The sequence below is a fragment of the Benincasa hispida genome, chromosome 4 (assembly GCF_009727055.1).
Source record: "Benincasa hispida cultivar B227 chromosome 4, ASM972705v1, whole genome shotgun sequence".
NCBI classification, from domain to species: Eukaryota; Viridiplantae; Streptophyta; class Magnoliopsida; order Cucurbitales; family Cucurbitaceae; genus Benincasa; species Benincasa hispida.
The window spans coordinates 49,019,571-49,091,659 of record NC_052352.1 but is presented as its reverse complement, the minus strand read 5'-3'; the positions used below and the strand labels follow the sequence as shown (position 1 = coordinate 49,091,659).

Below are 72,089 nucleotides of genomic sequence, written 5' to 3'. Positions count from 1 at the left end.
TTTTCCTGTCATGATATAGTTTAATGAAATCTTATTATTATCTTTATGTGTTTTACTTTCCTCACTAGTCATGTCAAGAATTTCTTCATGGGTATTTACATCATCAACCAAGTCTTTTTTACTATTAATTAATTTTCGTTTTCGAGGATTTTTATCTTTAGAAGTCACTGATCTACCACGCTTTAGGCGTGTTCCAAACTCATTAGCGACAACTTATTATGTTAGGATATAAATTTTTATGGAACATTTGCAGCCGATATACGTGACTTAGTTACTTTTTTTGGTATCTATAAATGCATCTGGTAATTGATTTGCTATATTTTGCAAATGAATTATTTTCTGAACTTCAAGTTCACATTGATCTGTACGAGGATCTAAATGAGACAATAACGATGCATTTCATGTAATTTCTTTTTCCGATTTCTTAATTTCTCCCCCTAATGTTGGAAAACCTGTTTCATTAAAATGACAATCGATAAATCGTGCAGTAAATACATCACTTGTCAGGGGTTCAAGATATTTAATAATTGATGGGGAATCATATCCAACATATATTCCTAACTTCCTTTGAAGACCCATCTTAATACATTGTGGTGGAGCAATTGGAACATATACGGTACATCAAAAAATTCTCAGATGGAAAATATTTGGCTCATGACCATAAGCTAATTGTAATGGCAAGTATTTATGATAAGCTACTGGCCTAATATATACAAGTGACGTTGCATGCAAAATACCATGTCCGTATATAGATGAAAGAAGCTTAGCTCTTATAAATAATGGTCTTGCAATTAATTGTAAACGTTTTATAAATGATTTTGCTAAACCATTTTGTGTATGAACATGAGCTACATGATGTTCAACATTTATCTCAACTGACATACAATAATTATCAAAAACTTGGGATGTAAATTCACTAGCATTATCAAGACGAATGATCTTAATTGTATAATTAGGAATTTGTGCTATTAACTTTTGAGCAAGTAATCTTGCAAATGTAAGATTTCGATTTGATAATAAGCACACGTGTGACCATCTACTAGGTGCATCTATTAATACTATAAAATATCTAAATGATCCACTTTGTGGGTTAATAGGTCCATATATATCAACATAAATTCGTTCGAAAAATGTAGGTGATTTAGTCCCCACTTTAGCTGGTGATGGTCTAATTATCAATTTTCCTTGAGAGCAAGCATCACATGATATTCATTAGATTGAAGAATCATCTGGCTCTTCAATGGATGTCCATTTGAATTCTCAATAATTATTCTTATCATTATAGATTATGGATGACCCAATTGGTCATGTCAAATTGTAAATACGTTTGGATTCATGAACTTCAGGTTCTTGTTGCATATGTTTCAAATACTTGTATATGAGTATAATATAATCCAGAAGATAAAGTAGACAACTCTTCCAATGTACGTTTTTCATTTGAGACAGTAGATATGATATATGGATATTCCACATTAATCTTACTATCAATCTTAATATGATAACCATTGCAACGTATATCTTTAAAACTTAGAAGATTTCTCCTTGATTGACTAGAGAACATTGTCAATTAAATTTTGTTCCTCCAAGAAAAATAATATTTACTTTTCCAAAACCTTCGATCAGGTTTGCAAAACCTGATATCGTATTGACTTTTGCTTCCAGTATTGTCAATTTGGAAAAATATTTTTTACTTATAAGTATTGTATGGTTGCACTGTTTGCCAGACATAGATCTTCCTTACTCATTTTTTAGTCACTCAATATGTGAAAATGATCAAGATTTCTTTAGCGAAAAAATGATAGGAGCTCGTGCTGATAACATGTGTTGAATTTGAGGAGCACAATGGGAATACAGATGGTAATAAAATATAATATTAAAATAAATATAATGTAATAATAAAAGGAATAAATATTAAAAGGAATAAAACATAATATATAAATAAATAAAATAAAATAAATTAACAAAATAAGAAATGAGAACATTTCTCCACTTTTCCCAATGTGTGTCTTTCAAATCCCACCAAAGACCACTATTTATAGGCAATTTGACAAGTAGAGGTAGATTACATGGACACTAAGAATGAGTATTTACAGGACACATGGATAATACTTTGGAAAATGGGGACATGATACAGAATCAATGGACACTAAACATGAGCATCTAATGGACATCTATTTTCTATAATATTTATAATAATAATCATATTGTGCTCGTGTTTATTTTTTAGGGTTAATTTTCTTTCAAATTGTTTTTTTTCCTACTCTAAAATAGTTTTGAAATATTTGTAAAAAGTTAAAAATAATTGTTATAGTAGTATGATTTAGTTGGTTTTATTACATATTGAAATATTTGTAAAAACTAAAAATAATTGTTTCAATTTGAAGAATGCTGGCTTGTTTTCCTATTCAGGTAGATAATTGTTTCAACTTTGAGTCATATATATTGTGTTCTTGTTTATTTTTTATGGTTAGCCTAGCCCATTTGAATGAGAACAAAGTATGTATTAAGAGTTTATGAGATTGTTCAAGAAAAACACATGTATGCACTACTTTTTAACTTTGTGCTCCTCGTTGTTGAGGATATTGCATGTAGTCATTTAGACTAGGTTGATTGTTTATGAGTATTGTAAATCACTTAACGGGTGTCTGGGACAAAAACTATTCTAAGACTATAATAACCACCTTCTATTACAGTAAATATTGTTTTATAGTCTCGAGTTAGCTTCAGTCAACACTATTTCAAAACTTCAATTTACTACAATATTTACTATTTGCTACAATTTTAATTATTTTACATTCATCATTTTTTTATTCTTTGCTATAGTGTTTACTATTTCCTTCTCATACTAAAATAGTTTACACTTTAAACGCATACTATTATAATCTAAACTAAAATAATTTGTACCCCAAACATAAACTATTATAATCCAAATATAATTACAACTTCTTGCTCCAAACGCTCCCTTAGAGAGTAAGTGAGAACTCGGGATTAGTAATTGATGTTGTATTGAGGGGATTTCATATTAAGCTTGGGTGAAGCTTAATTGTGAAGGTGGAGGGAGCTTACAATTAAGGGAAGTGTAAGTATGTTGTATTGAGAGAATCTCTTACAAAGCTTGAGAGAAGCTTTATTGTGAAAATGTGGGGAGCTCAATCTTAAGAGGAACCTAAGTTGAAATTGAAAAGTTGGCTTTACGTGAGTCATTGAAGATGAAGTCTATTAGATAAGTATTTTGTTATAATCACTTAAGTCTTTGTACAGTAAAGTTTCTTTCCATCGGGCATACAATCCCCTAGAGTAGAAGAGATTGCACCATATTGAGTTACGAATCTCAATGTCTCTCTTTCCTTGTTGTTATTGTTTGATATTAAGTTATTTTGTTTATCAGTTACCATGTTACAAAGATCGTGTTTGACTTTTGTATTGTATGTTAGATTCACTTTAAGATTTCAATAATAATAATAACAAAACTATATTCGTAAGCGAGGGGAATATAAATGAAAAGTTTAAATCTTATTTTGGTCCCTAAATTTTAAATCTTATTTTATTTTGGTCTCTAAACTCATAAAAACAGCTGTTTTGGTCCCTAAATTTTTAAAAAGTATTTATTTTGGTGCCTACTGTTAACATTTTGTTAACTCTTTGATGAAATTGCATCTAACATGTGGAGCATAATGAAGATGAAGTAAAATGTCAATAATCAACGCACCAAAATACTAAAAGATCAAAATCTTGAACGTAAAATGACTTTTGAGTTCTATAGAAAATTGTTTTACCAATTAATTCAAAATTAAAACCCCAATTTTTTTTAGCACAACTAACTTGTTTGGTAATCCGATCATCTAAAAATGCAAGTCATCTCATCATTTTATTTAAAAGTCAATAGAATTTTAATAGTAGAGACTAAAATAAACATTTTTTTTTAAGTTCAAAGATTATAATAGATATTTTTAAAAATTTAACAACCAAAATAAAATAAACTTAAAAATTTAAGAAACAAAATAAGATTTAAATCTAACGAAAAGATCGGCTGAAATAGGATGGGTGTAAAGTGTAAAGTAATTAAAAATTAGGGTTAGAGAAAGAAGAAGAAAAAATGGGGAGTGAGATTGGGGCGCGGTGTCCGGTAAACGAGAGGAGAATCCAAGGGAAGACAGGTAGGGGAGTGGGGACCACGCGAATAATGAATCATTAAGTAGAGTGGGGACCACACAAATAAATGCAAAAGGCTGCCACATGATGCACGGGATCTCAATCAATTCATGCGCCTCCCACTCCCCCCTTCTACTTTTTTTTTTTTTTTCTTTCCCTTCTTCACGAGATTTCTGCCTCTTTCCTGCCCGCTGCCCGCTGCCCTTTCGCCTCCCCCTCACTATCCATGTGTTTTTCAAATTCATTATCTTACCCATTATCATACATCAAATACAAAAAACAAAGACCGTTTGGATAAGAAGTTGGTTATTATTTTGAATTGTAGATTATTTTAATTTAAGTTATAATGATATGTGTTTGAGTTGTAAATTATTTTAATATCAGAAAGAAATAATATACATTGTGGTAAATAATAAAAAAAATGATACATGTAAAATACTAAAAACTGTAGCAAATAGTAAATACTGTAACAAATTAGAGTCTTAAAATATTATTGATGGTAGCTAATTGGGGATTACAATATAGTATTTACCGTAGCAAGGAATGGTTATTATAGTCTTAGAATAGTCCTTGTCCCAAATGACTTATACGTTTAAAAAAAAATCTTTACTATACAAAATACTCTTAAACTTTATATTTTGTATAAAAAAAAATTTGAATTTTCAAAAGTTTGAAAATAAACTTTAAAAAATAGTTCAAAATATCATTATCGTCAATTTTGGAGGGAAACTATTAATGTTTTGTTTCTAAAATACCTTTGAACTTTCAAGAATTTCAAAAATATCCTTAAGTCTTAAAAAAAAACTTCAAAAATATATTTGTTGTTAGAATATGAACACAAATCGTTAATACTTGTCCCAAAATTAATCTTGAACTTTTAAAAGTTGCATTACAAATGCTTCTACCATTAATATAATTATCAAATTGTTTGAAATTTTCTTGAGTTTGAAAAGATTTGGTTTTAAAACAAATATTTTTTTTCATATATATACTGAAAATTTTCTCTCATTTGTCAAATTCTTGCATCAATTTTGTCACGGCGAAATATAAACCAAAACTTCAAGTTGAAAGCATAAGATCCTATAAAATTCAAAATAAACGACAAGGGCATTTCTTTTTTTTTCTTTTTTTTTTTTTTTTTTTTTTAACTCTTTTTTAATGTTTAGGCACTTTTCAAACTTCTGAAAGTTCAAGAATATTTTTGACATAAAATACAAATTTCAAGTACATTATGTATAATTTAGCCTAATTTAGTATTTTAACTTATTCAATATGAAAAATATCTTTTTGGTTATAGATGTTGAGTCTAATTTTCATTTAGCCTCTCAATGTTTCACAATATCACACATTTAACCCCTAAATTTTGAGTTTAGTTCCAATTAGTTTCAAAGTTTAAAAATGTTTACCATTAGATTTGAGTCTTGTTTCAATTTGGTCTATAGGTTACAAGATATACACTTTTAGTTAGGAGTGCAACAAACATTCGAAAAACCAAACCGATCTAAACCAAGACGACTTTATTTTTTAGTATAAAATCAGACATATTGATTTGTATTTGGAGAAAAAAAAGTATTAGTTCTGATCGATTTTTTATTGGAAAAATCAATCAAAACCAAGCCAAACTGAGCGTTTATATATCCTTAAAAATAAACTATAACATTAACTATTTATAGTATTTTAAGTATTAGTGTATATATATTTTTTGTTTTAAAAAAAGACTAAATATTAGGGTGTATATATTTTTTAGGGGAATTAGAGTGAATGGTGGAATTTGAGATTTTATTTTGAAAAATGGCAAAACTGCCGCGAATGAGAATTATGGCAACTCATGTGACATACACATTAATAATACCAAAATAAAAAATTAGGTCGAGGTACATATACAGGATATTTGTTGATATTTGTCGAGACAACTACCTCCTAATTTTGCTCATATAGTTAATCTCTATATTTTATTATTACTTTAGATTATATTTAACCATTTTTTGAATTTATCTCACCTTAATAAAATATCCAGATTTTTCTACCAAATTTATATTTGAAATATCTATATATTATTAAAAATTCTTTTATCCATATATTTTATTCAAATCTCTATATTGTTTTTCATAATTGTATACATACATTTTTAATGAATTAGCTGTATATTTATCACATTTTAATAAATTAGTTGTATATGCTATTTTTTATATTATTTTAACATTTTGGGAAAAGAAATATCACTTTCTAAAAAATTATCATGCGTTGATTGCACAAGAATAGTTGGATTGTTGCTCCATACATTACCATAACATTTGTTACTTACAAAAAGGTTTCAACGATCTAGGTTTTCTTATGGTTTATTTAAGAAGTTACTATTTTTGCTATATAACTTTACAATTAGGATTTAATTTAAAATAAATCAATCACTTCCTCAATTTTCCCTCTTTTGAAATTTAAATTTATTTTTAGTATAAAAACTAGATTTTGATAACTACTTCATGAATTGATTTAAAATAAACCACTCTCTTCCCCTTTTTCTCCCCTAATTGATTCAAATTAACTATTTGTTTTGATTTGATTTAACCACTTTTCGAAAAATATTAAGAATTAATCAATATTTAATTTGTTTATCACCATTTGGATTTTAATATATAATACATCTTTAGATTTTATATTATTTTATTCATTTTTTATTATTCTAAATTTGGATTAATTTTTTTTATTTTAATTAGGATTTAATGGAATATTTTATACATATTATCATCTAATAAACTGTATATTTCATTTAAATTTGATCATTTTTTTGTATTTTTTAATTACCTTTTATTCATTATCATCTAATTACATTATTATATCATTAAATTGTTTTTTGACAAACAAATAAGTATTCACGGTTGCGATCTTGTTGTTTTTGCTATGCCTCTACAATGAGTTAGACTTTTTCATAGGTTTTTATGATTGATGAAGTTATAAATACAGTGTAATTGTTGAAGCTTATGAAAATGGAATTATGAATAAGCGTAATTGTAAACAAACAAATCCCCTTCCTGATTTTTCTCCTCGATTATATTTGAATTTATATTTTATTATCAAATTAGATTTTATCTGACTACTTATCGATTTTTTTTAATAGAATACACAAAAACTTACTTTTTTTTTTTTCTCTCCAATTTATATTTGAACTTATTTTTTTATATCAAATTTGATTATATCCAACTAACTTTTGATTTGTTTATATGTTTGTTACAAATTAAATTGTATCTAAATTTTTTTTATTATTATTTTATACATATTGTTATCAAATTAATTTGATCTTTTTTCTTTATATTTTCGATGTTTTCAATTTTTCATATACAAACGTGTAAGAATTACTTGTTGAACCTAAAAAGAAACATATAAATGGGAATTAAATTTTAAATATTTGAAACATGTAGGTGTGTATATATATATTTTTCAGTTTATTATTAATATTAATAATATTATTATTATGAGTATTCTTATTCTTATTCTTATTATTATTATCATAATTAATCTCATTTTTCTCATTTGCAATCTCATGTCTTCAATTGGTTTAGCAACTTTTTCTTGAATTTCATCATCTTGGCTAGCTTTTAACAACCACCCTCACCAGATTGCCGTTCGCTTACACACAATGTTTTCTGCTTTTGTTTCTACTTTGAACATCATTTTCAACAATGACGTTTTGGGATTGATAATGTCAAGATCCAATGAGCAAAATGGTCACATGGAATGAAGATTATGAGACTCCGTACAACTGGTTTGGTGTCAAATGCAATCATGCTTTCAATGGTCACATCGTCATGAAGTTGCAATTCCTTCACATATTCACTTGCCAACAACAACTTTATTGGTAAAATCAACTTTGCTCTTTCTCACCTTGGAGGAAGTCCATTGTTGTATACATCCATAAGTTTCTAATGACCCCATCGACGATACTATGTATTTGTGGTTTTAGAATGTCTAGGTAGGGTGAATTTGTGGTATTCGTGTTATTTTTGTAGTATTGTATCTCTCTATTTTCATTTGTACTTAATTTTGTTGCTTTTAGGTAGTTTTGTCATTTACTAATTAGTATTTTTTTATTATATAAATTTGTTTTGCTATTTTTATAATTTTAAATTTTTTTTACCATTTTTTAAATGAAAATTTAAAATTTATCGTGCCAAGAAAAAAATGTTCAATTTCAATCTATATAAAAAGGAAATAGTTTAAAATTAGCAAAAAGGCTCAGGAATTCAAAATAAAAGTTAAAAGAAAAATAAAAACTTAGAAGAAAGAAAGAAAATGTCAAAAATTACCAAACAAATATTGAAAACAGATCCAATAAAAATAAATCCATTGGTTATGTCCTGTATTGGAAATCGATTTGGATCCTTTCCTTGAAAAATCAAATGGTATGGTTTAGTTTGAAAAATCAATAAAATTGAACCGTTATCACCCATGCTTTTAATCTTAAATTTTCACTAAATGCATATATTTCGTTTTTAATGTTTATGTATGTTAATTAATCTAAAATAATTAAAATAATTATTATTAAGTAAGCTTTATTATCTTTCTAACACTACTAAATTTAAAACTTCAATTTATAATTATTTTTAATTAATTAATAACATTGACTGAAAGTGAGAATTCAATTAAAAAAACATCATAGTTAAAAGTGTAAAATCCTAAAACCTAATAATCAAATTAAAACAAAATTCAAATCTCACTGGTAAAATTGTAATATTTTGAAATTTAAAGAACAAATTGAAATCAAATTCAAAATTTAAATAGTAAATGTGTAATTATGTATAACCTTTTGAAATCTACGAATCAAATGGAACTAAACTTAAATTCGAAGAACAAAAAGCAATTTTTTTCTATCTAATAATTAACAATAAAATATTTATATTTAAGGTGTATTTAGTGTTTAATTTAAAAAATAAATCATTTTGGAAGAAATTGGAGCGTTTGGAAACCGTCAAAATAGCTTTTCAAGTATATTTTAATAAATTTTTATCAAAATGCTTAAATAAAAATGATTTTTTTTTAAAAAAATTTTTTTTCTCAAGTTAATCCAAATGGACTTTAATTTCTATAACAACATTGTCATCCACGGTTGAAATCTTGAAAGAAACATTTTTTTTAAAAGAAAATTTTAAAGTATCTAGCAACCCTACCTACCCACTTTTTAAAGTATCTAGCAACCCTACCTAACCACTGTTAAATAGTTAGGTTTGGTTTAGTTACGGTTCCTTTGGTATTGTTCACGTTTATGTTTTCTATTTTTTGTTTTCAGTTCTTTTCTTCGAAATAAATACATTTAATAATTTTTCTCGTTTATTATTTATTATTTATTTTTTAAAATTGGGTAGACATTTTGAAAATTATATAACCAAGTTTCTTAATTCTTTTGTTTGTCTCTAGTTTTTTTTGTTTTTGTTCAAACAATAAATAAAAGTATTATTTTACCATTTTTTACTTTAAAATGCACCATAAATATTTAAATTAAATATAAAATAAAACATTTCGATATTTTTTACGTAATTTTTCTTTACATTTTTTAATTTAGAATTTCAAATAATAAAAAATAAGAAATAATTATCGAATACGCTATTTTATTTTATTTCTCAATTAAAAAAGAAAGAAGAAAAAATATTTTAATTATGATATATAGTTATGTTTTTCTTGATTAAAAAGGAAGAAATCAGAAATAATTAAAAAAAAAGGAAACAATAAATGAAAATATGGCCTTATTAGGAAGAAAATTATTAGGAACAGTCAAGATCTCTTCAAAAAGAAAAGGGGAAAAAATCTTCATACCATATTAAAAGTTTTCAAAATCCACAAGAGAAATACCAAAAAGAAATGAAGCTGGAGTTACACAAGCATTTAAATTAAAATCACTTTAATTAAAATAGTTTTAAAAATTCTCCTTTGTGTTTAAAGTTTAAACAAATAGACATATTAAACTTATCTCAAAATATACCATAAACCTAGTTCAACTAGCCTAAAATATATATTGTCAATCTCTAAATTAGTCAAAATTAGAAATTCGATTCTTTTTCCCTTTATTTTTCTTTGTTAAAAATATAAATAACATGTATTAAAATTATATAAATGGAACATGAACATAAGATTCCATTTTGAATCGTTGCAAATTATAAATCTAATAGTCAGAGAGAAATTGTTTTAAATGAAAAAATGGTTGAAAATATTTTTAAATATAACAAAATATCATAGTTTATAAGTGATAGACACTAATAGACATCGATAATAGTTTATCAATATCTATTATACAATGATATTTTGTTATACTTATAAATATTTTATAGTTCATTTTTTTGGATTTGAAAATGGTCCAAATTAAACGTACATCTGATATTTAGCTTAGTTAAAGTGGTTATATATTTTTATTAATATAAACATAGTACAATTTTTGTAAAATAATTCTCCACTAAGAAGTCATAGCTTCCTAATTTAGACAGATAAAGACTCCGATAAATAGTCATGGTGGAAGATCTCCCGTGGCCCCACTCTGATTTTTCCTTTTTTCGATTGAATTGAGATATAAAGTGTCTTCTAATAATAATTTATTCAAGTCTTCTTTTTAATAAATAAATGTTTGGTGAATTTTTAAAGAAATTCCCATTCATGGCAAAACTGAACATAGCTTCGTTAACATATGAATGTGGTTTGTAGTTAAAAACATCCTACCTCAAATTGTACTAAAAAAATACTCATTAATGATGAATTTCTTTAAAAACAATTCGAAAAATTGCCGATTTTGACACTTTTTTTTCCAATTCAAAAGGAACCTCATTTTTAAAATATACTTTTTAAACTTCTTTTCCATTTTTTTAGATTTTAATTGAGGGGACCCACCACGTGAAAATACCATTTTTTTTCCTCAATTTAAATCAATCTATTCATCTTCCTGTGGAAGTTACGGTTTTTCTATTTCTTTTCTTTTTCTCGTTGAGTTCAATTTATTCATCTTCCTGTGAAAAACTTCAACCATTGTTGGACTCACTTCTTGCAAAGAAGACACATCTTTTGTGGTCGTTGGACGTATTTTGTTTCCCCTTCACTCGATTCGGATTTTGACAAAAGGTACACAAGTACCTTTTCAATTTTCTTTCTTTCTAAATGATTAATCGATTGTATTGTTTATAAGAGGGAGTCTGTGTGATTTCTGGTAGGAATGTATAGTGAAAAACCCAAAACCCTTTTTCATCATTTGAACTTTAACGATTTTAAAAGAACTTCATGAGACAAATATCCTATGTGGGTAAGGGGAGAAAATGTTTGTCTGGATTTGATTTCACATTTTTTGGGGTGTATTGAACTTCACGAGACAAATATCTCGTGAAGTTGTTGTGAATATTTGTCTCGTGAAAGTATTCAAAATAGTGGAAAGTTTATAAATAGCTTGAAATTTCTTTGTCATTTGTCTTGTAATATTGTAAGTTTATCTTATGAAGTAATTTTATTAGACAAACTTATAACTTTACGAGACAAACGACAAACTATCCCGTTTGTCTCGCAAGGTTGTAAGTTTGTCTTGTGAAGTTACTTCACGAGACAAAAGACATACCTACCTCTTTTGGAACTCTAAAAAAGTAAAGAAATTGTTCCTCTGAACTTGGAACTCTCTAAAAAGGATTATTCTTTTGAAATTGGGACCCTCACGTAAAACATTTCTATCTTGAAAACAAAAAGTGAAACTGAAAATTGAAGTTTTTAATTTAAGATATGTGAGTTAGGTAAGTTGGGTGATTTCATATTCAAGGCAATTGAACGACCATTTATTGAAAGACAAAATGGTATTTTCACGTGGTGGGTCTCTCTACTTAAGGATTGAAAAGATGGAAAAAGAAGTTAAAAAACGGTAGATTTAAAAAATGATGTTAATTTTGAATTGGAAAAAACTGTTTAGGTCAAAATCGGCAATTTTCCAAACAATTTATGGGTCTCTAAGCAAAGTGGATCTATGAAGGGGTCGGGAGGCATGTGTCCCCCTCACAACGTTTCGTTTTACATATATTATTTTTTTCTATTAAATATAAAAAAATATGTATTTATGTTTTGAATATATATTAATGCGTGCCCCTTTAAACCAAAAATGGAGCTTATTTTGCCTGGGGATTTATGATTTTGATCATCTGGGGATGCAGATTTTCTTCTCCTTCTAACTTTCTAAACATCTCTCAAAATGTTAAAAATGCTTACAAATTAATCATTGTATTATATAATTTTTTTTTTCTAATTGAACCTCAAAATTTCAATTTGCATCCAATAGTTATATTATTTTTTTTTTAAAAAAATATCTAGTATTGCGTATTAGACACACAATCGAGATTTTAGTGATCCTATTATAGATTTTTTAAAGTTCAAGAACTATACATGACACAAATGTAGAAGTAAATGAGCTAAATTTAACCTTATATAAAGTTGTGTCTCCTACTATGAAATTTTGAATATGCCATTGTTCGTATGTCAGCTAGCTATGCTTGTTTTAGCGATATTATATGATTTGAACATTATATCGATGCATCTAAAATTAAATTTATGTGAACTTGTGTCCCCTCTAAATAAAATCCTGGATATACCATGGTCTAAGTTTCAAAATGTTACACATTTAATATTTAAGTTTTGATTTTTTTTGCTAAATTTTAAAATGTTACAATTTGGGATTTGACAATTGTTTAAGCCTTGTCATCTAATTTTTGAAAATTGAAATTGTTATCTTACATTTTCATTACCATGATTTTCACTTTTTTTTTTAAAAAAAACATTTGAATTTTTAAAAAAAATCCTGAAAAATAAAAACAAAACTTTTAAAACTATTTCTGTTAGTTTTCAAAGTTTAACTGAGATTTTGAAACCACTTATATACAAAAATAAACAAGAAAAAGTTGCTCACAAAATAGAAGTAATGTTTTTAATTTAATTTTTAAATCTAAAAACACCACAAGATTATTAAACAAGTTGTATTTATTTGTATGTTTACATGTCTATTTGAATTGACTAGATTTTGTTTTTTTTTAAAAGTCATTTTTATTTAATTTTTTTTTTTTTTTTTTTTATAAAAACTATACATTTTGAAGGTATTTGAAAATTTATTTTAAACGATTTTATTGAAACACTTCAATTTAATTCAAAATAACTTATTTTTGCAATTACACACTTAAAAATTAAACAAAACACATTATTAATCCTCAAGTTTATTTTAATAGGAACACATCAACCCTAACTCAGCTCTTTTGAATAATCTATATATGTTATTCTTTTATCGTGCCACTAAATCTAGATCTTGAATCTATTATAATAATGTTAATATCTTTTTTTTTTTTTAATCGCATCATGCTTTTGATAGTGGAAATTTAACTTAATATATAATAATTCAGTTAAATTTATTTCTTGAATTAACCGTGATAAGATCACACAATAAATAACTGAGCGTGCATTTGAAAATATAATTTATAATAGCAAGGTGCTTTTTCTTAAGTAGGAACACTATTTATTTTTGTTATATAATTTATAATAGCAAGGTGCTTTTTCTTAAGTAGGAACACTATTTATTTTGTCAACAAAAATCTAACAATTTGTACTTCACCAGTTTGGAAATATCAAATATTAAATCTATACTTTTTTATAGATTATGAGGAGAAATATTTGATTTTCCGTTTATCTCTTTTAGTTGATGGTAATTGAAATATCTCACGTAACTTCACGTTTAAATTATTAAAAAAATCTCATTTTATCTCTAATATCTACTTCATATTAAATAAAGGAAAAATATTTTAAAAATCATATTTTATTCCCTAATCTCTAATTCTCAAAAAATATTTTTAAAAAATCACATTTTATTTCTAATAATCTCTACTTCTCTATAACTAGGGGATTTTTTTTTTAAATCTTATTTTATTCTCTAATTTCTTATTCAGGATTTAATCTCTGATATCTACTTCAAGTTAAATAAAGGTAAAAATGAAAATAAAATAAATCACATTTAATCATCTAATCTCTTATTTATGATTTTTCTAAATCATACATTATCTCTAATGATCTCTACTTCACATTAAATAAAAAAACAATAAAAAAAATAAAATCAAATTATGATTTGAGATCTAAATTTTTTCTAGAAATCATATTTTATCCTTTAATCTCTTGCTCATAAAAAAAACTTTTTTTAAAATCACATTTTATCTCTAATATCTACTCCAAATTAAATATAGGTAAAAATAAAAATAAATACAAATCATATTTAATCCTTTTATCTCTCATTCATGATTTTTTTAATCACAATTATCTCTAATATCTACTTTAAGTTAAATTGATCTTTCTTTTTTTTTTTTTTAGATATTTATATATATTTTAATTTCGTTAATAACAACATGTTTTTCCATATTTCTTTTCCTTAAGAAGTTTAATTTCTCTAATTCAAGTATCTCTTCTATCTTCTTTAAGAAGCTATCACCTCTTTCTCTTTTTATTTAACATACGTCTTTTTTTTTTTTTTTTAACTTTTCAATTTCTTAAAATCATGTAGAGTGATTTAATATAACTTTTTTGTATATGCTTTTGTAGTTCTTTCTATACACACAACAAATTGACCTACTACTCCTCACATATTGAAGAGGGGGGAGAAAAAACATTGCTTTAATTTTGAGGTTTAAGAAATTTCTCAAAGTTCCAGTAATTTAGAGGCTGTGATAGGAAAGAGAGTGATAGTATTACAAAAAATTAAGGGGATAATCAAGTAATCAAAATCCGAATATCAAATACATTTTGTCAACCAAGTGACCACAAATTTTAAAATAATAATAATAATATTGTTGTTCATATTTAAGTTTGAAATTAGGAAGATAATCAAACCATTCCGATTAAAATAAAATAATTTTTTTTTACTAAGATAATAACTATTATAGGTTTTTTTTGTTAAAAAAATAGTACAAAATATTATAATTTATATAGTCTTTTATACATGTTTAATTTATATATTCTTTTATAAATATTATATACTCCATTAAAATAACTAATATTTTTTCTCACCCAACTTCTGAAATTTTCATAAATGTTTTCTTATGATTTATGTGAGAGTTTCTAAACCTAACTTAGATGGCCAAACAGAACGCAAACAATCAGCAGAAATAAATTGAGGAATTTTACAAATTACAGATAATCAACGAAATCACCAATCTATAATTTCTGTATCCACAGATATTGAGAGAGACCGCACACAACGTCGCCTCTGAAAACTGAGAACAACCCGCTGCTAAATAGCCCAAAACAGTGTGCTACCCGCCTCTGACCGGTGAGCCACCAAACCCAGATCTAACGCACGCTGAACCGGAAACCACAAAACATTCACGTGGAACCGGAACCCACGCGCACCAGACGACAGCCAAACCCACGCTGGCGCTGACTGAAACCCACGCCCACCAATCGCACGTGTTCATCGGACGACAGCCAAACCCACGCCGGCGCTGACCTGCAACCACCCGCGTGACTCCCTTGCTTGACAGAAGGACGACTGCTGCTCGAAAGGTTCAACCCCTTTCAGACGGCTACGGATCTGTCGAAGAAGTTTCCCATTTCAAGCAACAACTCTCCATTGTTTAGATCTCCACATTCCTTCGTCGTTTTTCTCATTCAATCAGTCCCTTGGGCATGTTCTCAGCTTCTGAAGTCAGTAGCCTCAAGAACGAAAGTTCCTCTGAGGCGTAGTAGCTCTAGTCATCTCATCTCGTGAAAGCGTATGGTGAAGAGCTATTCTTCCTTGGAAAAGAGGAATCGACCTAGGAAAAGACTAAAAAATTGAGGATTTGTCCCAGGACCCTTTGAGTTTTATTTTTCTAGCATTTATATTAATTTATTTATTGTAGTTCTTTCTTTTGCTTTTCACCCGTTGAACATCATCTTATAGCTATGATTTATGCTTTAATGAAGGTCATTCTTTTATCATTAGTCATGAGTTAAATTCTCCAAGGGGTTTAGTTATGTGGATATCCTAGGATTTTATGGCTTGAGCAATGTTTATGTTCATACCTTTTTTACTTATGCATTTCCTTTGTTGAGTTTATGGAAAAATATTATTAAATTAGACTAATCACTTAATTTAGCAATCTAGTGGAGTTCTAATGTTGAGAAGGTTAGGATATAAACTAATGTCACAAAGGAATATAGGACTAGAAGCCTAGAAATATAAAGGTCAATCCCTTTAGAAATAAGGGACACCATAGGATAAAGAATCTGAGCTTGAACTAATCTAAAATCCAGCTAACTATGGAAACATTAGGAATTAGCTGCTTAGATCTCCTAAAGGAACTTGACACAAGGCCGAATAGGAGCAGTTTTCCGTTCATGCATATTTCACTGTCTTGGTATGATGTGGCCGCATCAATTACAATATAGAATCCGAAAGGTTGAAACATAATTGTATCCCTGTTCAACACTATTATTTATTGCTTTGATCAACATTCAACCTAATAATCACTTATTTACTTGTTACTTATTGGTTTGCATCGAAAAGCTCTTTCTTAAATAATTGAATTGCATAAATAGTCTTGTAGGATTCGACTCTTGGAGTACTCTAAGATTTATTACTTCATCGACAGTATATGCTTGCACTTAAACGATAAATTACGATTAGATTGCAGCCACATTATCTCTTTATATTAAACTGTAATCTTGGTTTGACTTTCTTTTGTAGGTCGAGCTTAGTGCATAAGCGTAAGAGTGTATTCCCTTTGAATTAGATCTAAATTGTTTTAAAAAATCCCCAGAATGGACCTACATGTCATTGCAACATTGAGTGCACAATTTGCACAATTGGCTAACACGCTAGAAAATCTATATGGGAGAAAAAAAAATACCTTCATTGTTCCCGAGTGCAAAATTTCTGATACTTTTTGTTTTGATTGTTGCAAAGATCATTTTGGTGGAAGATGTTCATATGCTTCTATGTCTTGTGTTTATTGGAATGGAAAATATGTGTTTGACAATTGTTCTTATAACCTTGAATCTTGGTTTTACGTAGGGAAAGAAGGTAGTCTAACCTTGGTCAACCCTTTTCCAAATGAGCATAAGAAAGGGTGAAGGTGTTAGGAAACTAATTCTTATTAATACTTTGATTACGTAACCGGCTGACACAACAGCTAAACGAAGACCAAATTCTTTATTAAACAATAGCGTCAAACAGGACTAAATGATCACTTACAATTGCTACTCGATCGTTTATTAAATACTAAATAATCGTTTACAAGTTCTACACGATTGCTAAGAATTACTAGACGATCGCTTACAAAATACTCCACGATCGCTTACAATCTATTACACGATCGCTTACTGATTACAACATGATCGCCTACCACTACTACACGATCGTAGGCCACCGCTACATGATCGCTTAGAAAAAAACTAAAAACAACATACGACGATAGGAACTTACACGATGGAACACCTGAACTTCCACTCTCGAGAGTTCCCCTTTCCAACTTCAAAATGCAAATCTTCCGTGCCCGCCTTTCTGTTTCTTCCTTCTTTTAAACGATTAACTTCTAAATGGAGTTTCATTGCAGTTCTTAACCTCCCTAGCGAATCAACCGCTATGCCAACGCTCTTTCCAACCTTTTACTCCTTCTTCTTTGAGTAAGATGCTATCATTACCTCCCCCTCCATTTTACCTTGTCCTCAAGGTTAAAAATCGGAAACTGATTCTGGAAGTCTTCGAGCACCTCCAATGTTGCCTTATGCTCCGACAAACCTTTCCACTTTACCAAAAATTCACGTCCCTACTACGAAATCCCCATCCTAGAGCTCAAAATAACTTATGGTTCCGGCAACCAAGTGTGATTTTCATGGATTAAGGGATCCACAGACGACTCCCCCTGGGGTTGGCCAACCAACTTCTTTAGCTGCGATACATGAAACACGAGATGTATGGACACTGTTGATGGAAGGTTCAATTTGTAGGCCATCGCGCCCACTTTGTCAACCACCTGATATGGTTCATAATACTTGGGAGATAATTTTACAAACTTCTTTTTTCAAACTGAAATTTGGCGATAAGGCCGTAACTTCAACCACATCTAATCATCAATCTGAAATTCAACATCATGACGCTTCTTGTCAGCAAACTTATTCATTTTCTCTTGAGCCTCCCGCAAATGGTCCTTGAGCACGTGCAACGTTGCATCTCTGTCTCTTATCTGTTGATCCAAAGTTGCATTGACAATATAATCATCCCCATAATAAACCAACACTGGGGGCTGTCTTCCATACACGATCTGAAAAGGGGAGAAGCCAGTAGAAACGTTATATGTTGTGTTATACCAATATTCTGCCCAATGCAACCAGTTGATCCATTATCTCAGCCACTCTCCACAAAAGCACCTCAGATACATTTCTACATTGCGATTCACCACCTCTGTCTGACCATCCGATTGAGGATGATAAGCTGTGCTGCGGTGGAGCTTGGTACCCAACAATCGGAATAACTCCTGCCAAAAGTGACTCACAAACACCTTATCCCGATCCGCCACAATTGACTTCGGCACGCCGTGAAGTTTAACTATTTCTCTCAAAATGTATCAGCTACAATACTAGCATTAAAAAGGTGCTTCATGAGAGAAAATGAGCATATCTACTCAATCGATCCACGACTACTAAGATCACCTCATATCCCCTCGCCTTTGGTAAGCCTTCAATAAAATCCATTGAAAGGTCTGCGCACACAACATCAGGGATAGGCAATGGCAGCTCAATCCGGCTGGTGACAATGCTAACGGTTTATTCTTCTGACAAACTATGCACTCCTCCATATACCTCTCAACAACCGTTTTCATGCCTTCTCAATTCAACTCCCCTGCTAGTCTCTTGTATGTTCTCAAGAACCCGAAATGGCCACCAAACACCGAATCATGATATGTATGCAAGATTATAGGGATCAACGAAGAGGAGCTAGAGAGTACTAACCTCCCTTTATACTTCAACACACCTTGCTGTATAGAAAAATCCTGCACCCCGTCCTCTTTATTCAGTACACAGTCTTTAATTCCTTGTAACCGGTCATCGAGCTCAACTTCCTTCTGAATCATAGCTATATCAATCAAAGTATGAGCTGATATTTGAGCAACCTGAGCCTCTATCTCCACCCTGGACAAGGCATATGCGACACCATTCTTCAATCCTGGTCGGTATATCAATTCAAAGTTATAGCTAAGTAACTTAGCTACGCACTTTTGATACTGTGGTTGTATCGTCCTCTATTCCAACAGAAATTTCAGAGCCTTCTGATCGGTCTTGATAACAAATCGTCGTCCAAACAAATAAGGACGCCACCTCTGCACGACCATGACAACTGCCAAAAATTCCCTCTCATACACTGGCTTCGCACGATCTTGCAAGGACAAAGTACGGCTGTAAAAAGCGATCGGTCGGTTCTGTTGCACCAACCGCTCCTATGCCATATCTAGATGCATCTGTCTCTACCTCAGATGGTATACTAAACTCAGGGAGTGCCAACACAGGTAACATCATCATGGTTGTTTTGAGCTTCTCAAAAGCAAACTGAGCATCCTCTATCCATCAGAACATCCTGCCCTTCAAAATTTGCATCAAAGCCACTACTATACTACCATAATTTTGTACAAACTGTCGATAGTAACCAGACAAACACCAAGAATCCCTGCACCTCCTTCATTGTCTTAGGCACTGGCCACTCCAACACTGTCCGTACCTTCTCCAAATCAACCTTTATGCCCTGTTGAGAAATAATATGCCCCAAATACTCAACCCTGTCTCTTGCAAACTGACAATTCTTCTGATTAGCGTAGAGTTCATTCTGCCTTAAGACTGCCATTACTACTTCTAAATGCTGCAACTGTCCTTCGAAGTTTCGACTATACACCAATATATCATCAAAGAATACTAACACAAAGTGGTGCAAATACGGTTTGAATATATGGTTCATCAATGTTTGAAAAGTAGAAGGTGTATTAGTTAAACTGAAAGGCATTATTGGAAATTCATAGTGTCCCTCATGTGTCCGGAAGGCTTTCTTCTCCACATCCCTCAGATTCATTCGAATTTGATGATATTCGAACTTCAAATCCAGCTTCGAGAAGTAGGCAGCTCTATGTAACTCATCGAAAAGCTCTTCTACCACAGGGATTGGAAATTTATCCGGAATAGTAGTAGTTTTAAGGGTGCGATAATCTACACAAAACCTCCATCCTCCATCCTTCTTTTTAACCAACAAAATAGGACTTGAATATGGACTGGTGCTCGGTCGAATGATGCCTGAGTCAAGCATTTCCTCCACCAGTTTCTCCATCTCGGCCTTCTGATGGTATGCATTCCTATACAGTCAAACGTTTATGGGACTAGTTCCTTCCTTCAAGTGAATGTGATGCTCAATATTCCGACAAGGAGGTAACTCTCCAGGCCATTCAAATACGTCTTGAAATTGGTTGAGCAAATTTGACAAAGGCTTCGGTACTGATTCAACTGCTCTGTATTCCCCATGCTCATCTGTTATCTCGTCTCCATTCAACAGTCTGCATTCAACCAAGAATCCTTAATCTTCTATATCCATGTTTTTACCATACATTTTAGAAATCCTTGCTTTTGTCAAACTTGGATACTTCTGCAGAGTTATCTTCCGACCCTCACGAGTAAACGTCATTGTGAGATTTTGCCAGTCAACCTCTGTTTTTCCCAAGGAATGTAACCACTGCATTCCCAAAATCACTTCCACACTCCCCAACTCCATTGGTAAGAAACTATCACTCACTTTCCAAATGCCTAGCTTCATTTCCACATCTTTATAGATTCCTTTTCCATGCATCGCAGTTCCTAATCCCTAAACAACTCCATAATTGGTCGTGTCCGTGACATCCAGCTGCAGACGATTCACCAAGCCTTCTGTTATGAAGTTATGTGTAGCACCACAATCTATCAGCACCATGACGGATTCTCCTCTATTGTTCCCTTTAATCTTCATCGTTCATGGATTAGTTAATCCCACGATCGAATTCACAGACAGTTTAGCAATTGGCGAAAGTTCTTCGCTCAATGTCAACATATTCAGCTCTAACGTCTCTTCTCAAATTTCATCGTCTTCACACAATTCCCATTCTTCACCAGACGCTTGAACTACAAGTAATCTCAATTCTCTCAAATCTTGCCCTTTGCACCGATGCCCAATAGTGTACTTCTCATCGCACCAAAAATAGAGTCATTTTTCTCTCTTCGACTGAAATTCTGCATCCGTTAATCTTCTTGCTGGAGTGTCTCTCTAATTATCGTTATTTTTTGTTCCTTAAAAGGTAATGGTCCTCATCGGAAAGGACTCTCAAGTTTTCCCTCCTTCTTTCAGTCCACCCCCGCCTACTGGTTTACTCACATTATCAATGTTGAATTTCGAAGAGTTCGAGTTTTGGAACTTACCTCCGTATGTTCGCACTCTTCCCGCTTCGACTCGTGCGTTTTCTCTATCTTCAACACGCTGAGCCAACGACGTCATTTGCGCCAATCTGGTAGAATCCCAGCATTCAACTTCCACCTTTATCCATGGTGACAATCTGTTCATGAATGTCTCCTCTAAAACTTCATTCGGTAGATGAGGCAACGACGATACTAATTTATCGAACAGATTTCGATATGCCTCCACAGTTGTTTCTTGTTTAACAGCCAAGAATCTTCCACAAATAGATCCCTCCCTTAAAGATCGGAATCAGACTAACATTTTTTCTTCAAGTCTTCCCAGTCTTTAAATTTTTCTTTGCCCTCTTTTGACCGGTACCAGTCTAGTGCGACACCGTTGAAGCTTACAACCGCCATTATGCTCTTCTCTGATTTAGTCAACTTATGAATTTGAAAATATCGATCTGCTCTGAATAGCTAAGCTGGATCCCTTTCCCTAAACACTGACATTTCCACTTTTTTGAATTTACTACGGTTGCCAAATGCTTCTTCCCCGGTTGCTTTTACTGAACTATTTGTTCCATAGACATTATTGGTATTCGATCCTTCCGCTTCCTCCGCCACCTTTTCTTTTCCCTTGGCCATTTCTGTAATGTAGGAAATGAGCATCTGTTGGTGTTTCTCCGCCTGCATTACCAATCGCTCGATGCTCTTCGCTAACGATGCCAGATTCTCCTCTATAGATGGCAACTTCTACATTTCGACTCTAAGTCCAGAAATCTCTTGGTCGACCAATTCCAGATTCTCCTCTATACTCTGAGCCATGCTTGCCCAGGTGATTGCTCTGATACCAATTTGTTAGGAAACTGATTCTTATTAATACTTTGATTACGTAACCGGCCGACACAACAGCTAAACAAAGACTGAGTCCTTTATTAAACGATAGCATCAAACAAGACTAAACGATCACTTACAATTGCTACTCGATCGTTTATCAAATACTAGATGATCGTTTACAAGTTCTACACGATCACTAAGAATTACTAGACGATCGCTTACAAAATATTCTACGATCGCTTACAAACTCCTACACGATCGCTTACAATCTATTACACGATCGCTTACTGATTACAACACGATCACTTACCACTACGACACGATCGTAGGCCTCCGCTACATGATCGCTTAGAATATGTAAACGATAAACAACATATGATGATAGGAACTACATGATGGAACACCCGAACTGCCACTCTCGAGAGCTCCCCTTTCTAACTTCAGAAATGCAAATCTTCTGTGCCCGACTTTTTGTTTCTTCCTTCTTTTAAACGATCAACTTTTGAATGGAGTTTCAGTTGCAGTTCATAACCTCCCTAAGGGACTCAATCGCTGACGCCAATGCTCTTTCCAACTTTTTACTCCTTCTTCTTTGAATAAGATGCCTATCAGGTGGGAGTACCCTAAGACTTCATGAGAACTCCAATTAGGACGTTGTTAGCTTCGATTCAATGCTTAAATTACAACATAAACATGTCCAACAAGAGGCACAAGAATAAAAAAGCATTGAAGAGCTCGTTAAGGAATATAAAGCAAACATGGGTATCTAGATTGAAAGTGAAGCAACGTCTCAACAAGATTTGGAGTTCCAAATGGAAGAATGTGCAAATGAAGTGAAGATTACCTGACAAGAAACCTTGTTCAATAATATACAAACTTTGAATGAAGAAGAAAAAGAACAAGGTCAAGCTATGACATTGAAAAGTGAATTAGAAAAGGAATCTATAGTGCTCTTACATGAAACAAGAAGCACTCCAACACTTGAAAGCATTAAAGCTCTAGAAAAGAGAGAAGAGAGAAGAGATTACATAAAAATCACTGGAAATTTTTTTAAAAAAAGAAGTAAAAAGAAAATGAAGTTGTAGTGGGCCATGTAGGTGTAACTTCACAACAAGCAATGTTCAATGCACCATTGGCATTAAAAGACCATGATGGAAGAAAAAAACATTATGCTATTGGACTAATGAATACTTTGAGTTGTTGTAGCTTGCAGAAAACATTAAATAGATTTGGGGAAGGAGTAGAAGAGACAACCATGAACATATGCAAGATGCAACCAAAGCTCAAGATGCAACCAAAGCTATGTTCGAAGGCATATGCCAATCGTTTGAGTTGGTGAAAGAACGTTTTAAGTCAACAAAGTCCTCGTGATCAAAGAACCTCAACTTAGACTTAAATCACGTCCATTATCAAGACTTAGGTGAAGAAACAATGCCTTCGTCTCACTACTTTTAGTACATTTTGAATATCAACCAATGAAAAACTTAAAGTGAAAACCCAAGAGCTTTTGAATATCAACTAACAGTACAATCTGAGGAGACTCTGTCGAGGATGGTTTTGTTTAAAGAAGAGATATTTAAGCTGAGCATAGGGAACACCTCCACTTGAAGACCTACTTAGGAGTTAAAAGTGTGGAAAAACTTAAAGTGCTTATGGAATCTCCTAAACTTTTTAATGATTTACTTTAAGCGTTTTAGATACAAAAGAAGTCTAGAAGGGAATTAACGTGAAAAGAAAAGAAATTTGAAGATTTGGAGAGGTAATGCACTTGCAACGATGCGTGCACATTGATTTAAACTCGTATATTTGAATAAAGTCATCAGAATCTTGGTGGGTTTTGAAAGGCCTATCGGCCACCTCTGCCTCTCAAGCAACACAAAAGCTACATTTGAAAGAAGGGTGAAGCATGATAAGAAATATGAGGGACAATAAATAAAGAAGCCAAAGAAAGATAACCCACAGAAAGTTTCTATTTTGGTGAGTAAGACCACTCCTCCATTACCATATGATGAACTGCACCAGTCCTCGAGTATCCTAATTCCCCACTGATGATGAAGATAATAGAGTTTTCAAAGCTTAAAGGGGAGTTCTCAGTTCTCTTTTATTGCCGTTAGTACATTTTTGCATACTTCTTTTCTTTGTTTTTTTTTGTCCTTTTAGTTTTGAGTTAGGTACATTTAAAGTGCTTTCATTTGAGAGTCTGGAAAACAATACCAAACAAATATATTATTGATTAAGTAAACAAATGAGCATGCTAGTCTTGTGTTTTGCAAAGTGGTCCCTGATGATGATAATTAGAGCATATCTCTTCCTAGCATGCCTTACTGTCATGCTGAAAGTGTACAAAAACCAAGAGCACATTTTTCTTTATGTGCAAAACCTCCTTAAGCTAGTCTTTCGCATGTTCACACAATCTAGCACACAAGAAGAGCCTAGCTCTTTGTTTTGCAATTAAGCCAAAGTAACTACCTTGTTTTTGTACCCTTTCTCATACACTAGTCAATGAGAACATTGCCTCCCTTAAGTTTGGGGGGAGAGAGCTTACATGCTTGAGCTTTTATTATTAATTGTGTAGATGTTATTCGTGAAATTTTATGTGAATGTACTAGGCCTCGAAGAAGAAAAAAAGCAGAAAAAAAGAGAAAAAGATGAAAAAAAGAAAAAGAAATAAAAAACTAGGTTGACACTCCTTCTTTTTGAGTTAATCAAAGTAGCCAAGGGCGAGCATGACACCCGTGCTTTCTTTTGTAGCAAAACGATTAATGAAGGAAGTGAGTGTTTGCCTCTAGTGTGAATCTTGCTCGTAGTGAAATGTCTCGCATGACACTTGCAAAATGGGAGCCTTAAGACCTAGCAAAAGAACAAGTTTAGGAGGGAAAGTACTTTATATTTAGGTATGGAGCTTTGGTGAAACTTGTAACTCACTAGGGATCTCACTAGGTTGCATATGTGGTAGCTAGGGTAGTTTGACTTGTTGGTTAGATAGTTGAGGAAAATTGAGCCTATTTTTAAATGAAACTCTTGTGAGGGCCCTTTAGGGATTGAAGAAAAGGCCCAAATAAGTAGGGCATTAAGGATTGAGACTTCTCCTAAAAATTATCTGCTTTGCATTTACTTCTGTCTAAGCATATTAATTGTAGGATCGTATCAATAGTAGAGGAAGCACAAGGATCATCTAAGCACTCAAATTCACTAATTTTGGCATAATATAAAGCATGATTCATTAGGAAAAATGGGTTTCAAGACATACCTCTTGTAAAACTCCTTCAAAGCTCATTTTCTAGCTGCAATCTTCTTTATATCTTGTTGTAGACCACCTTAAGATCTTCCCCACTATTCTCTTGGTGCTCTAGATTGAGTTGTGGGACTCAAAACAAGCTTGAATCAAGGGATGAAGGAGAAAAGCTCACTGCTGCAACCTTGTTGAAAAATCTTTCTTCAAACCAGTTTTTCTCTCAAAACTCTTTTGATTGCATGCTCGATTTTCACTCCAATCTCTTCATTATATTGTAGATAAACATGCAAAGAGAAGAGCTGCATGAGTTGCAGCTCATGCTTGGAGAAGACAAGGCCAAGATGTTGCTTTATGTGTGAGCTAGTTCAGAGATGGATAATGGAAAAAACCATTTTTCCATTTTGTGTTTTGTTTTCCAATTTTTTCTATTTTATCTAAAAATCAAATTTTGATTTTAAAAATAAAACATTAATTAATTTCATAAATTAATTATTAAATAAAACTTAATTAATTTAATATCAAATATTAAATTAATTTTAACACATATCCATCTTTATATATTTAAATCATATTTAAATATATAAATTCTCATATTCCGTTTAATTCTAAAATTAAACATATAATTATATCTCATATAATTATTAATTCCTTTAATTCTAACTTGAACGTTTCAAATTAACTTATCACGCTATTCTAGAGCTAGTCCGTTACAAGCAAGTAGGGGGACCTCGCGGACCTAAAGATCATGGGCTCCAACAATCCGAGATTAATTGGCTAAACTCATTAGACTAAATTAATCTTCATTCGTTAACTAATGGGTCACTCCACTAAAGTTCATAGTTGCACTCCCCTCACTGTAGATATATTATGTCCACATGATTTAACCATAATCAGCAAATCGACCCTTCATAGGTTGTTCGTAATAACGGTTGGGTCAAATATCTATTTTACTCCCAAGATTACGTCTTATTCCTTAAGTTCTTATTGATCCTCTAATGAACAACTGGTTTGTAGTCCAATCACCAAACCAAACTCTTAGCCCAGTGAGAGGGTGGGGCCCCTCTTCAAGACCTGGATTCAGTACTTGAGAGAACAATCTTTCTCCTATCCCTAAATCGGGTAGGCGTGAACTCCGTCTTGCACCCTATGTCCCCAGCTATCTATCCGATCTTACCCCTGAAATGTGAGTCTTATTGAGCCAGCGCTGTTGAGCCAACCCTCAACTATGCAAATCTAAGGGCAATCCCAAATAAATAGGAGTTTATAGTTAGCTCAGGATTAAGATCGAGTTACCTAGGTCATCTAGGTTAAATAATCAGTCTTAAACAGTAAACAACATTATAAAGTAAGAGTGACTTATTTCTTGGTCCTGATCTTATGCAAACTCATTGCATAGGACGCCCTCACTTCTCATGTCATAACATGTACGAATTAGGATCACATCGTATGTAGCACTTTACAACTCTTTGTAACAACTACATAGTAGGCCGCATCCAATGGTGTTACCAGAATAAGGTACCCAACCTCATTCATGTACCATAGGTCATTTTGACTATTTACTCGAACCTGATCCACTCTTATGTCTCCACATAAAGTTCAAGTACTCATACAATAGTCATGGGCCTTAGTTTATTGGATTTAGACTTTCATACAATTTATGAGATCAATAACAAGTATATTGATAATAGAAAATGTTTATCATTTTACAAACTGCGAGTTTTTAGGACATAAAACCCAACAATACTTCCACTTGGACTAAAACTCTAATGGATCAATATATAAAAATATATACAATGTTGAGTTTACATGGAGAGAATAAAATGTACAAATACAATAAACTAGGGCATCACAATACCCATCAATTCTTCCACTTGCCCTAGTGATTCAAAACTCGTAGACCTAGTCTTACTAGGTGACCCTCGAACACTTTAGCTGACAGGGCCTTCATAAATGGATCAGCTAAGTTGTCTTGGGAAGCAATCTGAATGACAATGGCGTCTTCTCTGTGTACAATCTCCCTGATGAGATGGTACTTCCGTTCGATATGCTTTCCCCTTTTATGGCTTCGTGGTTCCTTTGAATTTGCAACTGCTCCACTATTGTCACAATAGAGAGTGACAGGCAGGTGCATGTTAGGAACTACTTCCAGATCTGTCAGAAACTTTATGAGCCATACTGTTTCTTTTGCTGCTTTGCATGCAGCTACATACTCAGCTTCTATTGTGGAGTCCGCAATACAATTCTGCTTGATGCTTCTTCATATAACTACTCCTCCGTTTAGAGTGAATACTGACCCCAAAGTTGATTTCCTTGAATCAATATCGGTATGAAAGTTAGAATCAGTGTATCCAGTAAGGATTAGATCCTTAGGACCATACACGAGCATATAATCTCTCGTTCACCGAAGATACTTGAGAATATTTTTAACATCAGCTCAATGGTCATGACCAGGATTGGACTAAAATCTGCTGATAATTCCTACGACATAGCATATGTCGGGACGAGTACACAACATTGCATACATCAAACTCCCAACTGCAGATGCATATGGAATTCGATTCATCTCCTCAACCTCTCAAGGTGTCTTAGGACTCTGCTCCTTAGACAAGTGAATTCCATGCCTGAAAGGTAAAGATCCTTTCTTGGAATTTTGCATTTTATACCTAGACAATATCTTGTCTATATAAGATGCTGAAGATAATGCCAATGTTCTGTTCTTACGATTCCGAACTATTTGGATTCCAAGAACATACTGTGCTTCTCCAAAATCTTTCATTTGGAATTGTGAAGCCAACCATCTCTTAATGTCAGCTAGATATTCTACCTCATTCTCAATGAGTTTCATCAACATATAACACCAGAAAAGCGATAGTTTTGTTGACGGTCTTCTTGTATACACAGGGTTCGTCAACATTTTGTTCAAAGCTATAAGATTTGATCGCAGCGTCAAATCTCATATTCTAGGAACTAGAAGCTTGTTTTAATCCATAAATGGATCGATTTAGCTTGCAAACTTTTTGCTCTTGACCCTACTATATAAACCCTTCTGGTTGAGACATATAGATACTCTCTTCAAGATAGCTATTCAGAAAAGCCGTCTTGGTCTCCATTTTCCATATTTCATAATCATAAAATGTGGCTATAGACAAGAGTATTCTAATAGACTTTATCATGGCAATTGAAGAGAAGGTTTCTTAAAATCTAACCACACTCTTTGGGTAAACCCTTTTGCCACAAGTCTAGCTTTGTAGGTCTGTACCTTACCAGCTTGATCTCGTTTTCTCTTGTAGATCCACTTGCAACCGATGAGTTTTACCCCTTCCGGTTAATCTACAAGATCCCAGACAGAATTGAAATACATAGATTCCATTTCAAGGTCCATGGCTTTAATCCATTGGTCTTTGTCCACATCGTTCATTGCTTGATTAAAAGACAATGGATCCTCTAAACATCATCTGGTATGATGACTTGAGTTTCAGTTAAACCCATGTACCGGTCAGGCTGTTGCACAACCCTCCCACTACGACGAGGCATTCTCAACTCTTGAGAAGAATGTGAAATATCAGTTTCATCAATAACTCTTGTTGACGGACCTGCTCTATCAATAACTCTTGTTGAAGAACCTGCTTAATCAACAACTCTTGTTGATACATTTGTTGTTTCACTGGACATTTCTTCTATTACTACTTACTGCGAGGTTGATGGTTCTTTATATAATCTTCCTCTAGGAAGGTTGCATTTGTCGATACAAATACTTTATCTTCCTGAGGATCATAAAAGAGACCACCTTTAGTTTCTTTTGGGTAGCCTACAAATAGGCATATTTTGAACGGTGTTCTAGCATTTTAGGATTCTGCACCAACACATGTGCTGGACAACTCCAAATCCTGAAGTGACGTAAATTTCCTTTATGTCCCATCTAAAGCTCGTAAGGCGTTTTAGAAACGATTTTCGAGGGAACTATGTTCAAAATATACACAACAGTCTCAACTGCATGTCCCCAAAAAGAATTTGATAACTGAGCGTAACTCATCATGGAACGAACCATGTCCAACAAGGTTCTGTTTCTCCTCTCTGCCACACCATTCTGTTGGGGTATGTCAGGGGTTGTGAGTTGAGACTGAATTCAATGTTCGTTTTAACATGTACAATTTATTTTCTAATTTTGCAGAGCAAATCTGTTTATTTCCCATATTGATGAACACTTCACCATTTTCGAAATAAACTTTATAATTTTGTTCTAGCAAATAGAAGACAGATATTAGATTCCTTTTCATTGAAGGAATATAATATACATTTTTCAAATAAATGTACTTATTTCCTATAAATAACTTCATATCTTCCACTGCTTTGGCCAAAACAATCTCCCCGGTCCCTACCTTAAAGATTGTTTCACCTTCTGTCAACTGTCTCCAGGAACTTGTTTCCTGTGAGATAGTACATACGTGATTAGCATCACCTGAATCAATTATCCAGATTTTATCGTTTTCCACTAAACATGCTTCGATAACAAGTAAATCATATTTATCTTGTTGTTTGAATTCAGTATCCTCATCTACATAATCATAATTTCAGATGAGTTGGGAGATAGAGGACAGTCCTTTGTTAAAACTCTGTTGGTATAATCAACCGCTAGTAATTTATTTGTTGATTTGATTTTACTGTTATATACATCGAAAGTGAGTATACTAGAAGAATTCGACATACTAATAAAATTCAAACAAATTCTAATTAGGAAATTGTAACTAAATCCAAAGTCAAGTTTTAGCAAAAAGTAATAATGTACCTATAACCATGATTTATTTGCAACGATATTTTAGTGAGTCAGAATATGTGCTACCATGGGGCAGTCAGATACTCCTTCATTAAACAAACAATTTTGGCCAAACACTATCCCCGGAATAACTCTTATTCCTATTGTCTCCGGAATAACTCTTATTCCTATAGTCGTTTAGTTATCATTTTCGGTCACGATCCTTACTAACAACTTAGTAATTATTGTAAGTGTGACCCGCCATTTTCAGATCCTATAGAACAGTATGAATTTTCCTTCGAAATAGAAGACAACATCCAAAATGGAACTATAAGACCCTATTCATTTTACTGAATCCTGAGTTGTTCCAAATCCTATGTTACATCCTTCCGTAGGGATAGCAGTCGCTAAATGACTAGCAAAGGGCCGCATATAGCTAACCAGAAGGCGCAACATAGGAATCTCACGGTTCAGACTAATGGAGGAGACCGCAGAATATATTGACATATATCCTTCACCCACTTACTATGAACTACTTCCTCCGTTTACCTTGATATTGACTCATACAAAACATTTTCCGTAGGGAGGTCACTCTCAGGGTGACACGAAGCGTCATATGAATCTCACAATGTAAACTATATGAAGACGTGGCAGTTGAAATCTATTTATCGTATAATAGACTTATATATGAACAACTTCCTCTTATTCACCAAAATCTAGTGTTAAGCTAAAAAATATTCTCCGTAGGGAGGTCATTCCCAGGGTGACACGAAGTGCTACTTAAATCTGGATTATGAACTCTTAGAGACGTGAGAGCTAAAAATAACATATCGTATATGTTATTAATCTCCCGCTGAAATTTTCTAATAACTCTATCATATAGAAGTTATTAAACTGCCACTGAAGTGTTCTATTTTGGGTTGATTTATATTTAGGTTCTTTTCGACTAATAAAACAACCCTAAGTCTATGTGGTTTATCCAAGTATAACTCTTATAATTGGACTTTAACCTATGATGTCTAGGTGATAAACCATTTTATTACCTCACGTCACTCACATATGCTCATAAAATCGGTTACCAATGCTCAATAATTCAGCCATAATCCCCAAGTAGGAGGTGTTCCATAACTTGTCAACTTATGTATCCTCAGCCTTAGATAGGATTATATACCGATTGAGTTTGTAACCTGTGTTTTATAAGTTTTAACAATTAAAACAGGTGGTCAACCTACGTGAGCATGCAACTGTTGTTTATGGATTTTAAATGTCTAACCCAATTTTATAACAACTTATAAAACTTTAGACATGCTAAACATCCACAACATACATGAGGCATTCAACATTTAATATAACATTTATATTAAATATGAGAAACCCTAACATGCATACTATATATTATAACAATTATAACATACTTTCAATGCATGTTACATACTTCCTATGGTGGGATTTTAAATCTAAATGGCATATTATATGCACATACAAGACTTATTTAATTATAACATACATCAAATGCATAAATAATTAAACACAGACGTATATAGTTTTAGTTTTGGCAAAAACAAGCAAATAGAAGCCTAACTATTACACTCTAATGCAGGTTCCCTTCTCCTCAGCACCCCAAATGTAGTAGCAGGCCGATATCCCTCACTTCACTCCTCTCTAAATATTTTTGCTGTGATTTGACTCAAATGACTCGAGTGAGTTGTGAGAGTTCCTTGTCCTAAGCCCCCAATTTATAGGGGTCCAAAATCTCCCTCAGCCCAATACCTCCTGCATGGCCGCATGGCTAATCGTCTTCTCCTCTTGTTGGCAATGCAACCCCTTGCCACAATGACACTGAAGTGTCTTTTTTCCCTTGACCAATGCACAAGTCTCTCCTTGCATGCATCCTCAGCCGTCCACTTCATTTGCATGAGATCTCCGATTTCCTCAGATCGCCACATGTTCAGACGAGTTGGTACTTTTGACTTGTCCTCCAAGTCTTACCTCATCAACGCATCACCCTTTAACTTGGTTACATGCTTGGTTGGCCGCACGAATTTAACCTTATCAGCCCATAGGTCTTTTATCAATGCACCACCTATGCCATACTAACTCTCAAGATATCGCAAGTCTTTTCTTAGTTGCATATCTTTCTTCTCTTGCCTGGTTTACTCTTGGCATGCGCGTTCTACTAGGCCTATGACCCTCGAAATATTCCAATGCATAGTGCTTTCTCTAGCCTCATCCTATGCTTCCATATGCCCTCGGATATCCTTGGTGCATAGCGTATTATCAACACATACCAACCCTTTGGTCAAATTAAGTCCTAGCTTAATGCTTCACGGTTTGTCTTACCATCGCCTAGCCTCTTGCAAACGCGTACTTCATGACTAACATTAGTATACCCTTGTTTCTTGCAAACATCTTTAGTCTCTTGCTTAGGACCAACATAATCTGACAGTGCAAGCCTTATGTACATCAAGCCTTTGCAATGCATAGACACTTCACCATGTGTTCACCATGGCTTGGCTCATCGTCTAGTTCATCGTGTAGTTCTTCCACTCATTGCCTAGCTCATCGTCTAGTAATCTCCCGCTGTCACTCATCATCTAACGCATAGCCCATTGGCTAGCGTGCCCTCTTATAGTGTAGCACTATCGTCTAGCACCCGTTCTTGTCGCGTAACGCCTAATCGTGTAGCGCTTCACCTATCGTGTAGCGCTCATGCTCATCGTGTAACTCTTGCGTCTATTGCCCCGCACCTGCGCCTAATGCATCGTTTAGCATCTACGCTTATTGTTTGGCACATCCGAGCTCATCGCTTAACGCTATTACCTAGTTCTATCGTTTAGTGTCGTATGCATCTACCCGATCATCTGCACGCATCACTCCAATGCACAACGCCTTGCGCATATTAGTCAGCACGCATGCCCAGCCTCAACGCCATGCACCTTGCGCTCACTATCTTGCCTTTTCGCTCTTGCTCCCGCATCATCTCATCATCCCTACGCAGAAGCAACCTTTGGTAGTGTCTCTTGACAATGCTTTGGCCAACATAAGTCCACACCTCGCAAGCTTAACGCATAACCTCTACAACTTAGTTTTATTAGAGTCTCATGCATTGATGTTTCCTAACATCAAACACATGGTTTCTTTTTTACTTCATACTTAGCCAAACTTTTACTAGTTAAAGCTTATCTCAAAGCCATTCGAAGAAAATCTATTCAATATTTAGAATTTTCTTTTTTTCTCAATTGTAAGATTTAACTGATACTTAGTTAATTAATGTCATGCTCAAGTAGGAGAATTGAAATCTGGGTTTCACAGTCCTAATGCTAAGAAGGTTAGGTAATAAACTAGTGTCACAAAGAAGAGACTAGGAGCCAAGAAATAGGATAGCTAGTTGCCTTAGAAAAAAGGGACACCATAAAGGAACTCTTAACAAAGAGAATCAGTGAGTGGAAGTAGATCATTCCAAACCCCATTGTGAAAGAACATACACATTTACAATCAAACAACAATAGTTGTGCATAAACTTTAAATTACAACATGCTTCAAGAAGAAAATATAGAAGATTGAGTGAACATACACTTGAAGACCATTTTCTTCTCGTACTTCCTCAATCCAAAAGCACGAACGTCAACAGCACGAACGCTCAATAGCATGAACGCAATGCCTTAGCAATATCCTCGAACCGCAACGAGTAACACTTGACCCTCGACCCTCGAATAGCAAGCAGACACCACCATGAGGCTACCTTGGTATTCTCGGTGTGAGAATCTAGGAGTTGTGGGCTCTATATGGATTTGGTAGAGGGAAGGAGGAATTGAATGATCGTGTAGACGATAGAGTAAGTGGGAGAAGACAGGAGTCTAACGTGTAGACTTGGGTACTCGATTGTTTCGTAGCGAGTGACTATCGTATAGAAAAACTCGATGCATGATCATTTACACTCTCAAGCTATCGTATAGCTTTTTTTTTAATGCGTGTTCAATCATGAAAAAATGAAACCGATTTTCATTTTATCCATCAGTTACCATAACAAAATATAACTTCCACTAAGTTGGTTATTATGAGAAAAACCCGAAATCAATTATCTCATAATTGATTTAATTATTAACAAATATTATATTCATATCCTATAGTTTTAATATCACATCTCATGCAATATATAAACTATCGTTCTTTTTCTCCTTTATGGCATTTAATACTAATTCCTCCAAATGATGTATCTAATAAATCAAATCAATTATATCACATATAATTGAAGCAATTTAATTATATCATATATAATCAAATTCCCTCTTGTTAATTTGAACACTTCAAACTAACCCTAAAATTGATTGTCAACATGAATCTATTGAACTACCAAGGGGACCTTATGGACTTGTAGCTTGAAGCTCCAACGGTACGTGAATAACTGACTAAACTCTTTAAACACGATATCCACCATCCGTTAACTGCCAGGCATTCCACTAAAGACTGACAGCTGCACTTTTCGTGCTACAGATATATTTCTGTGTCCATTGGATATAACCAATCAACAGTACAATGACCCTTCACAAATCGCTCATAAGTACAGATGGGCCAATTTATCATTTTGCCCTTGTAGGTACATCTAACTCCTTAAGTACCATTGATTCCTCTAATACATCATAGTCCTACTATGAGTAAACACTTCTCGGGCCAAGAAAAGGTGTGGTGCCACATTGCTAAAGCCCTAAAATCAACCCTTAAGAGAGATTTCCCAGCTCCTCAATAAGATGAATCCCCAAAGGTGGTAGATTTGAGTCGGTGATCTAGCCACTCACACCCTTGTAAATTAAAAGACCGCCCTCACAGGCAGGAGTTCCCAACTCACTCAGAATTAAGGTCATGTTACCTATGGTCATCATAATGAAATGAAAGTCTCTGTCATGAACGACGTTATATAACGAGATTAAACATTTCGTGGTCTGGTTTTATATAAACTCCTTTGTACAGAGCATCCCGCTCGCATGTGTAGTACATGAATGGTCAGGATCAGACCATTTGTGGCACTTTACAACACTTGTAACATATACAAACTAGGCCACACTCGTAGCGACACCAGGATAAGGTTTCCCTCCTTTATCCATATACTACAGATCATTTAGGTTATCACTTATTATTATTATTTTATAAAACCCCTCAAATTCCCTCTTCTCCCTCACGCGACTGAAACCCCCCCTCCGTTTTTTCTTTCTGTTGCTTGTCGCGGGATCTCGACCGCCAGCCAAGCTGCAACCAGATTTTCGATGTCTCTCCTCGCGTCTCAGCACTTCGGCACCACCCAGTCAGTCAAGCCTCGACCTCTCATGCTGAAGCCATCCGCAATCACCGTTTGCGAGTCTCGTCGCGCTGTCTGCCAAGGTTGAAGCCGAACGACCCAGCCCGCACCACGCCAGATCTGAAGTTCACCGCCCATTTCTTCAGTGCCAACCACTTCCTCGCGCCCTAGTATACCACCATTGGCTGCCTCTAGTCAGATCGGTTCAGCGTCGTCCAGCCTTGTTCGTTGCCGAAATCTGCCTGTATCACTGGACTTTTGTTTTGAATAAGGATTGATTAATTTTGGGCAAGATTTTGGTTTATCTTTGAGGGTTTAATTACCCATTTGGTTTTGGGTAAAAATTTGTTATCTCTTTATATTTAGAATTTTGATTCAGGATTGAAGTACTTCGGAGTGCGCAGCGTGCTGTTCAACGGATTCGAGTTCGTTCGACAAGTATTTTGGTAAGCGTTGTGATCCTTGTCATTGGTTGTTGGGCACCTATTAGTTTGGACTAAATGAGGGTTTTTTTTTTAGTACTTTGAAGGTTCCAAGTCGTCGTCCATTGGGTTTTAAAATCTGCTAAGAGAAGATTTGGAGTCGAAATCTTGCGAGTGTTTATTGATCAAGTTTCATTGGGTAAGTTCATTGGTGATCGTTGAACTAAATTTATATGTTTGGATCTTGGTTCCAAGGATTGAAATTTAGTGTTATGTTCTGTATTAGGGGACTTAATTCAGGAATTATTTTGTTGAAGATCATTAGCTTGGATTAATATCTGAATTTGACTTCGAGGTAAGTAATCTTACTATTGGAACTGCCCACAGGCCAGACATTAGATGTATGATAGTATGATAGATGAATATTACGATAGAACGATGGCATAATAGACTGATAGTATAGTATAACCGATGTATGTTCTTGTATTAGGAGCTAGAAGATTTATTTGTGCACGTAGATACTTGAATACTAGCATGAGATAATATTTGATTCCATGAGGTTGTATTTGATATGTGGATATTGAGGCATATATGCATGTTGTAGAGCCATGATGTTGAGGCATATATGTATGTCATAGGACCATATTGTGATAATTATGATGTTGAGACTACGATAGTGATTTTACTGATTAGTTAGATGCCCACTAGATATTGTATTTCCTTCGGATTCACCAGATTGTGTTTCCTTTGGGATTCACCAGATATTGTGTTTCCTTTGGGATTCACTAGAGGTAGTGGGCATACTTAGCTATAGTAAGATAGAAATCAGTTTTTCATGTATGTATGTGTCCCATGAGGACTAGGGCAATTTATATGTTCCACCGAGGTAGGCATATAGAGGACATAGATGCCTAGCCTGACCCCAGTGATGGGTTACTTACTGAGTATTTCATACTCATTCTTTCTCATGTTGTTGTTTTAGGTAAAGGTAGAGATACACTGGCGATGGACAAGCGAAATTCGTGATCGAGCTATTGGGACTAGTTTTATGCTTCCGCTCAGGAGACTTAGATTTCCTTTCATGTTTTGCTTAACTTTCAGTTTTGATATTTGAAACCTACTATTAAGAATTGTTTTCAAACTTATTTATTAACATTTATGATTTATGGGTACCCTATTATTGTTTTTAATATTTGCATTTAATGAAGGACTTTTGAACTTACCTTATTTATTTAGAATTTATTTCACCATAAAAGAGTGTCGTTTTAAATTCAATGCATGCATGTATTTAGTAACGACCTAACTTAAGTTCTAGGATATCGGGTCGTTACAGTTGGTATCAGAGCCCATGTTTTAGGTTCTGTAGACTGAATTACTACGTAAGTCTAGATAGTCCTTATGGCCTAGTAACAAATTCCTCGCCATCGCCATATATCGTACTAATGAAAGTTTTCAGTGTATATATGAGACTAGTGATATAGTATTTTCATAGCATGATTTCTGAGAAAGACTTAGAGATAGATAGCTAATTTATGAGTTCATGACAGAACATGGCACCTAAACCTAGAACAAGAAAAATTGTTAGAGGATGGGTGCAGGAAGAGGGAGTTGAGAGTAGCCAGACTGTCCCGACAACTCTAAATCCACCTATGGCCCTAGTCGATGAGAAGGCAATGGAAGCCAGAATTAGTGAAGCTATTGCATCCTCCCTAATGGGAAAACTGCAGGAGCTAATCTATAACACGATGGCAGGGCAGATTGCTCAGAATCAGGCTTAGGAGGAACCGGTGCAACCCAAGCAGTTATAGCAGACCCAATCGCAGGATAGAGACATGCAGGGTCTGTCTCTTGAGGCTAAACATCTGAGGGATTTCAGAAAGTTTGACCCTCGCTCCTTTGATGGATCGTTGAGGGACCCCATCAAAGCAAAGATGTGGTTGTCATGTATTAAGACGATTTTTTGTTTTATGAGGTGCCTAAAAAAGCACAAGCTCCAATGTGCAGTTTTCATGTTGATTGGCAACGTAGAAATCTGGTGGCGTTCAACAGAGAAAATGATTGATACTGGTGGGAAACTTGCAACCTGGGAGTAGTTCAAAGAGTGCTTTTATGAGAAGTATTTTTCGACCAACACCCGGTACAACAAGTAGCCAGAATTCTCGAACTTGGAACAGGCAGTTATGTCGGTGGAGCCATCGATGTAGCGAGGATATAGAGATTCATCCTTGGTCTGAGGAGTGAACTGCGAGGTATGGTACATGACCTGTCTCTTATACACATCTAGATGTGTATAAGAGACAGGTATGGTACATGCCTTGGACCTCAAGACATATGCTGCAGCACTGCGGGCCACCGTGAGGATCGATGCTAACTCCCAGGCAGGAGAAGAGTACAGAAGGTCGCTAGGATTGGGACCTCTACAGGTCAGAAAAGGAAGGCTGAGCCTAGGGCTTCTGAGTATCAGCAGAGGAACCAGAACACAGTGAATGCACCACGTCAGTGGGGACAAAAGGGCTCCCAAGTTATGACCGTCAAGGAGGATAGGCTGATATGTACTACTTGTGGTAAGCGACACTGGGGACGATGCCTAGCCGGCTCTGGGTCTATTTTCGATGTGGCCAGAAAAGGCATATGTCAGAGAAATTTCCAAGGAGAAACATACCTGAACTCAGGGGCCAGCCCGTAAGCTCGTTTCAAGGAGTCTCAAGTCATCAGCAGTAGCAGGGTAGGGTGTCTACCATTCGGCGTGAGGCCGAGAAGTCAGGCACAATGGTGCCAGGTACGCTTCCCATTTTGGGGCACCATGCTTTAGTTGTTTTTGACTCTGGCTCTTCGCACTCGTTTGTATCTTTTATATTTGTAAGGCATACCATGTTAGAGTCAGAACCTTTTCCCTTTGCACTGTCTATCTCCATTCCATCAGGAGAGATCATGTTAGCCATGTAAAAGATAGAAGCATGTCAGGTAGAGATAGCAAATCATGCTTGATAATTTTAGATATGCATGATTTTGATGTGATTTCAATATGGATTGTTTAGCTGCTAATCATGCTAGCATAGATTTTTCCCGTAAGGAGGTCATCTTTAACCCTCTTACAGGAGTCAGCTTTAAGTTTAAAGGGGCTGGAACTATGGTCCTACCCAAAGTGATTTCAGCATTAAAGGCTAGTAGACCTTTTGACCAAGGAGTCTGGGGATTTATGGCTAGTGTGGTTGACACTAGAGGGGCTGAAGTCACCTTGACTTCAAAGCCAGTAGTGAGAGATTTTCTGGACGTTTTCTCAGAGTTGGAGCCAGGCACCCTTATTTCGAAGGCTCCATATAGGATGGCACCAGTAGAGTTGAAGGAACTGAAGGTCCAATTGCAGAAGTAATTGGACAAGGGTTTCATAAGCCCTAGCTTGTCACCAAGGGGTGCACCTGTTTTTTTTGTAAAAAAGAAGGATGGATCATTATGTCTGTACACTAATTACAGAGAACTAAACAAGGTGATCGTTAAGAACAAGTATCCTCACCCCAGGATTGATGACTTGTTCGACCAGTTGTAAGGAGCAATGATATTCTCATAGATTGATCTCCGGTCAGAATACCATCAGCTGAGAATAAAGGACAGTGAAATGCCCAAGACATCTTTTCGTTCGAGGTATAGGCATTATGAGTTCATAGTGATGTCGTTCGGTCTAACGAATGCCCCAACAGTGTCCATGGATTTGATGAATAGGGTGTTCAAGGAATTCCTCGACACTTTCATGATTGTTTTTATTGACGACATCTTGGTTTATTCCAAGATAGAAGCGGAACATGAGGAGCATTTGCGGAAAGTTTTGGAGACGTTGAGGGGCAATAAGTTGTATGCTAAGTTTTCTAAATGTGAGGTTTGGTTGAAGCAAGTGTTCTTTCTAGGGCATGTTGTATCGAAGGGAGGTGTCTCTGTGGATCCTACAAAGATTGAGGTAGTTAAGAGTTGGGCTCGTCCAACCACAGTCAGTGAGGTGTGCAGTTTCCTGGGGTTAACCGGCTGCTATAGACGATTTTCAAAGGACTTCTCTCGCATAGCCGCCCCATTGACTCAGTTGACCCGGAAGAGAGCCCTTTTCTATTTGAATGAGGCTCGTGAGAACAGTTTCCAAGATCTCAAGCAGATGTTGGTTTCGGCTCCAGTTCTTATAGTAACAGATGGATCAGTTGGTTTTGTCATTTACAGTGACGCGTCTATGAAGGGGTTGGGAGGCATACTGATGTAGCAGGGCAGAGTAGTTGCTTACGCTTCACGTCAGCTAAAGAAGCATGAACACAATTATCCCACACATGACTTGGAGTTAGCAGCAGTGGCTTTTGCTCATAAGATCTGGAGACTACTTATATGGAGAGAAGATACATATCTTCACCTACCACAAGAGTTTAAAGTACTTTTTCACTCAGAAGGAGTTGAACATGAGGCAAAGAAGGTGGCTAGGGCATGTGAAGGATTATGACTGTGAAATTTTGTACTACCTAGGGAAGGCGATTGTAGTGGCAGATGCCCTAAGCAGAAAGGTGGCTCATTCAGCAACCTTCATTACTAGACGACTCATTTTTGCAAGAAGCTAGAACGGGCAGAAATTGCCGTAGCAGTGGGTAAGGTCATGGCACAGTTAGCGCAATTGTCAGTACGACCGAGTCTAAGGCAGAGAATTATTGATACGTAGCGTTGTGACCCTTATCTGGAGGAGAAAGTTCACAGGGTGGAGTCAGACCAGGATGGCAAATTATCAGTATCTGCGGAAGGTGGTCTCCTCTATTAGGGACGTTTGTGCGTGCCAACAGATAATGATATTAAGAATGAGTTGTTGTCAGAAGCTCATAGTTCCTTATTTTCGATTCACCCCGATAGCACTAAGATGTATCAGGACTTGAAACGTTATTACTAGTGGAATGATATGAAAAGAGAGATTGCAGAGTTCGTCAGTAAGTGCTTGGTGTGCCAGTAGGTGAAAGCCTTGAGGTTGAAGCCAGCAGGCTTATTACAGCCATAGAGTGTGCCAGAATGGAAGTGGGAGCATGTGCCTATGGACTTCATTGTGGGGTTTCCAGGGATAGTCAAAGATTTCACGGTAATTTAGGTTGTGTAGACAAACTTACAAAATTAGCACATATCATACCTGGGAAGTCCATCTTTTCAGTAAATAAGTGAGCACAGATATACATGAAGGAGGTGGTGAGATTGCACAGAGTGCCTGTGTCCATCATGTCGGACAGAGACCCTCGTTTCACGTCTAACATCTAGAAGAGTCTTTAGGAAGCTTTAGGGACTCGGTTGAATTTCATTATAGCTTTTCACCCACACTGATGGGCAGACAGAGCGATTGAATCAGATAGTGGAAGACATGTTGGGTGCCTGTGCCATAGAGTTTTCAGGAAGCTGGGATGCTCACTTGCATCTGATGGAGTTTGCTTATAATAACAACTACCAGTCCACTATTGGGATGTCGCCATTTGAGGCCCTTTATGGGAAGAGTTGCATGTCTCCTATGTGTTGGGATGAGGTAGGAGAGAGAAAATTGCTAGGACCCGAACTAGTGCAGACCACGAATGAGGCAATACAGAAGATCAGTGCTCATATGCAAACAGCTCAGAGCAGGCAGAAGAGCTATACCGTTGTGAGACGTAAGGACCTGGAATTTGAGACTGGTGTTAAAGTTCTTAAAAGTGGCACCCATGAAAGGTATTCTGAGGTTTGGTAGGGAGGGGAGTTGAGCCCAAGATTCATTGGACAATTTGAGGTCTTGGAGCGAGTTGGCCCTGTAGCTTACCATTTGGAATTGCCCCCAGCACTGTCTTCAATTCATAATGTCTTCCGTGTTTTCGATGCTGAGGAAGTATGTGACAGCCATCCCATGTAGTGACATTGTTGAGCCCTTGCAGTTGACTGACAACTTGAGCTAACGAGGAGATAACCTATAGAATCCTTGCCAGAGGAATAAAGACATTGCGCCGCAGGGAAAAATACATTGTGAAAGTTGTGCCTGTGGCAACCAGTTCAATGAGGCTACCTAGGGAGCGGAGAAGGATGAGATGAAGGCCCAGTTACCGCGGAGCTGTTCAGGAATGAACTTTTCGAGGATGAAAGTCTTTTGAGGAGGAAAGAAATGTATACACTCTGCATTTTTTTTTAGTAATAATGTAAACTTCTGTAATTTTTATTATTTGAGGGAATTTTTTGAATTTTGGACTTCAAGGTGTAATTGCAGGGAATTTAATTATTGATGTTGAAATTATTCAATTTAGAAATTAATGGTAGAAATTAATTTCATTGGGAAGGAAAGAAATTAATAGTATAAAGTGGAATAAGGAGAAAAATAAAAATATAGTTTATTTTATTTCCTTTTCAGTTATTTATTTTTATTTATTGATTTATATTTATAACCCCCTCCTCCCCCCCCCCCCCCCCCCCCCCCCCCCCCCCCCTGCCCCCCCCCCCCCTCGACCCCCCCACCCACCCTCCCCCCCCCCCCCCCCCCCAAATTCCCTCTCTCCCTCAACGCGTTTGAAACCTCCCCCCCTTCTCCGATTTTTCTTTCCACCACTCGCCGCCGATCTCGACCGGCAGCCAAGCCACGACCAAATTTTTGCCATCCCTCCTAGCGTCTCAGCACTTTGGCGCTGCCCAGTCAGCTGATAACGGGCAGAAATGCACGTTATTATAGCGCAAAGTTATAAAACAATGAAGAATTGCGACAGTAAAAAAAATATAAAATTGTGTCCAAAAGCATTAAGTTTATAACTTTGCGATCGCATGTGTCCATTGCATTAAAAATAGCCAACTTATGTATTCTATGCATAAAATGCGTTGGCGCAAAGTTGAATTGCGATCCAAGGAAATTAACGTCCGAGCACATCAAGAGATTATGACCGCAAGGTTACATGATCATATGCGTTCGCGAAAATTTGCTCAAGAAGGTGGCCGCATATAGCTGGCGCATCAAGGTGAAAGCTTAATAAATCACGATGGGACAAAAAGATGATGATGGTCGATTCCAAATTAAGTTGACAAGCCGTTAATGACACATTGTAGAAAGTACACTCAACTTTTTTGTAACAAATATTCGGCGCATCAGATAGAGAATTAATGACATCCCATCAGTGCAATCGTTTGAGAGAAAAAACTCTTCACCTTGAAGCTCTTTAAATACCGAAAGCTGCCTTCGTTGAAGAAGCTCAGTTTGCGGAGTTCTGTTCAGTTCGCTAAGTTCTGCTGAGTTCGGAGAGTTCACCATATAGAAGATAGTTAGCCTTTGTTCATAGTTTCCTTATACTTAGAAGGCAGAAGTGAGAGAAGGGAAAAGATGCCAGAAGATCGTTTTGGTCAGCTCGAGAGAGAGCCAGGGAACGTGGAAAGCAGAGAGAGGGCCAACTCTTGTGAGAGCAAGAATATCTTTTAAGCAGATTAGAGAATAACAATGTAAAAGTCTTGGGAAGCAAGAAATTGCTACCATGCTTTTTATCTTTATTTCACATTGTCATTTTGTATTTTAATTTCATATATAGAATGAAACTTGCATTTCTACATCTGTTCACTCTCTTTACAATACGCATGAGTAACTAAACTTTCGAATGGGTTAAGAAGTACTTAGCTAACATGACCTAGGATCTTCATTGCATCAGATCATCTTGTCTTATGTTGCGTTCATCACCCCTTTAGAGCTACTCGACAGAGAGTCTAAAAAAAGAACCTAAGACTTGATAGAGCTAGACCAGAATCTAGACTTGACAAAGCAAGATTAAATTTGCATAAGCAAGAGATAGAGACTTAGAGATAAGTTCTATTTGCCAACATGCATCGCATGCACCTTAGAGATATGTTATGGTAGTATGCGGTCGCTTTGTGGATGTGTGTGTCATTCGTCATCGCATAGACAAGAATAGATGCTTATATGTAGGTCCTATAGACATCATCGCATACATTGCATGCGTTCTAAAACAAGAAACCATAGCATTTGCAATGAGAGACGACTTGCTATTATATGTATGTAGCATGATCGCATAACATGAACGCCTTGTTAGGAAGTGTTAGCTAAATCCCTTCTCAACCTATTCCTCTACATACTCATTGCATCTTTCGTATTATTAACTCTTTTCTCAACTCCGCCACATAAACTTTATACTTCAAACAACATACCAACCAACGCATTGATTCATTTGTCACCGCAAAGAGATCTAAAATTACCATTGCATACTGTTTTCTTAGTCCCTGTGTTCGACTCTGGGCTGACCAGGCAACTCAATAGGATTTATACTTGGATCTTGCCGAGAAAACTAAATGCACAACGCATATTCCACCATCACATTCTACACCATTATTTCATCGCATTAACAACGCATCATCAGCCGAGCCTCGACCTCCCACGCCGAAGTTGTCTGCTTTTGGCGTTTGCGAGTCTCGCCGCCACACTCTTCGCGCCGTCTGCCAAGGCTAAAGCTGAACGACCCAGCCTGTACCACGCCAGATCCAGAGTTCGCCGCCCTTTTCCTCAGCGCTAGCCACTTCCTCACACCTCAACCCGCCGCCGCTGGTTGCCTCCAGTCACGCGGTCTAGCGTCGCCCAACCTTGTTCGTTTCCAAAATCAGCCTACATCATTGAACTTTTGATTAATTTTGGGCAAAATTTTGGTTTGTCTTTGAAGGTTTGATTACCCATTTGGTTTTGGGTTAAAATTTGTTATCTCTTTATATTTGGAATTTAAATCCAAGATTGGAGTACTTCGGAGTGTGCAATGTGCTGTTCAATGGATTCGAGTTCGTTCGACAAGTATTACCCATTTGGTTGTTGGGCACCTATTGGTTTTGACTAAATGAGGGTTTGGTTTTATACTTTGTAGGTTCCAAGTCATCGTCCATTGGGTTTTAAAATCTGCTAAGAGAGATTTGGAGTCGAAATCTTGCGAGTGTTTATTGATCAAGTTTCGTTGGGTAAGTTCATTGGTGATCGTTGAACTAAATTTATATGTTTGGATCTTGGTTCCAAGGATTGAAATTTAGTGTTATGTTCTGTATTAGAGGACTTAATTCAGGAATTATTTTGTCGAAGATCATTAGCTTGGATTAATATCTGAATTTGACTTCGACGTAAGTAATCTTACTACTGGAACTGCCCACGGGCCTGACACTAGATGTATGCTAGTAGGATAGATGAATATTACGACAGAATGATGGCATGATAGATTGATAGTATAGTATAACCGATGTATGTTCTTGTATGAGGAACTAAAAGATTTATTTGTGCATGTAGATACTTGAATGCTAGCATGAGATGATATTTGATTCCATGAGGTTATAATTGATATGTGGATATTGAGGCATATATGCATGTTGTAGAGCCATGATGTTGAGGCATATATGTATGTCATAGGATCATATTGTGATAATTATGATGTTAAAACTATGATAGTGATTTTACTGATTAGTTAGATGCCCACTAGATATTGTGTTTCCTTCGAGATTCACCAGATTGTGTTTCTTTCAAGATTCACCAGATTGTGTTTCCTTCGGGTTTTACTAGATATTGTGTTTCCTTCGGGATTCGCCAGATTTTGTTTCCTTCGGGATTCACCAAAGGTAGTGAGCATACTTAGCTATAGTAGGTTAGAAATCAGTTTTTCATGTATGTATGTGTCCCATGAGGACTAGAGCAGTTTATATGTTCCACCAGAGGTAGGCCTCTTGAGGACACAGATGCCTAGCCTGACCCTAGTAATGGGGTTACTTACAGAGTATTTCATACTCATTCTTTTTCATGTTGTTGTTTCAGGTAAAGGTAGAGATGCACCGACGATGGACAAACGGAATTTGTGTTCGAGCCACTGGGACCAGTTTTATGCTTCTGCTCAGGAGACTTAGATTTCCTTTCATGTTTTGCTTAACTTTCAGTTTTGATATTTGAAACCTACTATTAAGAATTATTTTCAGACTTATTTATTAACATTTATGATTTATGGGTACCTTATTGTTGTTTTTAATATTTTCATTTAATGAAGAACTTTTGAACTTACCTTATTTATATAGCATTTATTTCACCATAAAGGGTGTTGTTTTAAGTTCCATGCATGTATGTATTTAGTAACGGCCTAATTTAACTCCTAGGGGGTCGGGTCGTTACACTCGGCCACCATGGTGGAGTCAGAGATGTACCCCTGCTTAGTGCTTTTCCATACTACAGCTCCTTCAATAAGCACTGATCCTGAAGTGCATTTCCGAGAATCCTTATCAGTGTGAAAATCAGAGTTCGTGTATCTTGTAAGGATCATTTCCTTAGAACCATACATAAGCATGTAGTCCCTTATTCTCCTAAGATACTTTAGGATATTCTTGATAGCTATCCAGTGACCCTGTCCTGGATTAGGCTGATATCTATTGACTATCACCACAGCGTAGAATATGTAAGGTCTAATACATAACATCGCGTACATCAAATTGCCAATGGAAAATGAATAGGGGACCCGTCTCATTTCCTCAACTTCTTGAGGTGCCTTAGAACATTTCTCCTTAGACAATGTAACTCCATGCAAAAAAGGTAAAAGGCCCATTTTGGAGTTCTGCATCGAGTACTTGATTAACATCTTGTCAATGTATGATGCCTATGATAGTGCTAGCAATTTGTTCTTTCCATCCTGAAAGGCCTGCATCCCAAGAAAAAATTGAGTCTTTCCCAAATCTTTGATTTGGAATTGGGTCACTAGCCAGTTCTTAACTGAAGTCAGTAAACCTACATCATTTCCAATGAGTAGGATATCGTCTACATATAACACTAGGAAAACTACCGAACCGTTGATGATTTTCTTTTAGACACAAAGCTCATCAACGTTTTGGTCAAAGCTATAAGATTTTATCACAGTATCAAACCTTACGTTCCAAGATTGAGATGCCTGTTTCAGTCCGTAAATGGACCGATTCAGCTTGCAAACCTTTTTCTCCTGACCTTGGGCTATGAATCCCTCGGGCTGCACCATGTAAATGGTCTCCTCAAAATTACCATTCAGAAAGGCAGTCTTGACATCCATTTGCCATATCTCATAGTCATTATATGAGGCAAAGGACAGAAGGATGCGGATAGACTTAAGAACGACAACAGGTGAGAAAGTCACCTCATAATCAACTCCCTCTATCCAGGTATAACCCTGTGCCACAAATCTAGCCTTGAAGGTTTGCACCTTCCCATAAGCACTCCTTTCCCGCTTGTAGATCCATTTACAACCTATTGGATTAACCCCATCAAGTTGATCTACAAGATCCCAAATTGAGATGAAGTATATAGACTTCATCTCAAGATCCATGGCTTTGACCCATTCATCTCTGTCCACATTTTCCATTACCTTCTTGTAATACAGCGAATCCTCAACCTCGCCATTGGGTACCATAGCCAAGATTGTAGTTAAACCCATATAGCGAATAGGTGGGTTTGCAACCATTCCACTATGTCGAGGTGCCCTCAACTCTTGAGGTGGATTTGACCTACTAGATGAACTCACATCAACAACTCTTGTTGAGGTAGCAGGCTCTTCAACAACTCTTGTTGAAGTTTCAATAGCTTCTTTGGAAAGTTAGCAGGCTCTTCAACAACTCTTGTTGAAGTTTCAATAGCTTCTTTGGAAAGTTTACTCAGCACAATTTTGCTTCTTGGACTGTGTTCCCTTATATGATCCTCTTTAAGGAAGGTGGCGTTTGTCCACACAATGAAGGAACTCTTAACAAAGAGATCCGTGAGCGGAAGGGAGATTGTTCCAAATCCCATTTTGACAAAACATACACAGTTACAATAAAACAGTAATAGTTATGCAAAAACTCTAAATTACAGCATGCTTCCAAAGGGAAAGTACTAAGGTTCAAGAGAACTTAATCTTGAAGAACTATTCTTCTCGTTCCCTTGAACTTACTGCACAATTGTTCACCAACACGAATGAATCTACACTCGAACAGTAATCTCCTTGAACAAGAACAAATCTACACTCGTCCTTTGAACAATAAGAAGACATCACCAGAAGGTTGCCTTGGTATTATCGGTGTGAGAATCCAAGAGTTGTGGACTCTGTAGGATTTGGTAGAGGGTAGGAGGAATTTTACAGATCATATAGACGATCAAGTAAGTGGGAATTGTTTAAAGTCACTCGTATAGACAGTGTACTCGATTGTTTAGAAAACAAGTGACTCTCGTATAGAAGCTTTTTAAACTGTCGTTAATTCTCTCAAGCTATTGTATAGCTAATGCTTTTGATCGCACCTTTCTCAATCACTGAATGATCACATAGTATAAAAATGAAAAAAAAATTCATTTTATCCATCAATTACCATAACTGATCACAACTTCCTACTAAATTGTTTATGGGAGAAAAAATCATAACTAATTATCCTATAATTGATTTAATTACAAATATAATCAAAATATTCATAACCTATAGGTTTAATATCACATCTCATGCAATTTATAAACCATAGTTCTTTTTCTTCATTATAGCATTTAATAATAATTCCTCCAATTAATGTATCTAATATTGAAGTCAATTATATCTCATATAATTGATGCAATTTAATTATATCATATATAATCAAATTCCCTCTTGTTAATTTGAACACTTCAAACTAACCTTAAAATTGATTCTCAACATGAATCTATTGAGCTACCAAGGGGACCTTATGGACCTGTAGCTTGAAGCTCCAACGGTACGTGAATAACTGACTAAACTCTTTAATCACGATATCCACCATCCGTTAACTATTGGACATTCCACTAAAGACTGACAGCTACACTTTTCGTGCTACAGATATATTTTTGTGTCCATTGGATATAACCAATCAATAGTACGATGACCCTTCACAAATCGCTCATAAGTACAGCCGGGCCAATTTACCGTTTTTCCCCTGTAATTACATCTAACTCTTTAAGTACCACCGATTCCTCAAATGAACGATACTTCATAGTTTTACTATGAGTAAATCCTTCTCTGGTCAAGAGAAGGTGTGGTGCCACATTGTTCAAGTCCCAACATCAGCCCTTAAGGGAGCAGTTTATTTACTTACCCCTAAATCGGGAAAGAAGTGAATTTCATATTGTGTAGCTGAGTTTCCAGTTCCTTAATCAGATGAATCTCTAAAGTGGTAGGTTTGAGTCAGCGATCTGGCCATTCGCACCCATACAAATCAAAATACCGCCCTCATAGGCAGAAGTTCTCAACTCACTCAGAATTAAGGTAATGTTACCTATGGTCATCCTAGTGAAATGAAAGTCTCTGTCGTTATATAACGAGACTAAACATTTCGTTGTCTGGTCTTATACAAACTATTTTGTGTAGAGCATCCCTGCTCACATGTCTAATACATGAATGGTCAGGATCAGACCATTTGTAGCATTTACAACAATTGTAAGATCTACAAAGCAGGCCACACTCGTAGTGTCAACTGGATAAGGTTTCCCTTCTTTATCCATCTACTACAGACCATTTAGTTTATCATTTAAAACACGATCCACTTGTATGTCATCACATATATGCTTAAGTTACAACGATAACCAGGGATTTTAATTGATTGGTTTGTGGTTAATGCAACTAAAAAATCTCATATTTCAAAGATATTAGTGAAGAAAATATCTCATATTATTACATCACAAATGTTTGTTCATATACATATTTACAAATACTAGACCCTACGAGATTTAGGACATCAACCCTAACACACAAACGCTTTGTTTTCCTTAGGATCATAAAAGTAACCCCCTCGTATCCATCTACTATAGACCATTCATGTGGATACATGCGAGTGGGGGTATCCTATACAAAAAGTTTGTATAAGACCAGACCACGAGATGATTAGTCTCTTTATATAACCCCATTGATAATTGAGACTTACATTTCACTTGGATGACCATAGGTGACATGACCAAACGGTAAATTAGCTTGAAATGTTACCTATTGTTCATTAGGTTTGAGTCGACAATCTGGCCACTTGCACCTATGCAAATCAAAGGACTGCCCTCAAAGGCAGGATTTTCCAACTCACTCAGGATTAAGGTCATGTTACCTATGGTCATCTTAGTGAAGTGAAGTCTCTGTCATGAACGGCGTTATATAATAAGACTATACACTTTTTGGTCCGGTCTTATACAAACTCCTTTGTATAGGACGCCCCCGTTCGCATATCTCCACATGAATGATCAGGATCAGAACATTTGTAGCATGTAACAACACTTGTAACTATCTACAAAGCGGGTCGCATCCATAGTGTCACAAGGATAAGGTTTCCCTCCTATATCCATATACTACAGACCATTTTCATTATCACTTAAGGCATGATCCACTTGTATGTCTCCACATACATGCTTAAGTTACAACGACAACCATAGATCTTAGTTTATTGGTTTGTGGTAAAGCAAATAAAACATCTCATGTTTCATAGACAACAGTGAAGAAAATATCTCATATTATTACATCACAAATATTTGTTCAATACAGGTGTTTGCAAACTACAGAATCCAATGAGAGTTTAGGGTATCAACCCCAACAGTGATAACAGTGGAGGAGTTGCTAACTCAAAAGAACCTAGAAGCCATAAGCGCATTAAATGCAAGTACCATCTCATCAGGAAAATCGTACATCAAGGAGATGTGATTGTCACGTTGATAGATAAAACTAGGACAAGTAGGAGAAATATTGGGTATTTGATACCCTAGTTTATTGTATTTATTCTCTAATTACTCAACATTGTATATATATTTGTATATATGTAAAATCCGCTAGAGTTTTAGTCAAAATGGGAGTTTGTTGGGTTGTATGTTCTAAAACTCGCATTTTGTAATATTAAACATATTCTATTATCAATAAAGATGTTATTGACATTTATTCAATAAAACTATTATAGAATATATAAATCTTACTCGTAAAGACTAAATCCAATAAACTAAGATCCATGGTTGTTACATGCATACTTGAACTTTATGTAGAGATATAAAGATGGATCAAGTTCGAGTAAATAGCCAAAACGGTCTCATTGGTTTGTGAGGGACTCGTGGATCGCAAACCAATTGTTCATTAGAGGATCAGTGAAATATAAGGAGCCAGATGTAATTTTAGGGGTAAAACAACATTTGACCTAGCCGATATTACGAACAACCTGTGAAGGGTTGACTTATTGATTATGTTTAAATCAAGTTGACAAAAATATATCTACAGTGATGAGAGTGCAACTACTGAGCTATATTGGTGTGTCTCGGTAGTTAATGAATATTGATTAATTCGGTCTAAAAAGTTTAGCCAATTAATCTTAAATCATTGGAGCTCATGATCTATCGGTCCATAATCCCTCTACTAGCTCGTAAATCTTGGATTAGTATATTGAGTGAATTTGAAGCGTTCAAATTCAATTTGGGAATTCAATTTGAAGTGTTCCAATTTTAAATTAGGATTTGAATTTGAATTTTTCAGTTTCTAATTAGGATTTGGATAATTATATTTTATATAATTAACGTTTAATTTTGTTGAAAATTAAGCATAATCGGAGAGATTAAATTATTTAAATATTGATTACATGAATGAGATTCATGTATGAAATAGGTGTTTAATTAATTTAATATTTGATATTAAATTATTATTTAATTAATTAAATTTTTTTAACTAATTAAAATAAAATTAATTTTCAATTTTCAAATTCAATTTTAGAAATTGAATTTTGTATTTGATTAATTTTGAATTAAATCAATTGAAATTAAAAATTAATATTTTAGATAGTGGGAAAATCCACATTTTGAGTTACTTAGTGGATTATTCCACATTAGGACACCTATCCCACTAGGTTGGTGGACTTTAAAGTGTCAATCAACATTATGACTTAATGCTTTCATGTATTGGATACATAAATACTTCAATTTTTGAATTGAAGAAGATGATGCAGCTGGAATTTCTAAAATTCTAAAAGCTCTCTCAAACCCTCTTACTTCCCTCACTTAATTAAATTCAATCTAGAGTTGCACCACTCAAATCCAAGTTGGAGAATAGTAGAGAAGATCTCTTGGTGATTCACTATTGATTTGCAGCTCAAATTCGTAGAGAGCAGCTTGAATTTGGTGGATTTCTTTAAAATGATAAATTTTTTAAGCCTTCTTTTCTAAAAATTGTTTTCATACATGCTTCGAAACTCAAATTAAATGTAATTTGAGTGCTTATTGATTGTGATTGCTTCCACTGTTTGCATGTTCATTCCATCAACAGGAGCCTTTTTGGAAGAGTGATGGGAGGAAGAAACTTTTCTAGAGAGAATTTTTTCTTTTCCGTTAAAGCCAAAGAGGAAGCCACAGAAGAAAATCACCCAAATTTCTTCTTCTTCTTCTTCATTTTTTTTAGTTAAGTTAAGAGAGAGGGTGAATTACCCCTCTCTCCCACTAACTTCTCATAACTCCCCACATTAGGAGTTATTTTTATTTAATATATTATTAAAATTAAATCATAATTAAATTTAAAATAATTTAATAATATTTAATAAATATAATTTATTGAATTTAATTTATTAAATATCATATATTTAATTAATATCATATTTATATCACATTTAAATATATTTTTCTCTCATAATCTATAGGTTTAATATGAATCTTATTCATATTAATTTTAACCTATAGTTGTAATATAAATGTAATTTTTATTATTTAATATTTGAATCTTATTCAAATATTTTAATTTTCTCATATAATAAAGTTTAACTTTGAATCTAATTCAAAATGAACTTTATAATATAATGTATCTATATACATTATATTAATTTTACCATATACAATTATATTTCCCAAATAATTTGAACAATTCAAATCCAAAACTTCAACAAAATCTATTTTTTACCTTTAGTGAGCTAGAAGGAAGGCTTAATGTATCTAAATATTAGAAGCTCCAATGATACGTGATTAATTAATTAAACTCTTTAATTAAATTAATCAACATTCATTAACTACGGATTACTCCAATAAAGACCCACATCTGCATTTTTCGCACTATAGATATATTTTTGTGTCCATGGATACAACTATTACCAGTAAGTCAATTCTTTATGAGTTGTTGATAATTACAGTTGGGTCAATTTACCGTATTACTCTTGTAATTATCTCTAGTTCCTTAAGTTCCACTGAACCTCTAATAAACAACCTGTTTATGGTCCTACCATAAACAAAATCCCTCTCAGGCCAATGAGAGAGAAGGGGCCCCATTGTTCAAGACCTAGAGTAAGCATTTAAGAGAACAACTCCTTTACTTTCTCTAAAAGTGGGAATGAGTAAATTTCATCTTGTGTAGTTATGTTCCCAGTTCTCCACTCGGTCCTATCCCCAATTGGTAGGCATATTGAGTCAGCAACTTGGGTCACTCTCATCCGCACAAATCAAAGGATAATTCTTCATAGGCAGGAGTCCATAACTCACTCTATATTGTGATTAAGTTACCTGTGGTCAACCTAGGATATATTAATCTTTTCAATCAATAGTGTTATAATGAAAGATTAATTATTTCACGATCTGGTCTTATACAAACTCTTTGTATACATGAACGACTTGAATCAAATTGTTTGTAACACTTACAACACTTGTAACATTTAAAAATAGGTCGTATCTACAGTGTTACCAAGATAAGGTACTCAACCTTATCCATATACTATAGACCGTTTAAGTTATTACTTGAACAAGATTCAACTGTATGTCTAACACGTACTATTCAAGGTACATTAAATAATCATGGATCTTAGTTTGTTGGATTAAGTTGTGCAAGACTAATAAATGAATAAAATACCTATTTAATAATAGATTAGTTAACAAAAATTACAACTATGAGATTTAGAACATAAATCCCACAATGTCCCACTTGTTCTAAAGCTCTAGCGAGGTGTACAATTACAATATAATATAGTACACAGTACAATAAACTATGACATACACTATACCCACTCATATCTCTCACTTGCCCTAAACTAAAGATGCATATCTCGATGACCTAAACTATATTAAATGGTATTTGGGCTCTATATGTTGGGGTTAATGCCCTAAAGTCTCGTGTCTTGTACTTTATAAATAGTTCGAATGCTTGTGTTGTATAATATATGATATTTTACTTCACATCTTGTATTTTGCTCAGTTGCATGTTTTATTTGCTTTATCACAAACCAATAAACTTAAAATCCCTGGTTATCTATATGTAACTCAAGCATGTATGTGGTGACATACAAGTGGATCATGTCTTGAGTGATAACGAAAATGGTCTGTAGTATATGGATATAGGAGGGAAACCTCATCCTAGTAATGCTACGGATGCGGCTCGCTTTGTGGAATTTTCACAAGTATTGTGACTTGTCACATATGGTATGATCCTGATCATTTTTGTTGGGGACATGCGAGCGGGGGCATCCTATCCAAAGAGTTTGTATAAGACCTGACCACGAAGTGTTAACGTCTCGTTATATAACACCGTTCATGATAGAGACTTCACTTCACTAGGTTGATCACAGTTAACATGACCTCAATCCTGAGTGAGTTGGGAACTCCTGCCATAGAGGGAGGTCCTTTGATTTGTATGGGTGCGAGTGGCCAGGTCACCAATTCAAACCTACCATTTTGGGGATTCGTCTTATTTGGGAGCTGGGAACCTAGCTACATAAGATGGAATTCACTCCTTCCCTGAGGCAGAGGTAAGTAGATAGATAGCTTCCATAAGGGCTGATTTTAGGGCTTGAACGATGTGGTGCAACACACATTCTCTTGGCCCAAAAGGTGTTCACATATAGTTGGACTATATTGTATTGTTCATTAAAGGAATCGGTGGTACTTAAGGAGTGAGATGTAACTACAGGGGCAAAACGGTAATTTGACCCCGTTATACTTATGAGCATCTGTGAAGGGTCATCGTACTCATGATTAGTTATATCCGATGGACACAGAAATATATCTGTGGTAAGAAGAGTTCAGATGTTGGTCTATAGTGGAATGCTGCACAGTTAACGGATGGTGGATCTCATGGCTAAAGAGTTTAGTCAGCTATTCACGCACTGTTAGAGCTTCGAGCCACAAGTCTATTAGGTCCCCTGGATAGCTTGGATAAAGTCGAGAATCAGTGTTTGGGTTAGTTTGAAACGTTCAAATTGACAAAAGAAAGTTCGATTATATGATATAATTGGACTGGTTAATTATGTATGATATAATTGGCTAAATGTATGAGATACATTATTTTGGAGGAAATTAGATATAAATATGATTTATATCAAGTAAAGAAGAAATTACTATAGTAGATATGTGATAACAAACTATAGGTTAAAAATATAATATGATTATATTTATTAATATTTTAATTGGTTAATTATATGATAATTAACCCAAAATCACGTTCAGACGTGCGTTAATAGGAGTTGCGTCAGTTATTGTAACCGATGAATTAAAAATGCAATTGGTTTCATTTTGAAAAGTTTGTCGAAAGTCGCCTGGAAAAAGATCGAAAGAGCGCATTGGTCTAAAAATGTAATAGATTGCTTAAAATCGAGAAACCATATGATAGTCGCTCTACGCCTAAACAATGGTCTACCAAGCGCTTAAACGATTGCACACTAAGTCCTAGATGATCGGTTAGCTTTCCTTAACGATCTTATAGTGTGTCGTGTTTGCTAAACAATCGCCTTCTGTTTTCTAAACGATCGTTCAGTAAAATCTACACGATCGTGTAGTTTCTCCTAAACGATAAGCATCTTGCTATACGATAGTGTCTTTTTCCCTCCCATATGCTTATTGCCTATACGATCTATTTTTCCTCCTTCCTCTACTAAATTCACAAAGACCACGCTTTGGGTTCTCACGCCAAGAATTCTCGAGGCTGTTTTCTGGTGGTGTCGTTCTCACTGCGTTCGTGAGTTTGCGGTTGTTCGTGCTGCTGCAGTCGACGCATCTATTGGCCGTTGGTTGATCGGGTGGAGGTTTCCACTATGAAATTTGAAGACTGTCTTCAACTGGTATGGCAACTCTCTCCCTTGTAATATCTTGTTCATAGCATGCCGATAATTACTGTTTTTTTTGCATAATTGTGCGTTTGAACGTATTGATATATTTTGGGCACTGTGAAATTGGAACGATCTGAACGCGCCCATGGAACTCCTTGGTAAGAGATCCTTCAAATGGTATCAGATCCAGGTTCTAATACTCGGATTTCATATGTTGCAATGAAATGACATTTACGTTCATGGTAGGTGTATTTCTACACTTTTTAATGGTTAAATTGTTGTTAATGTGTGGATTAATGGATGTTTTCGTGGATGGTAGCCTTGGTTTGATTTAAATCTTTTTACATTTGTAGTTGTTGGTAAAGGCCCCCTGCATTTTTGGGCATTAATAGTTGTTATCGAGTCTGTATTCAAAGTTTGTTTTAAGTTTTGAGTTGCTCGAAGAAGAAAATCGGAGCAAGTGTTGCGGTTCTTCGAGGAAGGAGGCGATCTAGGGTTGATCGCATCGTGGAGAAGATGTGGTAGCGATTGCTGTTGATCGCATCGTGCAGACGATGGGGTACGCGATCGTTATTGAACGCATCGGTTAAACGATGGGGTATGCGATCAAGAGTTGATCGCATCGTATTGACGATCGGGTACGTGATCGCTGAGTATTGGGTCGTGTAGACGATGGGATGCTCGCATATTGTTTAATGTGTGCGCGCATTTTACGATCATTTAGGTCAGCAAGCTTCATCGTTTAGTAACTGACTAAACGATCGCTTAGTAACGCAAGGTAAATCGTTTACCTATCGCTGCGCTAAGCAATCGCATAGGATCAAGCTTCATAGCCTCGTTGTCGTTTACGCGATAGCTTAATTTTGCTTCTATCGTCTAGTGTGCGCTGAACGATCGTCTACCTACGACATTTACTATACGATGGAGTCCTCTTGGCGGTTCAAGACGTGGTTCGTCTGTGAATCGATTTGCTCAATGGAAAATGTAATAGATAGGGTTTTTTTTTATTTCGGTTTTTGTAAAGGCTTATCCCGGTCCATTAAACCTTTATTTATTACATGCGATGTATGTTTTTTATATGTCATATGGTATGCACATATAGTAAATCCCACCTTAGGTTATATAATGGTCATGCATCATCTCTTTGTTTTAATTGTTAGAATTTAGAGAAGCATGCTTTAATTATATAAGAACATGCTCATGCATCATATAATATAAGAGTTATATTTATGTATGCATAAAAAGCATTGACATGCATCATCTTTATATTATAATTGTTATAGTATAAGGGTAAATGATAGCATGTTTGCTTGGTTGTTATGCGTTATATAAAAGTTATATATAGTAATAACCGGACATCGCATGAAACATGACACGTAGGTTACTGTATAAATGTTATAAACACCGCGTTGTGCGCAATAGTTTTAGTTGTTTCTTTTTAAAAGTTAAAGAGAAATTAGAACTAAAAGAAATAAGAAAGACATGAATGCTCACTTAGGTTTAATTCATGATTTTAAAGTGTTTAAAACTTGGATCACATAGACCTAAGATCACTGTTTTAATATGATTAGGGACCCTAAGATTTTAATCTTTTAATCAGTTTAATAGGATTACATTGGCTATAAAGATTAAAGTGTAGCAAATCTATCTATAAGGGACCTTTTGTCTAAGGTAGGTTCTGTCTAGGTTGGGGTATTTAAGTTGACGGAAACGTAACACCCCTATCTTGGAACTTACTTGGAAAGGTGAATTAGATAGATTTGATGCATGCATGGAAGTTAAGGACAGTCCATTAAAGTGTTTAAATGTGACTACTTAAACTTGTTCATATTTCATAGACAAACATTGTTTATGAGCAAAGATTAAAAAGATGACTTAGACTAAAATCAGTAGTCAGATTGTCTAGGTTAATGAACCCCTAGGTAGAATATTCAGTGGGAGGTACTTGAGGCATGAGATGCTTCACTTAAACCTTTCACATTTCTCCTAAATAGTCTGCACCGTGAGATCTACCCTCAGCCTCGCAGCACCTTTGGCATGTCCCCTTAACGGATGGTGTTTGGGTAGATCAATATCAAGGTGTATGGAGAGAGTGTTCATAGTAAGTGGAAGCGGGAAGTACGATAGCATATCCCTCACTTTCCCTCGTTAGGTTGAATAAAGTTACTGCGCATTGCCTCGAGACACCCTGAGAGTGTCCCCCTAAAGGATGGCATTTTTATGCGTTTCTCTATTTGATCTCCAGTAAGATGACAAGGTAACTTAGTGTCTTGTTCTAATTTGTTTCTTCCCTACGGTGGGCTCATTAGGGCGGGACTCTGGCACCAAAAGCGAGGGGTCACACTTATACGTTATTGTTAAAGTTTAATAGTTTTGGACCGAAAAATGGTGGCTGTTAGGTTCAGTTCCAAGAGTTGGTTCTGTCTAATGGTTGAGAATGTCTCATCCTAGTGAAGGGGCAACTGATCACCTCACCAGTGACATTTTTCCTGCTTCACTGGGGCATCATTGCAAAATAGAAGTCCATATCTTATGGTACTTGAAACTGTTTTGCAAAACTGATTGGTTTAAAAGTGGTTTAACAAAATCTAATAAAGTTTTGTTCGTATTTTCAACAACGTTTTCGAAATGGCAATAGCCACGTTGGCATTACTAAGCGCCGAAAAACTTACTGGAAATAATTTCGCAACATGGAAACATATGATCAAGATGATCCTGATCATAGAGGATCTCATGTTCGCTTTCACGGAGGCTTGTCCTTCTATTCCAGCTTCTAATGTCGCTTGAAATGTTTGAGAGACATACGAGCGATGGACAAGGGCAAATGAGAAGGCCTGAGCCTACATCTTGGCAAGTCTTTTTGAAGTCTTGGCCAAGAAACATGAGCCTATGGTCTCAACATGTGAGATCATGGAGTCCCTACAGGGAATGTTTGGACAACCGTCTGAACAACTTATTCATGAGGCTCTTAAATACATATTTACTCCAAAATGGAAGAAGGCACCTCTGTTCGTGAACATGTGCTTAACATGGCGGTCCACTTTAATATGGCGGAGTTGAGTGGGTTTACCATCGATGAGGGCAGCCAGGTTAGCATAATCCTGCATTCTTTGCCGGAGAGCTTCCTGTACTTTGTTAGTAATGTCATTCTTAACAAAGTGAAATATAACCTTACAACTCTCCTTAACGAGTTGCAGACCTACCAATCTTTACTGAAAAGTAAGGAGAGGAACAAGGGTGAGGCAAATGTTGCTTCATCCTTCAGGATATTCCATAGAGGTTCGACCTCAGGAATGAAGTTTGCACCTTCTACTTCTAACTTTGCACAGGGGAAGAAGAAGAAGGGTGGTAAGGTTAAAGGGAAGGCACCTGCCAACCCACCACCTTTCGCAAACAGGCATCCACAAGTTACTAAGGGAAAGTGTTTCCACTACAACCCAGATGGACACTAGAAGAGGAACCGTCCTAGGTATCTAAAAGAGAAGAAAGTAGCCAAGGCTACGGCCAAGGCCGATAAAGATAAATGTGATTTACTTGTTCTTAAAACTTGTTTAGTGCAGAATGATGATTTTGCTTAGATAATCGATTTGGGTGCCACTAATCATGTTTGTTCTTCTTTTCAGAGGATTAGATCTTGGCGACAGTTGGAGTCTAGTGAGATGACGATGTGAGTAGGCATCAGGATGTCGTCTAAGCTATGGTAGTGGGAGGACTCCAGTTAGCTTTACATAATAGGTTTCTTATTTTAAATGATGTATATATAGTTCCCGAACTAAAAAGAAACCTCACTTCTGTAAAGTGTTTATTGCAATGTAAATATACTAACTCTTTTAATATGGATAAAGCGTTTATTCATAAAGAAGGTATTCTTATTTGCATAGCCAATTTGGAATTGAATTTCTATGTGCTAAGGCCGTTAGCCATTAATTCCCTCCATAATACTGAATTGTTTAGAACCGTCGTAACTCAATAAAAACGTCGACGTATTTCTCCAAAAGGAAATGCCCAACTTTGACATCTTCGTTTTGGGCATATCAATCTTAATAGGATTGAGAGATTGATGAAGAATGGACTTCTAAGTGAGTTAGAAGAAAATTCTTTACCAGTGTACAAATCTTGCCTTGAGGGTAAGATGACTAAACGACCTTTTACTGGAAAAGGTTATAGAGCCAAGGAGTCTTTAGAGTTAATACATTCTGACCTTTGTGGTCCTATGAATGTGTGAGCCTAAGGTGGCTGTGAGTATTTTATCAGTTTTACTGAGGATTACTCCAGGTACGAGTATGTTTATCTTATGCAACGGAAGTCTGAATCCTTTGAAAAGTTCAAAGAGTTCAAGGCTGAAGTTGAAAACGCATTGGATAGACAGATTAAAATATTTCAATCGGATCGAGGTGGAGAGTTTTTGGACTTGTCATTCTTGGACTATTTGATAGAACATGGAATCATTTCCCAATTCTTAGCGTCGAGTACACCTCAACAAAATTGTGTAGCGGAGAGGAGAAATAGGACTTTGTTGGACATGGTTCGCTTGAGATAAGTTACGCTTCCTTACCAGACTCGTTTTGGGGTTTCACAGTGGAGACTACGATATATATACTCAACTGTGTTCCCTCCAAGAGTGTTGCGAGAACACCTCTGGAGTTGTGGAGCGGGCGAAAAGCTAGTTTACGTCACTTCCGCATTTGGGGTTTCCCTGCACATGTGCTTGAGGCTAATCCCAAGACGTTGGAACCACAGTCGAGGTTATGCCTCTTTATAGGGTACCCCAAAGGTACACGAGGGGGTTATTTTTATGATCCGACGAAAAATTGGGTGTTTTTTCAACACACGCTACTTTTCTAGACGAGGATTATATATGGGATCACAGTCCACGAAGCAAAGTCGTGTTGCGTGAGCTTTCCAATGAAACTACTGAAACTTCAATAAGAGTTGTTAAAGAGCCTGCTACATCAACAAGAGTTGTTAATGGGAGTTCATCCAGTAGGTCGATTCCACCTCAAGTGTTGAGCGAACCTTGACATAGTGGGAGGGTTACGAACCCACCCATTCGCTATCTGGGTTTCACCGAAATCCTTGCTATGGTAGTAGATGGCGACATTGAGGATTCGTTGTCTTATAGAAAGGGAATGGAGTATGTAGACTGGGATGAATGGGTCAAGGCCATGGATCTTGAGATGGATTCGATGTACTTCAACTCAGTATGGGATCTTGTAAATCAGCCTGATGGGGTTCACCCTATAGGTTGTAAATGGATCTACAAGCACAAACGGGGTGCTAATGGGACTCGACTTGTGGCAAAGGGTTATACCTAGGTAGTGGGAGTCGACTATGAGGAGACTTTCTCACCTGTTGCAATGTTAAAGTCGATCCACATCCTCCTGTCCATTGCAACTTATTATAATTATGAGATCTAGCAAATGGACGTCAAGATGGCTTTTTTGAATGGAAATCTTGAGGAGACCATTTACATGGTGCAACCCGAGGGATTTATAGCCCAAGGTCAAGAGAAAAAGGTTTGCAAATCGAGTCAGTCCATTTATGGACTGAAACAGACATCTAGATCTTGGAATATACGGTTTGATACTACGATCAAGTAGTATGGCTTTGACCAAAAACGTTGATGTACCTTGTGTTTACAAGAAGATCATCAATGCTTCAAGAGTCTTCTTAGTGTTGTATGTAGACGATATCCTACTCATTGGGAGTGATGTATGTCTACTGACTGCATTTAAGAATTGGCTAGCGACCCAATTCCAAATGAAATATTTGGGAGAGGCTCAGTTTGTTCTAGGTATACAGATCTTTCGGGATCATAAGAACAGAGTGCTAGCACTGTCTCATGCATCGTACATTGACAAGATATTGCTCAAGTACTCGATGTAGGACTCCAAGAGGGGCCTACTACTGTTCAGACATGGAGTCACTTTGTTTAAGGACATGTGTCTTAAGTCGCCTCAAGCAGTTGAGGAGATGAGACGAGTCCCATATGCATCTGCCGTTGGCAGTTTGATGTATGTGATGCTCTGTACTCGTCCAGCCATCTGCTTCGCTGTGGGCATAGTCAGTAGGTATCAGTCTAACCCAGGCCATTTTAATGTTGCTGACCAGTTAACGAAGGCTCTCTCGGCTACAGTGTTTGATAGTCACCTACAGAGCATGGGTCTACAGGATCACCCGTGGCTGGACTAGGGTAAGTGGGAGATTTTCTTTTACTGAGCTTTTATGTCCTAGTTTATTATTTTGTACTAGTTTACTATACACCCCACTTCGCTTTAGGATAAGTGGGAGATTGTTGGGGTTGATGTCTTAAAGTCTCGTGTTTTGTAGTTTGTAAACAATTTGTACGAACGCTTGTGTTGTATAATATATGATATTTTACTTCACATCTTGTATTTTGCTTAGGTTCATGTTTTATTTGCTTTACCACAAACCAATAAACTTAAAACTCCTGGTTATCTGTCTTGACATTCAAGTGGATCATGTCTTGAGTGATAACCAAAATGGTCTATAGTATATGGACATAGGAGGAAAACCTTATCCTGGTAACTATATGGATGCGGCCCGCTTTATGGAATGGTCACAAGTGTTGTGACTTGTCACAGATGATCTGATCCTGATCATTTGTGTTGGGGACATGCGAGCGGGGGCATCCTATATAAAGAGTTTGTATAAGACCTGACCACGAAATGTTAACGTCTTGTTATATAACACCGTTCATGACAGAGACTTCATTTCACTAGGATGACTATAGGTAGCATGACCTCAATCTTGAGTGAGTTGGGAACTCCTGCCATTGAGGGCAGTCCTTTGATTTGTATGGGTGCGAGTGGCTGGTTGCCGATTTAAACCTACCATTTTGAGGATTTGTCTGATTTGAGAGTTGGGAACTCAGCTACACAAGATGGAATTCACTCTTTCCTCGAGCCAGGGGTAAGTAGATAGATAGCTCGTTTAAGGGCTGTTTCCAGGGTTTGAATGATGTGGCACCACATGCCTTCTCTTGGCCCGAGAGGTGTTCACATATAGTTGGACTATGCTGTATTGTTCATTAGAAGAATCAGTGGTACTTAAGAAGTGAGATGTAACTATAGGGGCAAAACGGTAATTTGGCTTAGCTATACTGATGAGCATCTGTGAAAGATCATCATACTAATGATTGGTTATATCCGATGGACACAGAAATATATCTGTGATAAAAAGAGTTCAGTTGTTATTCTTTAGTGGAATGCCTGACGGTTAACGGATCGTGGATCTCATGGCTAAAGAGTTTAGTCAGCTATTCACGCACCGTTGGAGCTTCGAGTCATAGGTCCATTAGGTCCCCTTGATAGCTTGGATAAAGTCGAGTATCAGTGTTTGGTTTAATTTGAAACATTCAAATTGATAAGAGGAAGTTCGATTATATATGATATAATTGGACTGGTTAATTATATATATTATAATTGGCTAAATGTATGAGATACATTATTTTGGAGGAAATTAGATATAAATATGATTTATATCAAATAAAGGAGAAATTACTATAGTAGATATGTGATATCAAATTATAGGTTAAAAATATAATATGATTATATTTATTAATATTTTAATTGGTTAATTATATGATAATTAACCCAAAATCACGTTCGGACGTGTGTTAGTGGGAGCTACGTCGGTTATTGTAACCGATGAATTAAAAATGAAATTGGTTTCATTTTGAAAAGTTCGTCGAAAGTCGTCCGGAAAAAGATCGAAAGAGCGCGTTGGTAAAAAACATAATCGATCGCTTTGAGAGCCTATATGATAGTCGCTTTGCGCCTAAACGATCGTCTACCTAGCGCCTAAACAATCGCACACTAAGTCTGAAATGATCGGTTTGCTTTCCTAAACGATCGTATAGTGTGTCGTGTTTGCTAAACAATCGCCTTCTGTTTTCTAAACGATCGTTTAGTAAAATTTATACGATCGTATAGTTTCTCCTAAACGATAAGCATTTTGCTAGATGATAGCGTCTTTTTCCCTCCCATTTGCTTATCGCCTACACGATCTATTCTTCCTCCTTCCTCTACCAAATTCATCAAAGGGCACGCTTTGGGTTCTCACTCCGAGAATACCCGGGGCTATTTTCTGGTGGTGTCGTCCCCACTGCGTTCCTGAGTTTGCAGTTGTTCGTGCTGCTACAGTCGACGCATCTGCAGGGCATTTGTTGATCGGGTAGAGGTTTCCACTACGTTGAGTTCCGAAGTTTGAAGACCGTCTTCAACTGGTATGGCAACTCTCTCCCTTGTAATATCTTGTTCATAGCATGCTGATAATTACTGTTTGTTTGCATAACTGTGCGTTTGAACGTATTTGATATATTTTGGTCACTTTGAAATTGGAGCGATCTGAACGTGCTTATGGAAATCTTCAGTAAGAGATCCTTCACTATATGCTTTCCTCTTTTGTGACTCCTAGGCACCTTGGAATTTGCCACAACACCAGTATTATCACAATGAATTGTAACGAGCATTGACATGTTTGGAACGACTTCCAAATCAGTCAAAAACTTCTTGAGCGTGTTTGCTTTCTTAGCAGCATCACAAAAAGCTACGTACTCAGCCTCCATGATGGAGTCAGCAATTCAACCTTGCTTAACACTCTATCATACTATAGCTCATTCGTTATGAGTGAACTCTGATCCTGATATTGCTTTCCTAGAATCTTTATAAGTCTGAAAATTAGAGCCAGTGTATCCTACAAGGACAAAATCCTTAGCACCATACGTGAGTATATAGTCCTTTATTCTTTTAAGATAGTTAAGAATTGTCTAAATGTCCGGCATAGTACATAACATAGCATACATTAGGCTACCCACTGCCGATGCATAGAGAATCAATCTCATCTTCTCATCTTCTTAAGGTGTCTTAGGATATTGTTTCTTAGATAAGATAATTACCTCTTACTCCTTTAAGTTCTACTAATCCTTTAATGAACAACCTGTTTATAGTTCTACCATAAAAAGAAACTCTCTGGGGCCATTAAGAGGGAGGGGCCTCATTGTTCAAGACCCAAAGTGAACACTTAAGGGAGCAATTCATCTATTTACCCTAAAGACGAGATCTTATATAGCTTTGTTCCTAACTCTTTACTCGAACAAATCCCTAAAAGGGTAGGCTTATTAAGTCGACGGTTTAGGCCATTATCACCCATACAAATCAAAAGATCGCCCCTATAGATAGGAGTTCATAACTCACTCAAAATTGAGGTCGAGTTACCTATGGTTATCCTATGACATGTTAATCTCTTAAATCATTGGTGCTATAAAGAGAGATTAATCATTTCGTGGTTTGGTCTTATATAAACTCTTTGTATATGATATCCTCACTTGCATGTTTATATATGAATGATTTGGATCAAATCATTTATAACACTTACAACTCTTGTAACATATACAAAGTGAGTTGTATCCATAGTGTCACCAGGATAAGGCACCCAACCTTATCCATATAGCACATACCATTTAGGTTATTATTAGAACATGATCCTTTTATATGTCTACCACATATTGTTCAAGTTAGATACAATAATCTTGGATCTTTCCTTAATGGACAATTGTATATATAAAATAATAAAAAATTATTTCAAATAACTTATTAACTATAAGGCTTTAGAGCATACATCCTAACATAAATTTCTCCAAAAATCTGATTCGACACAATAGAACAAAACATATTGATATCTGGCATCACTTTATTCAAGAACTGGTTAAAAGCAAGTAAATTGTACAAGAACACGTTCGTACTAAGAGCCAAATACTAGATATTTTCATTAAAGCTCTTGATGTCGAGCAATATGAGGTGTTGAGAGCTGCCTTAGGCCTTTGCACAATAATTTTATAGCAACTAATGGTTGTTGAGCTGAATTGGGCCATGAAGGGGTTAAGCTTAGTCAATATGAAAGCCATGGCGTTTTTGTTTTTCAAGCCCAGTGTTAGAGTTGGGCCTCGTGGTAGACCAAGCCCAATGTAGATCTCAGTCATTCTTAATCAGTCTTGGTCTAGTGTCACGTGAGTAAGTATGCACTTAATTCAAATTTAAAATTTTCTAATTTTTAGTGGTAGTTGCTAAAAGAAGTTCACATTGAACTACTTGGTTCTTCAAATTCCTTTCCATGTCCGGCAAATCCGATAAGCAAATAATTGGCAATGATAGAAGCTAGAACATTTAATGTTTACTTCCAAACTAAGATTCCTACCCATGGTGAAGAATTATAACTTTTCTTGCATCTAAAGGCATCTTTTCATCCAAGAGTCATAATAAATCTGAAAAATTCAGATTCATTTACGTTATTAATGTCCTATATACCATTTAATTTATGTATTTGCATTTATTAAAGGTTCATGTATTTACTTGATAGATGAAAGATTGCATCCTTTCATAGTGTTTTTTCATTTAGAATAAATAATGTTGTACTTTTCACAATCAAGAGATACAAAAGAAGATTTGAAAAATGTAATCTTGGGTTTTAAATCTTATAAGCTTTTTAAGCTTTGTTTCTTGTGTGTTCTTGAGATAGAATGCATGAATATTTGGAGCATTCAAGTGAGGATTGATCTATCTTACTTGTGGAGTGCTTTGAAAATCAAGGTTAGATGGGAGTTGAAGCTTTGTCCGATCATTGGTTTATTAGATCATCTAACTTATCTTAGGGGTTGAGATCAAATTGGTTATGGGGTCTGATGTTCAAGGAGTTCCTTAACAAAATCTCTATCTCTATCATCTCTCTTGTGAAACTTATTCTTGCCAAATGGTGAACACTCACCATAAGTCGAGACAAAGATGGTTTGGTACAAAGAGTAAGCTAATTGGAAGAAGAATGTTGAGAGTGATGCTACCATAGAACTTCTTAAATATCTTTTAACCTATTAAGTTTAAATTAAAATTGCACCTTCTAAATCTCTTTCAACTTGTTAACTTTAAATTAATGGAACTTCTTAAATGTCGATTCTAATTTGGAGAATTAGAATTTCAGTTAACCCTTAAGTCCTAAATGAATTTTCTTACATTTTTGAAAGAATGAGTTTTTAATTAAAATCTTGAATTAAGAGATTTTGAAGTTTATTACTAGAAAATTTCTTCAAATCCTTGAAGGCTTTATTGGTGTGATTTGTGTTTCTTTTTAAAATAAAATAATTGGGTGTATTTTGGAATTTAAAAAGCATTTTCTTTTCTGTTTGGCTAATTAGTTTTATAATTAATTGTTTTGGAAAGAGGGAAAAGATTAAACAAATAAGCCCTAGCCTCCCTCTCCTTGTTCCTCTCCCTTTCCCTCTTCCCCCCTCATCATGAAACTCATCCACTGCACAATCAAACATTCTTGCGCGTTCTCCCTCCTGACAACACCACAGCGCGAGCGATGGCGATTGAAGGTCGAAGCAAGTTCAGCCCGACGCGAAACCCACCAGCTCCAGCGGCAATTGTTCCCTGACGCCGCAACTTGCAGCTGCAAACAAAACCCACGATCGACGACGACTACGAGCAGTATTCAGAAGCACCTGCACGCGAACTCAGTGGCGGACGTCAACCTCCCTCTGCACGAAATCGAGTGAGTCCCACGTGCGACCACGAGTGATCTAGCGGTGGTGCGGCGTTTGGCTACAGATGCAGCGACGTTCGATAGCAGTGGCGACCTTGTAGCAGCAATCCACGCGGTTTGAACACCCTGCAGCAATGTTTTTCCCCTTTTTAAAGGTTTGGCACTTACCCATGGAATTTCGACGTTGGATTCCAGTTACTCATTGCTTAACGGCTCCGAATATACAGGTTTAAGCAAAATTATACACCAACCAGCAAGGCTTTGAGTCGATTGGGTAAGTCTTAGTGTGTAAGAATTCCCTGAATTCCTTTTCGAACTAGATTAAGGTTCTTAAAGTCTGTCTCCAATGTTTGAAAGCTCTTAATTATAGATTTGGAATAGTTTTGGGATTATTCGAACACTTTTTAGTGAGTTTCAAGGCTGTCTTGGTGACTTTAGGCGTTATAGCCTTATTTAGTTTCATTCGACTTTAATTTAGGTGCCGTAATTTAGTTTAAAACTCTGGGTACTCTTCGTTTGTAGTTTAGACTTGATTTGAGGGGTTCGGTTTGAGGTTCAACGTTGTTTTGGGCATCTTTCGTATAGATTAGAAGTGCTTTAATACACGTTAGGTAAGTGGATTTCTACTTGAAGTGTATGTTTGTTGTTTGATAACATGTTGCCTGTTTTATGTATATATTATATTATATCACTTATTCTCTAAAATACTTCGTGGTTTTGCACGTTTTCATATGTTGGATGCCTAAGCATGCGGTAAATGAGCTATTATTATTGTGATATGATTATGAATTTTTGAATGACTGAGAACATGTATTTGTTGCTTATGTGTGGACTGGTTATAAAGTATTGTTTAGAAGTTTCTGATTGTCCTTATGCATTCTAGTGAGTTTGTGTGAGAGAAAAGTTAGTGAACCTTGTGAGCTTGTAAATGAAAGTAAAGGGAATATCACTTATCTCAAGTGAAAATGGAAGGGTGGTATGTCATCGATGGATTGAAATGAACATTGAGACCTTGGGTAAAAATGGTCAAGGATCAATGTGAGGTAGAAGCCTTAGGTAAAAATGGTCAAATGTCAATATATAGTTAAGACCTTGGGTGAAAATGGCCAAGGGTCGATGTGCACTCGAGTCCTTGAGTGAAAATGGCCAAGGGTCAATGTGTAATCGAAGCTTTGGGTGCAAATGGTCGAGGGTCGATGTGTGATTGAGACCTTAGGTAAAAATGTCAGGGTCGGTGAGCAGTTGAGGCCTTGGGTAGAAATGGTCAAGGATCGGTGCGGAGTGGAAACCTTGGGTGGAAATGGAAAAGGGTCTACATGTAGTTTGATGGCCATCGGTAAAAGTGGTCAAGGATCAAACATTGAGTATTGTAGAGAAGTGTTGAGTCCTTGAGTAAAAGTGGTCAGGGATCAACGTAATTCGAAGGTGTGATAGCAATCTTGATGTGTATTGAATATGTGTGTGCTGATGAGTTCGTAGAGTTTATGGAGATATTGAAATAGCATGTTTTAATATGTTGACATCTATATAACATGTCATGTATCTTGCATGTCTAATGAGTATGTAATGTTGTGGTGACTAGCATGTTGTTTGTACTGTAAGTTGTATGATGGCTCTTTAGGTGTGAGCCACTTACCAGTACAAGTGTGTACTGACCCCCACCAAGTTTTATAGGTGCTGGCGATCATTATGATTTTGGTGATGCTGAGGAGGGAGCTTGGGAAAGATCGGTCCTTAGACTTATGTCCTTGTTTTCTTCCCTTTTGTTAGGAATTTACTTCATTTTGAAATATTTGAGTTTTGAAACTTTGGTTTATATTCAAGTTGGTTTTCTAGTCGTTTTTTAGTTGAGAACTTGTAAAAGGTTTTATTCAGTTTATTATGTCTGATTGCCATAATGGTTTAAGTTTGTTTAATTTTGTTGAATCTGATTGAAAATATTTTTAATATTAGGTTTCGAAACTTTGTAATTCTGTTGAGGGAAGTTTGATGTTTGTCTATTATTGGGAGTGTATTTCTTTGAAACAAGTGTTAAAGTAATTTTTTTTTTTTTGTTATGTTTATGTTGTTATGTTGCTGAAATATTTTCCAAAGTACAAGAGTTTGTAAAGTTAGTTCAGGTTCAATTATTGTAACGATCCTTAGATTAGCATTGAAATTTGGGGTCATTACATATAGAGAGTTTTGATGAGATTGATGTTCACATCCTTGTTACAAGACAATCAGCTTGAACTCGAATTTCAAGAAAGATTCCTTCTCATATGGCTTTTGCTCCAGTTAACAATGTTTCATTTCGCACAGAAGGAAGTGCTGGTTTATGAAAATATGTTCAAAGAAATATTATGGTTGAAAAAGAGTTGTCTGATCGAGTGCAAGATTGCTTGAAAATAATGGAATTGACTATAAAGGCATACTTAAATCAGAACAGTGCTAAATCTTGGTCCTTACTATCCCAGCTCCATTCAAATTTATTCTTAATCTTCCTAGAAACTTTGAGATGAGGCTAGCTCCTTAGACTATCGAAAAGTTATGTTAGAGGGTCATAGTGTTGTATTTTCAACTGTAGTGATTGATCGATCAAATGTGTATGAGTAAAAAAAATAAAGATAGATATGGTGTAAGTACAAGCATACACTGTCAAGTAATAAGTCTTCGAGTATTCTAAAAGTCAAATCCCATGAGGCTATTTATGTAATTCAATTTTTCTAAGAGCTTTTTGATGTAAACTAATGAGTAATTGATAAATACTCGATTTTGAGACTGTTGAATAGGGATATAGTTATGTACCAACATTCGAGTTTTATGCTGTAAGTGATGTGTTTGCGTCATACCAAGACAGTGAAATATGCATCAACAGAAAACTATTCCTATTCGGTCTTCTGTCAAGTTTCTTTAGGAAATCTAAACAGTTAGTGCCTCATGTTTCCATGGTTAGCTAGATCTTATATTAGTTCAAGTTTAGATTCTTTATCCTATGGTGTCCCTTATTTTTAAGGCGACTAACCCTTTTATTTCTAGGGTTCTAGTATCGTATTCTTTTGTGACATCAGTTTATATCCTAACCTTCTCAGCATTAGGTAATGGAGTGATCAGTTTAACTTAACAATATTTTTCCTTAAACTTAAAAAAGGAAATGCATAAGTAAAAGAGATATGAGCTTGCTTTGTTTAAGCCATAAAACTCTCGGGTATCCACATAATTGAATCCCTTAAAGAATTTAGCTAATGATTAATGATAAAAAAAAAAAAATGAACTTCATTAAATCATAAATCATAACTACAAGATGATGTTCAACGAGTGAAAAGAAAATAAAAGAACAACAAGAAATAAATCAATATAAATGCTCGAAAAATACAACTCAAAGGTGGGTATTAGGACAAATCCTCAATTTCCTAGTCTTTCTCTAAGTTGATTCCCCATTTTTGAAGGAAGAATTGCCCTCACCACATGCTTTCACAAGACAAGATGACTTAGAGTTGCTATGCCTGAACTTTCGTTCTTGAGGCTACTGACTTAAGAAGTTGAGAACATGCTCAAGAGGCTAATTAAATGGCAGAAACGATGAAGGAAGATCTTGATGATGGAGAGTTGTTTTCTTTCGAAATGGAAGGCTTTCTCTCCTTTTTAAAGGCCCTAAATCAGTTGAGGAGGGTTGAAATTCATATTCTAAGGGTTTACCAGGCGAAATTGGGGCTGTCCATCTGATTAAAACGTGAAAATCATAATCATAATTGACTGGAAAATTAGGGCTTATTGATGCGGTTGCAGAAATCAATAATTAAGCCAAAATCACCTGCAAAAATCTACAAAATTACCTCCAAATCAGTAAATAACATCTTTTAAGCTCAATCAACTCTCATAAACTCATTTTAACTAACTAACAGCATTTCAGGGTCAAAATATCATAAAAAGTGTCTTTTACTATATATATATATATAAAAAAATTAAAATAGAAGGTAAAAATATGTACTTTTTGACATCAGTCCTGATTGATCATATTTTGGATACTAATGCTCCTGTAAATTTGTCGTCACTCTAGTCTATCTCTTGCTTTAGCAAGTTTGCTATTTCAAATTGGTAACTGGTGTTCCCTTTGATTATGTGGTATTTGTTCTTTATTAGGTGTAGCATCACATTGGGTTTCATGCCTTTAAACTTCCCATTTCCTATCCATGATTGATTGGTGGAATCTTGTTATCACAAAAACCTGATCTGCTTATTGCTAATGAGCTTCTTTGTCCTTTTCATGCCCTTCTCTCGCTCAGCTATAAGCTTTTTCAAGGTTGTCATGTTCTTGATATAACTCATTGAAGGAAATCAAAAACAGAGATCTCCATGAGCATTGGAAGTGGATCGTTCCAAATTTCATTCAGAATGAACACAACAATTACAGTTTTAAACGGAAACGTATAGATTATGCATAAACAGAAATTACAGCATGCTACA

General features: G+C 35.6%; 1 protein-coding gene and 1 long non-coding RNA gene across 2 annotated transcripts; both read left to right on the top strand.

The window, feature by feature from the left end:
• Positions 1-39,810: 39,810 nt before the first annotated feature.
• On the top strand, positions 39,811-40,350 carry LOC120076233 (uncharacterized mitochondrial protein AtMg00860-like). The gene has a single exon (XM_039029997.1). The coding sequence runs from the start codon at positions 39,811-39,813 to the stop codon at positions 40,348-40,350; it is 540 nt and encodes a 179-aa protein (XP_038885925.1).
• A 26,948-nt stretch (positions 40,351-67,298) lies between these two features.
• Positions 67,299-69,816, top strand: LOC120076357. Its single transcript, XR_005481507.1, has 2 exons — positions 67,299-67,798; positions 67,871-69,816. It is a non-coding gene; the product is annotated as an uncharacterized LOC120076357 (long non-coding RNA).
• The last annotated feature ends 2,273 nt before the right edge of the window (positions 69,817-72,089 follow it).

Coding starts and splice junctions, on each gene's coding strand:
- LOC120076233 (XM_039029997.1), top strand. CDS start 39,811: ATGGATTTGATGAATAGGGTGTTCAAGGAATTCCTCGACACTTTCATG.